Below are 60795 nucleotides of genomic sequence, written 5' to 3'. Positions count from 1 at the left end.
CACAATCGTTGGGGAATGCGAGTGTCGGAGGGCCATAGATCCTCTTCTCTTCGATTCTTCGTTCCTCCCGCACGCAACGCTCGGACAAGGAAAATGGCACGGGATCGTTGGATGAAAAAAAAAAAAAAAAAAAAAAAAGAAAAATGGGAATGAAAATAAGCGTGGAATTGCCTTCTTTCGACTCGACGCTGCTTCGAAACGAAAAAATCGATCGGAGAAGGGAGCCACCAACCGTCCCTTCGGTTACGGTTTCCGGATATTTACGAACGATACACTATCGAGAATTTTTTCACGATCATTGGATCGTATATTATCGTTGATTGAGTTGCGATCGCGGGTCTTTGTGTACCGCCTCGCCTTTGCTCATAGCTTCTTTGTATGAATAATGTAAGAAAGAAATGCTAATTGAAATACTTTCGTGCGCTTTGTTAACAAATCTCGAGGCGGCTCGTGCTGGCGATTCGATGAATCACGGCCGATCGTTGAAAGGGAAAGCTCTCGTTGGGTGACGTAAAGGAATTGTGTCGATCGCCGATATTTCCGCGCCGAGGGGAGGGCGCGATCGCGTGTATCAAGTCAAACGTCTCTAATAGTGAAGGGGAGAAGCGAGATCGACGAGGAAGGGACGACGAAGGAGCGAGACAGGAGGGGAGGTGCAAAGAGGAACGGCGCAAAAGTCATGCAGATTAAAAGGACGAGAGCGTAAAAAGCGATCGAAGAAAGATGCTGTAACGATGCTGCAGTTGGCACATCGCCATTCCCTTTCTCTCTCTCTTTCTCAGCCTCAACTTTCAAACTTACAACGTGTGCTGAAAAATATCAATCCCTCGACAATGAAATTCTTATCTCTCTGGTGATATCGAAGCCACCAATGTCCCTTTTTTCTTCCTTCTCTTCTTTCTTATACAAAAAAATGTATCACCCTTTACTTTCGACTCGCCGAGATTCGTGGACTTTCCCCGATCGGGAATCGATCTTCTCTGAATTTTTGCGAGAACGGATCGAATCAACATGCCACGAGCATAGAGAAATAAAGGTCGCCGTGGCCAGACACGAATTATTTATGCCTTAAATTGACCGTCTAAGCGGCGTCACTTCCGCGCGCGTGACATCATATCTCTGCCGCTCAATGTCGGCTCGATTCATTCTTCTCTTGTTCCTTATGAAATTGCGAATTGTGACAAAGTATTCCAGAATTTGGGACGCGTCCGCGACGTTTTTTTCCTTCCGGGTATACAAAGATAGGGAAAGCTCGACGAGGAGACCGATATAGGATTATCTTCTCGCATTCTCATCTCGAGTGCATCGAAACAACGAACGATCCGTTCCCTTTACTCTTATGTCTTGCCAATAGGAAAAATTTCTTGAGTATACATTAGTAGCGGTTTATTAAGAGAAAAGCTATTTAGCGAAATATCGGCAGATTGTAGCTGGTTTTACGCCAGGACGCGTAAAATTGTTTATCAGAAGTGGTTGGAAATAGGCAACGTAACGTAACGCAGCTTGACGCTCGTTTCCCGTATTTGTTCTGCAACTTCTCCAAACCCAACAACCTCGCGCTCTTCCTGTATTCTACACCGACGCTAACATACATTTAGCGTAATTTCAATTGGCGATACACATTATGCGGGATTGAGGTCATTATCGAATTTCGATATTTCGTTGCATTAGAGCTCGGTTTCTTTAAAGAGCAAGGCTGTCTCGGTGACGTAAGGTATTTGCACAAAAATTGGTTCCTCTCTCCAATATCGGAAAAACAATTTTCTTTTTCTTTTTATCCCACGAAATTATCAATTCCTAGGGTTAAAATATATTTATTAGACATATTTCCGATGATAATAATAATAATAATACATTTACATGTGATAAAAATTGAACGGATTTCCTGTTCTTTATTATATTGTGTGTTGAAAGCGATTCGAATCAAGAAATTTAAATTGGTTTTAAAGTCTGAAGAACATTGCAGATCCCTGCAACACCGACTAGGGATACGGTCGATGCTCGTCAGTATCGTCTCGCAATCACCGCACGATGTCGCCATTGAGTTAAGGCGGGACGATCGATCGATTTAAGCGCGCACGGGCTTGGAATATGAAATTGGATTGTCTTTCTCCTCCTCGTTACACGCGTCGTTCCATCCTCGATAGCTTCAAAAAGATTATTACCGACACGCAGCAGCGTATCTGGCCGCTAAATCAAGTTTTTTCGCAAACGAGTAACGGCACAGCAAGCAAAAACTGTGCCGGCTGAATTGCTGGATTCTAAACGGTGTTCGGTTTCTTCCCTACGACTCGGGAACATATTTATCAATCACCGTCTCGTAAATGAAGACTCTACCGGAGAAATAACACTTTTGAGAAGAGAGAGAGAGAGAGAGAGAGAGAGAAAAAGAGATAGTTGGAAAGCGCAATTAGTCAGCATTTTATATCCGTAGTTCCGTGTTGAAAATCGAGATCTTGGAAGTCCGCGTTTCGACGGAACGTCCGTGCAACGGTCCAACCGTTCGCCAATGGAACGAGAACAGTGGAGTACGGGTCTCCGAATGACTCACCACAAGTGCGTTACGATCCGGCGCTGAACAATTGTGACATGCACCGCTAAATGCTTAACGGTATCTCGGTTAAATCCAATTAGAGTATTTCTGCCCCCCTCCCCCTCTTGTTTAATCGTTACGAATCATTCTTATGGCCACGTCACCGATATACGATACGTCAAGTGTATACATTAGCCTCTCGTTATTCGAGATATTTGGAAAGTGACAGTGGACGAAAATATCAGGAAGCTTATGCAGCCGGTGACGTAAAAGAGGTTTCGGCCGAAGTTAAATTTATTTCAGGCTCATCGTTACTTTCTGAAAGTGTCAAATCCACGATATAACGGCGTTATATCGTTGGATAATATAAATCGCAGCCGGATCCCATTTCGTGTGTATGGTGGTAACGAGGTCTAGGCCAACCGATCCTCGGATCAACAGTTGGATGGGCGTAGGATGGAAAAACATTCGAATCGATCGCGCGTAAATAGGATCGATTGCAAATCGTATCCATCGTCGGATCGGCCTGGTATTTCGCGCATTCATTAGTTTATCGAGGGAACGTGCGAACGACGCCTTAAAACCATCGATGCTCGCAATACGCCCGCCCTTGAATACGTGAAAACTACGTGGGCATCGCGTGCGTTACGTTAGAAACGGACATACCCGCGTCTATTCCCGGATTAAGACCGTTTTTATGCGATCACCAGACGGAGAGCCACGCTCGAACGCGGTTTTACGCTTGGTACGCACGATCCTCTCTATTTTTATCGAATCGCAATCCGTAAAACTCGTACAATCCGCAAATCGTAAGGAAAATCGATCATCGCCAAACGAGATTCTTCGAACATGATCGATCATCTCGCGCGGTATCCTTGTTTTAGGAGATGATTGGGTTATCGGCGAGGCGAGGAGCGATCGAATCCCTCTCTCTCTCTCTCTCTCTCTTTCTCTCCGTGACACAGATAATCGAGGAGTAAAGCCGTCGATTCGACGGATACCCTCGGTCTCACCATTTCGGGCGAAAAGGTCGATACAAGCAAGGAGCGTAAGACTCCGTTCACCGAGCGGTTAGACTTCTCTGCGCGAAACGGCGGGGGCGTTGTGACAGGACCTTGTCGCGGCCCACACACAGGGCTGTACCACCGAGTTCCACGAAAACTCCTCGTCACGAGATTTCCATTCGTCTCAAGAAAAAAAAAAAAAAAAAAATATCTAACATCGATCACGGACGATCCATCCGTGTTTCTGTTTCTTTTTCGCGCGTCTTCTTCTTCTTCTTCTTCTTCTTGAAATCGATCTTGTCGTTGCTATTTTTTTTAATACAATCCTGTCTCGGAATGTATTTCTTTTTTTATTTTTTTTTCAAATCTTACCGCGCAGTCTCGTAAATGGCAAGGATATTTAATTATCGATCTTCGACCGACTTTTTCAAAGGATCACGTGTAGGAGGAAGCAGGAGAGGATGCGTGGGTATAGAATCGTTTCCGTCGAAGAAGATGCATAAAGCGGCGGCCTTGATTTCTCGTTCATGCGTACGGGAAGATCGTTGGTGAAATCGATCACAGCTTTTAGTCTAAATAACCAACTTCGATACGTTCCTTCCTTTTTTATATTCGATAATTTTCTCCTTTTTCTCTCAACGCTTTTACCTCGGCTCGCCGCAATGGAACGAAATAAATAACTCGTGGAAATCGATTGAATACGATTTCCGATTCGGTAAAAGCGAGTCTCTGCGTTTTACCACAGCGAGCGTTTCGATCCACAACTTTTTCGATCGGTTTTCACAAATTCAACCGATCGATTATAATCGAATTAACTTCGAGGATTTCTCGAATGCTTGTAATTTCTTCGACGGGATAAAAAAAAAATCAGGATGCTTTTTCCTTCCGTTCGACCACCTGCTCCCCTCGATCCGGGAAGACTGCAAGTAAAATTAAGTATTTTAATCAATCCGTTCGGAGCAATTGTTGTTCGTCGTTACGATTTCGAAAACTCGCGTTTCGTTGAAATTAAAAATCTAGTTACTTTATCCGCTATTTACTCGAGAAGCATTCCGTGTGCAACGAGCAAGATACCAAGCGTGCCGTTCTCGTAAGTCATATCCCAAACGAGAGGAAACGGTGGAATACGATTGTTCGCCGGGCGTTTCGCAACAGTGAGAGCCCGCTTAGGGGGAGCCGATTAACAAGATATGCGAAAGCTTTTGGAGTAACGTGCACGGATTAAAACCCGGTCGAAAATTATCCGTCCGTGTCAATTTACAACGGACGCCGCGCCACCCACGCGCAATAAATCCGTGCTCCGTTGTAAATTATAACGCGAGAACGGTAATCGTTGGAGCGGTACACCCATACCACGATACGTTTCACCCCTTCCTCCGATGGCTGCCATTGTCTCGGACGTAACAAGACGGTTGCCTCGTTTAAACGGAATTATCCTGTCTCATTAAGCAGGGATCGACATATTTTTCGCTCGAGGGAGCACGAAACGAGAGTCCCTCTCTCTCGATGCGAAACAACGTGTCCCGCGATAAACCCCGATTCCACACCCTCGGGATGCAGCGTCCAAGAACTTGTTAGACGCGCATGGACGATTTTATCGTGTGACCGAACGTTCGACGTGATGACGTTGGTTTTTCTCCCCCCCCTCCCGATTCGTTGCTTTCTTTTAACACAACGATCTCGACTGTGCCGGTCGAGAGGGAGAGAGAGAAAAAGGAAAAGAAAAGGAAAAAACGGAGACTACTTTCTTTATCCGTTTTTCAACGGTTCTGTGTCGTGAATCATGGACCAGGCTCGTTCCCTTCATCGACGAAGGAATGGATGACAAAAGCGAGTGGAAAGAATTTCCAAGGAAGGCTGTGACTGTGACCCTTTTTTTTATCCTTTTTTCCCCCTGGGATCCATATCCTTCCCCTCTTATTTCGATGATCCGTCACATTTTTCTCTTCTCTCTCTCGATGACTCAAGTCCAGATATATAAATAACTCGTTTCGCGAGTTGCCTGGTCGAGGACACGTTTCATTGGCAGGATTTCGTCGTGCTTAAAAAAAAAAAAAAGAAAGAAAGAATAGAAAAGGATTCCTCGTTTCCCTCCTTCTACGTATTCTTCCTACGTATTAAACGAGGGTGGCGCCTGTCTTTTCCCCAGCCGTTGCTCACCCTCTGAAATCTTGTTAAACGGCCTGTCATCAGGAACCGTCGAAGATCGGTGACCGATTTTTTGCCGGATTTCTTCGTCGAAAAGCGAAGAGAGGATGGAAAACGAGGCGATCGTTAGAAGCATCGATCGTCTCCACCGAAATCATTGTAATTAGACACAGACGAGACTCGATTTGCTCGCGATGATGACAGAGGACGATCGTAGCGCGCCTAAGTGCGCACATTGTTATACCTGTCGTCCTCGCTATAATTCCCCGCTTCTTATCGTGACGGGTGCAACTAGTGGAACGATAATGCGATCGAGTACCGCCTTCTGGTGATGAGGAGCCGATATATAAGTGGAGTAAAATTGAAAAAAAGGGGGGGGGGGAGAAAATAACGATCGAGAATCCCGAAATCCTGCCTCTTTGAACTCCAAAGGATCGAATTACACACACGAGTACGATTGAAAAACCTTCGATCGAAAGATGGATTTAAGGATGCGTCAAAACGTTCATTCGAAATTCGATCTAGACGCTCGATGAACATAGATAGATTCCTCCTCGCGAGGAAATTAACGTATGAGAATCATATGGAAGACGGTTCGAAACTCTGGGTGGCGATCATCGAGAGAGTCCCAGAATCCCGGTGAACTCGAGCGAGGTCGAGCTCACGTGGTCGTGTCGAGGAGGAGGCAGTGAAGGAGGAAGAGGAGGAGGTGGATTAACGGGAGAATCGAGTGGTCCGCCTCGCCTCGAGGAGGACCGCAGGACGCGGAGGACAGGCGAAGGAGGCGACCGGGTGTGCGAAAGGAGAGGAAGGTAAGCGGCGGGATGGAAGTGGACGGGTGGAGAGGAGCGAGTGTGTGCGAGGAGAGGGGGAGGAGAAGGTGGTGGACAGAAGAAGGTGACGGAGGGAGGAGGGGGGGAGGGGAGGAGAGAGGAGCAACACGCTCTCCTCTCGTGGTGCACACTCTCGTGGTGACTCCGACCGGCAAAGTGCTCGCGTTCGTGAAAGTCCACAGACGACTTTCAGGGTCGTCTGCTGCTCCGCTCGTTCGCCCGAACCCGGCTTCTTCGTCTCGCGAAAAGAAGCCACCGAAAGAGATCCAAAGATACTTCTGTTGCGGTTACGAGCCGGCCGAGAGAAGAGCTGTCCTGTCCCTCTCTTCTTCTCTCTCTCTCTCTCTCTCTCTCTCTCTCTCTCTCTCTCTCTCTCTCGACCGCGACACCGATTCGTCGATCCCGCGGATACGACTTTATCGTAGGATCGATGAGACACAGCGAGACCGCGACGCGCGATTTTCTCTCGTTTGTCGTCGTTTTCGTGGCGGTGGGACGATCCTCGAGAGCCTCGTCCCAACCGAGTTCCTTGACCGAGTACACCGATGTCGCTCCCCGCCGAATCGTTGGCAGTTGGGTAGTTGCCACTGGAAGTAGAACCACGGATCGGATACATCGGTACATGACATGTGACCGAGCTGTGCCTCCTCTTCAACTCTTCGCCGCACGGGTCAAACGTACCACGATTCGTGAGATACGCGATCGAAGATTAGTTCATCGGATCGGTCATCGAAAGCCGGGATCAGAGAGGAAGAGGAAGGGAAAGAACGCGTAGGGACGCGTGGAAAAGTTTCGTCGCGAGCGTGATGACGTCTCGCGTTCGTGGCTGTTCGTCGGACGCGAAGGAAGGATCGAAGATGAGCTCGTCATCAACGCGCGCCAAGGATCGTTTCCGCGACGAGGATCGTCGGGAGGATCGTCGGCCGTCCAACTGGCCGTCCAAGAGCAGCAGCAGCGTCGGGAATCGTTACCATTTCGGGATGACGACGAGGAACGAGGAGAAGGACGAGGTGGGCAAGAACGGCGAGCTGAGAGACTACGAGGAAGACTACGGGGACGCGGACGTGTTGTACAAAAAGAGCAAGGAACACTTTGGCGCGTGGGATATCAAGGACATAGTGCAGGAGGAGAGTTTCGGGTCGAGGAGGCAGACGGATCGAGGATTGACGAACGGCCGGTCGAGAACGCAAGATCGGTGTTGCGTGATCGACGACGACGACGGGTTCGATCGGGAACAAGTTGCTGGATCGCATAGGTTGAGGAAAAAGGTGGAGAGCTCGGATGGCTCGTCGAGATCGGGTCGTCGCACGTCGACGACGACGAGGGACGACGAGATGGAACTTTCGAAAGAGATGGAGAGTTTGGCCGTGGACGGAAGATCGGGCGAGGATCGAGGGATCAAGACGATGATCGAGCGGTTCAAGCGCAGGGAAGAGGATAGGTCCACGAAGTTACGAGGTAAGGAGTGCAACTCGATCGGTACCACCGAGAAGGAGGAGGAGGGGTACGGGTCGAGAAGTGGAGGTCGAGGTGAACTTCGTACAGATCGTGTCACGGATATTAACGATCGCGATAGAGGCAGGATCCAGAAAGACGATCCGGCGGAGGAGCGCGGACGATCCAGAGGATCCAAGTTGGGAGGGGCGGAGAAATACGGGCAAGCGGAGGTCGGCAGAAGTCGTTCCGTGGATCGAAGGATGGAAAAGTTGAACGACGCGAGAAAGACGCGTTCGAAGGATACGGTGGAGGACGACGTTTCTCGGAGGAGAGAGAACAATTTAAGGAGACGAAGTTACATCTACGACGGTAGCCCGGATGATTTCGAGGTGAGGATACAGAGGTACGAGAGAGGTGGTGGGGTCGATCCCTCGCCGAGGAGGGATTCGTTCAAGGATCCTCACGATCGACGGGTAACTGGGAAGAGTTCGTTCAACAACGAGTCTTGCGACCCGAGAAGGAACCGCTCTCGGGATCGCGAGAGCCCTACGGGAAAGAATTCGTTCAAAAGCCAGGACGGGGAGAAGAAATACTCGGCAAGGGATCCGGAACGACACGTTTCCAGAAAGAGTTGGTCGAAGGAGCAAGGTTACGAAGGAGCCGGGAGGAAGAATTCCTTCAAGGAATCGGATTCGGACTACGGAAGAATTTTGCCTTTGAAGAATCGAGACGTCGACGAGAAGGAGAAAGAGAAGAAGGAGGAGGAGGAGGAGGAGGAGGAGGAGGAGAGGAAGCGATCGCTCAAAGGGCGTAATTCCGATACCGGAGTCAGTCGAATCACTTTCGTCAAACAACGGGACGCCGATTCGAGCAGGGTACAAGGCTCGTACAAGGATCGGGAGGCGGACTCAGGGACGTTGAGGGTGAGCTTCGACGAGGATCGCCAAGTCGCGGGGGGGCGTAAGAACTCGTTGAAAGAAAAGAGCGTAGAATTTGGCGGGATCTCGTACAGAGATGAGAAGGAGGAGGGGGATCGAAGATCGGGCGGGCACAAGACGACGGCTCGGGGCGACAACGAGGCGAGTAGAGCCGGCCGATCTTTTCGAAACTTGGACGAGAAGGCGAGAAGGAGGCAATCGCCCAATGGCCGGTACGTGGAATTCGGCGGTGTCTGTTTTCAGAGCGAGGAGGACTCGTTGGAGCGGGCGAGCCCTTCCAACTACGATCGAGACCACGATTCGGAGAGGAAAAGCTGGTCGAGGGAACGGGGGGAGGATCCCTCGTCGTCGTCGTCGAGGAGGCGAACGTCCTCGAGGAACCGGGAAGAGGGCGACACCGCGAAAAGATCGGACAGGCATTCGAGAGCGTTGACACCGCCGAAAGGGAGGGAGGAGCGCGAGGAATTCGATTCGAAGGCATGGCACGAGAGCAACCGGATTTTCGCCGCCAACTACATCCGAGAGAACAGCAGATACCGGGCGAATCCGGATGGGCGTTCGGAGATCGATCGAGATCCCTCTCCCGAATTCGAGATCCAAGAATGGCGGGACAACAGGAGGCGTTCGAGCGAACAAGTTGGAGGGTCGAACGAGTTGGAGGAGGACTCGAAGCCTCGGGCGTACGCGTTGGGAAACGGGGAACATGGTTCGAGAGATACGCGCGAGAGCGGATACGCGTCCCACGAAGGGAGGAACGGGGCGACGATCATCAGGATTAGATCGAGCCCGGAAACGGGCGTCGAGAGGACGAGACGTCGTCGTCGTCCTGCGCAGGACGCGTACGCGGGAAGACGGAGGCGTCGCGAGGGCGAAGAGGACAGCGAGGAGGACGGGGAGGAGGAGGAGGAGGAGGAGGAGGAGGGCGATGATCGGCACAGAGGGTTCCAGCGAGGAGGAGACGGAGGGTTTATACCTGGAAGAGGCGTTTCCACACCTTCGAGAAGAGTCTGGAATTACCGCGAAGGGGTATGGCATTTTCATGAGTCAATCGCGTTCGATCGATCGTTTATGGTTCAGAAGCGGGAAGCGATATTCATAAATCGATGGAGACGATGAAAAGAGACGTGGTAATTCTCGTAAAATAAAAAAAAAAAAAGAAAAGAAAAGAAAAGAAAGAAAGAGTCGCGGAGTGGTGCATGGTTACTTGTAAATACACGTACAGGGGGTGGTGGCTCGGGGAATGTTTGATATCCTTTCGTCCGATCCTCGTTTGGCGACGCGATGCTGTAAGTGTCGAGTGTGTTGGTGGATCGTTGAAAGGTGCGAATCGTTTTTTTGCCGCGTCGATCGATCGTCAATTGCCATTTTGTATCGAGATTTCTTTCGACGCCGTTATTAAATACTTATAAACACACGTACGTACGTTCGTGCTATTTTCTTATCCATATTGTGCGCACGCTTTTATTATATCTTATTATATTACACGAGAGTTCGTCGAGCATCGAACGGACTTAACGAACTTGTATGAATTAAGTGAAAGCAATGATTATGAGAGCAATTATCGATTTTATGGTATTATCAGATATGTATATATACATATACATATACATATACATATATATATATATATATAGAAATATAAATATAGAAAGTTTTAATTGAATTTCTAATTGATCAGTGAAATTCTTTGATTCCAATCCAACCAATCCAATTGCGATTCGTTCCAAGTCCAATTGACGCTGTTTGCGAACATCTCTTCATTTCGTAGACGATAATTATAGAACGTAGCCGGTGCTATCGGTGCTAAATAACGCGGTCGAAAGCGCGGAGATCTCGATTGGGGTGAAAGCATACCATGCGAATCGGGTTTTTATCTTTACGTACGCTTTACTTACTAATCCTTTGATCAATCCACTACCTTGCTCGGCTCGTTTATTCGGCTCGTTTCTCGAATACGTGGACGAACGCACGCCACGGGCTAAAACTTCAACTTTCACGAGCGTTCGTCGTTTCCCTTTTGCGAGTTCAAAGTTGGCCATTTACGCCGAGCGAAAATTACACCGGTTCGATATTTTTTTCGCACGCTCGCGAGTTATCCGTCTCTCGACCGTCTCTCTCTCTCTCTCTCTCTCTCTCTCTCTCTCTCTCGAGGGTTAACGGTCTGTCATTCAGCCGGTTTAACGCAAGTTTTCAATGTTCCTTACGTAATTCAACCGTGTATTGGCCAACGCGTCATGGAAATGTCAGCAAACCGCCCACAAATGGAATGGTCGCGCGGCGTGTAGGACATGCACGTATGCACGCAGCCGTACGGATCACATCTTTACTCCGCGGAGTGAATAAAAAAAAAAAAAAAGAAAAAAACTGGCCAGGCCTTTGTCGAAGTATAATCGACGATCGTCAATCATCGTCGTTAACGATGGAAGTCGATATAATCGCGACGATCGAACCGGACTATAAGCGTACGATGTTGTTAACCGAGCTATAAACGGTCGAGGAGTCAACGACATAAGATATGCTCGAGACCAATTGGCGGCCACGTATATACGGCACACACGTACACGGAGGAATTTACGCGGTGATGGAAAAGATCGTGTTTTCCATATTCCTTCGTTTCGCCTTCGTTTCGTTCGATTTGAGAAACGGATCTCTAAACGGGTCGCCTTTTCGCGAGGCATTTACGAATTTTGCATGGTCGGAAGGAAGGAAGGATCAAAAAAAAAGAAGCTGGAATTAAAATCAAATTATCCGGCACTGTTGCGTAAATGGAACATGGGAAGATACTAGCGAGAGATTTCCAGATGGTGGATAGAATGATGGTGGGAGGGAAAGAGGGGAAAAAAAATGGATAGCGGGTCCTTTCACTCGTGAGTCAGGACGAAAAATATGTTAATTAGGCAATGGTTCGCTCGTTCGCTCGGCTATCATTATTCAAGATTGCTATATATAGACAGCTAGAGACACATCGGCTTACACACATTTTCCGTGGCTCGTCTACTCGATATTTGGCGAGTACCCGTTTCACGTGGGCGGGCCGACCATATATGCCGGCCGGAAGGTTCTTGAACGCATCCAACGCGCCTCGAGCTTTCCATCCTCGCTTCTTCCCTTTATCTCCCCTTCGTTCGAACGACGCGTTTCGAAGCAAGCCGGTCCAAATGTCACCGAACGTCGCTCTTTAAACGTGTGGGAGATTGAAGATCTCTTAAAAGGCAAGCTTCGACCGATTCGCGGGGAAATTCGACTCGGATGGGATCCTCCATGGCCGAACGTCGAGGAAAGGAAGGAGGAGGAGGCGAGCAATTAAAAAAAAAAAAAACTTCTCCCAATTGCGAGGCGAACGCTCGCTTCGTTTCGGCCTTGTCCCGCTTCGCACGTAATTACGAGCGAGTCACGATCGCGCGATGGAATGACGTATTTTTCTTTTACGCTAGATCCTTTGTCTTTTTCCTTCTCCTCTTTTCTTTCTTTCCCTTTGTTTTTTTTTTTTTTTTTTTATTTTATATTTCACGGTCGAGGGAGAAGAAGAGAGACGCGCGTCTTCGTTAGACAGGCGAGCGTTTCGTTTCGAGGATTGGATCGGACGACGATCGCCCCGGGCGATTGACATTTGCAAACATGATCCAAACCTTTCACCGTTTTGCAATTAACGCGGGATCCGATCGCGGGAATAAAAATCATCTTTTATCGACTTATCGTCATCGTTCGATTCGCGATGGTTCGTTCCTTTTTTATTTATTTATTTTTTTGTTCCTTTGGGAATATCTCGGCGAGCAATTGAATGGAATTGTTTTGATTTGTTTGATCGCAGGGTGTCCTGATCACGGACGTCGAGGAGGGCCAACCTTGTTTGCAATGCGGGGATTCGTGTTCAGGATTCTCACCGCACACGTGGAGGTAAGATCGAAATTTCTTTTTCATCCAAGTTTAAACGCGAGTTAATCGGATAAGCGTGTTAATTCATTCCGGGGAGATAAGAAGAAGAGAAGAAGAAGAAAAAAAAAGGAAACGAACTTCCGCAAAAACTGCTGAATGGCATTTAACAACGGGTCGGTCTTCCTTGGGGTCGCACCGTTGACACACTTCCACGCCGAAGTCTTCTTCGCTTTTCCCACGTCTTACGTTGACACTCGTCCGCGATCCGCTCCAATGATCGATCTCATCGCCTTTCAATCACACCGTCTAATGGATCCTATCGATCCTCGCGTTTCGGGGATATCGTCGCGTTGCGAATAATATATCGGATGCACGCCTGATATCCGAGATGGAAAGCGGGAAAAATTTGAATCTCGCGAGAACAGCGCGACTCGAATCGAGTCGAATCGAAAGTTTCGAAGAAAGGGGAGGGGAAAAGGCGATGAAAGGCGGGACAAAGAAACGGTGTGATCGATCGACGCGCAAGAATGATTCGCAACGTATCCATTATCCCGAGCGTAACTGAACAGCGGTGAAATTACCGGTGAGGTAATTATCCTTGGAGGTGATTTACGGAGCAGCAATGCGGTAATAAACGAATTAATTGGGCGGGGAAGGAGAGTCTCGGCTCTCCTTCCAACGTGGAGAGGAGAAAGGTGTGGGACAGAGCGTCGTGCTCGGTTGCATTTATAACCGGTGGAATGGGATTCGTTACAGTTAGCCGTGGCCATCCGAATCCGTGCATAACGGTTGGAAATTGCCTTATTTATCTTATATCCTTGTAACTATTTCCTCTCGTCGGTTCTAGTCTTGGGAATCGTGGCACTGGGTGAAATTTTGCGGAGCGGCCCGTTTCGTTATTTAGAAATCGAAACGATCGGCCGTTTGCTTTGCCGGACGAAACGCGTGGGCGTTGTTTCTCCTTTCCTCCTAACCGCCACGAATTAAGCTTGTTAGCTTGGAAAAACAAGGCGAACGTTATTCCTAGGAATATACCGTTACAATTATTTCGGGTCATGGCTGGTTTGAAAAATAAATCGTTGACATGTGCGTACGAAGACGTTCCGAATTGTCGCTCGCTCGGTAAATTTCGATTAATTAATCGTCGATAGATTTCTCCATCGCCTCGATCGACGAGTAGCAAATTAGTAGTAGTAGATCCTTCGATATTTCTTCCACCCACTCTCCCTCTTGTTCGTTTCTTATCAACAAGAAACGGAACAAAGGCGCGACATTATCGATCCAGGGACCTTCGTAAATTCCGTCTTCCATCGATCTTCCAACTTTTACTTTCGTCGCGTGCTATCTGATTTATTAATTGTCTGGTCGAAGGCGTGGCCATTGATGGTGTCACGGATCAACGCTTGTAAACTTACGAAACAACGAAGAGGAATTTGTCGTCGTACTTTCGCTTGAATTCAATAAAAAAAGAAAAACACGACGAAAGTTCGTTCGGATGGCGGCAAAGGTGAGGTGAGCTCGTCGTGTCTTTAATTCTTTATATCTCCCAAACGACGTATTCTTGTTATTATTTCACTTCGTTCATCGATCGATCCTTACCGCGAATTCGATTCCTGTCGTTTCTCGTCCATCGAATCGTTTACCTTCGTCGTTGAATCGCGTTCCCTTATCCGAGCCTACGCCTGTGCACCGTGTCGATAATTTACGGAACGAAAGCGAACGCGGTACACGCGTCGTATTTTCGACCGTCGTGTCGTTCTCCAAACGAGACCGCATAGGCGTCGCCTCTGCGGCGATGTTTTAACTTTTATCGATTCACGAGAGCAACGCGGAACACTCGATGCGAAAATATGGCTCGACTGAGTTTAACAACGGCGAGCACCGATCTAGCACACGCGGCTGTTTATCGAACCTCGACCTCTCTCTCTCTCTCTCTCTCTCTCCTCCTCTTGCTGCTCCATGGAACGCGGGGAGGAGAGCACGTGCTCGTATTTATAGGTTCATCACTCATCGCGTTCGCAAGGAGGAGCGGAGCGAGCGGAAATCTGAATTGGGGGAATTCCGGCGCTCGTCGTCGTCGTCGTTGACGCGCTAGATTTCCGCGGTCGCATTTCCCGAGACGATAAGCCGACGCTCGTTAAATTACGCTCGCTTTACGAGCGTATCGCGCTCGAAACGATCCATAACACACGGCGGAAACACGTGGCCGTACTTGCGGATCGACTATTTTACAAACAGACGAGTCGTTTCCAGCCGAGCTGGGTTAACGATACACGCTCAACCATACCGATTAGACCAGGCCTTGCATACCCTAGATCCGGCGCATTCATCAGGTTAGCCCTGGTTCTGGCGCGAGGACTGGGTGTCTCGAAGAAGCGTGGCTGCGTCGAGTCCGTGGATGATGGATCGAGTTAATTCGTAAGCCTTAAAGATCAAGGCTTACCTCCCCTCTATTTTCGTTTACGTCGAAAATTCTTCGAAATTCGCCGCCTCATCGTCCAAAATTTTGCAATTGTTCAGGCAAACGAAATTCGCGAAACTCGCCTTTGTATTTATCGTAACAAATCGGAAGAAATCGATCTCGGTATTTTGGAACCGTGACGTTGGCGTTTTTACGGTTCTATCGCTGGAAACTCGAGTCACGCCGATCCGTCCTCGCGCACCAGAAGCCGTGAGTCACTGGCTCGCCCGCTTGCATCGCGTCTCGCCTCTTTCTGCCAACTCGCGCGACACGCCGCGCGTACACGTGCTTGGACGATATGCGCGAGTGGTGTAGGGCCAGCGTAGAGCATGGTGCGAGTTGGTCTCGCCTTTTGACCGTCCACACGTCGTCGTTTCCGACGTCGGCCAGTCGGCGAATCGACGCCCGACCAACGAGTCGGAATCTTCCAGTTTCGGCACCGGATCCAGCGCGAAATCGACGTCGCCTATCGCCGCTTACGTAACTTATTCGGCCTAGTAGAGCGCGAGCGCGTGGGACGATTAGAAGCTGGAGCGAGATCCGGGAGATTCGTGTACCTGTTGCACGACGACACGTTGGGATCTGTGCTTTATTATTGGAGAGAAGTGCGCGCGTGTGTTGTGTGCTGGTGCGAAGGATTCCTTGTTGTTGTTGTTTGCCTCGAGGGACGATGCCTTGGGATCGTTGCGCTGGAAACGCGTGCGATTTCCACGACTGAAGGGTAAAAAAAAAAGAAAAAAATAGAATCGTAGTTAAATGGCGGATTTATAGATTCGTGGAGCAGATTTTCTGAGACGGGTTTCTATCGATCGATTCTAGTCGGAGCTAGCGGGCACCTGTTGCTCCGCCGCGCGATGCGAACGTCCAATCTTTCTCTTTCGAGAAACTGAATCTACGAATCCCCCCTCGTACGAAACGAAACTTCTCTCTCCCAATTATATCTGTGAAAATGTAGGCAGGATATATATATATATATATATATATATTGTACAGTCGGTGCTCGATGATTCATTAAAATTGCACGTATCGCGGGAGTGGCGAGATCAAACAAAATACAGGCGATGTCCGTTTGTCTTGCGGCAGGCTCGTGTATATCACCGTGATACGTGCGCCGTGAGTAACGCGTTATTATTCGCGTTAACTCGGTCGCGTACGATTAACGTTTCTTTTCGTATCACGGCCCGCTCGAAACGATTCGTTCGCGATCTTTTATTACACCAGTTGCTCTCCGTTCCTTCTCTCGACTCGAGTCCGCTTTTAATTCTTAATTTTAGACGTGTTTCAAAACGCTTCGCGGTTTGACTTCGTTTCTGGCAGCGGACCGGTCTGAGTAATATCGCCGTTTTGAAAAACGAACGTTCGTTCAAACAATTCCCGGTTGCCTAAGGTTCGACGACAGACCTTCCTTCTTATTCCTTCGATGTTGCAAGCTGCATAGTTTCGCAAAATCCCGTCTATTTTTATGCAATATTTTGAATTATTTCGACAGAGAGGGGGGAGAAACGTGAAGAAATCCTGCTACTCACCGGTTAGTTATGCAGGTCTAGTTTATTTCGAGTGGAAAACACTTGGTGAACGATTAAAATTCCCCCGTGTCAACCTCGCCTCCGGTGCATTCCTCTCACGAACTTGGACGACCATCTCCCGTGTAAAAAAGTTGGCGGTTTGTCGGCCAAGGGAGAAATATCGCGGAGACAAGCGGTTGATGGGCGGGGAATGTCGAAACATCGAACGGAGAGAGAGGGAGAGAGAGAGAAGGAAGGAAGGAAGGAAGGAAGGAAAGAAGAAAAAAAAACAGAGTCGTTTCGAGCGATGCGTGCCGCGAAATCGCGCGCAGTTGGCGAATTGGCGCGGCCATTCTCGACTCGCGCGATGGAATATCGGATGACGGCAAGTCGTATCGACGCTCCTTTTCTTTTTCGTTTCGCGAGATTTAAGACTCGCGCTGCCCGGCGCGGCCACTCTCGTGCTCGAGCGTCTATTTTAAATCGGCCCACCTATCGCGTTTTTAAACGCTCTAAACGGTGATTTACAACCGTGCACCCACCTCCCGCGGCTGTTGCCGCTTCCGAAAACACGATAAAAGCCTATTTTCGGCCCGGCCAATGCCGTCCCTGCCCTTTTCCAACAACCCACCGTGTCCAACCCTTCCCTCCCCGATGAAAACCGTGCTTCACACCCTCGAAAGAATCGACAGACAGAGGAGGAGAAAAGATTCGACTTATCATTTTTGGAGGGAGATTAAGCTCGGTGATCGATCGGTTATTTCGTCGATTCCTCCTCCTCCACGGCGAATAAATGTTTGCTTTATGTACGCGCGGCATACGTAGACACGCTTTGAAGTTGGAGCGTGTCAGCATTTTTGCTTTGATCATCGCTATCTTGGAGGGCCGCGGAGAGATCGGCGGAAGGCGCTGATCGAGCCATTCCCCCTTACAGGGGGGATCCTTGAGGGATCCTTCGATTTCACGCTCGCCACACACCGTGCGGTGTTGGACGCACGTCTCGTTGAACGATCGGCCAATAATTGCACGGATTGTTGCACGCGCGATGACACGCAGGTGCTCGGTCACGTGCGAGAGATGTCGGTCACCCACGCGTGGCGCGCAGTGAGATCACCTTTATACTTTGACTTTCTTAGTCACTGGGCTAGCGTGTCGCCCGTTTCCGCGGCACCGTTTTCCGGCCAAAAGCCATGTTTAACGATATATACCCCTCTGACATCATCGCTCTAAGCTCATGGAGTTGCAGCTGCGGCCAGGATGCGTCCAACTTTTCCGCGCCTATTTCATTGAATCGTCCTTGCCCCAATGTCGCGCGTGTAATCGTTTATTACATCCGTTAATTTACGCGAATTTCGCGTATTTCCACGAACCGATCAATCTTCGGTGAAGTGTTTCGTCTCTATTCTGTCCGTCGTTGGAAACGATTTACGCGGTCCCCTCTTTTCCATCCAATTTTCCGCACAATTCACGGGGGAGATTAAATTGAACACACGACGGACGACAATATTGTTGGGCGACGCAACTCGACAAATGGCTCTTCGGATTCGCATTAACGGTGATTTCGATTGATTTATATCTAATCTTATAGTTTCGAGTTTCACGTCACAGTCGAGGAAAGGAGAGAAGCCGTTTTCTTATCGGTCATTGCATCGGTCTCGAAAACGCTCTCTTTTCTCGTTATCCGCGTGTACTATGAATGTCTTCTATCGCTCGTTTCTCTGCTAATCGATCCTAAATCTCGAGTACCGTAACATAAATTTGGAAAAGTTGTTATCACGGATAAAAGGTTTTTAAGAAACCACACTTTTTGCCATGGAATTATATAAAAGATTTCTAGATTAATAGTGGAAAATAATAGTCGAGGCACGTACTAGAAAGACTCGTTCGTGTGATTCGAGCGTTCCAAGGAAAGGGTAGCCAATGACATTTCTCGTTCGCAAATATCACGGCTGCCCTAACGTAACCTTTTTTTATTTTAAAGCGTCCCGTGGCGAACGTCACTTAGCGGAACGGTTGTAAGCCATTGGGCAAACAAATCGCGACACGAACGCCACGCTCTTTTCTTTTTTTCAAGGATCCTTGGAAAGAAACCGACGACGGCTTGCTCCCCGCCCGAATTCTTTCTACGTGATTTTCGACACGGGTCGATCCGAGAGTCGAAACGAAGCGGTGAATCAGCGAGTCTGTTGGCAGAAGTTGGCTTCGATATTGCCAGAAGCGTTAAAAAAGTTACCGCGTTACACACGCGTCACGTTCACGCGAATATTTATTTTGTCGAAACGAAGGAGGAGAACGCGCGCGTGAATGTCGGGATACGAAACGATCACGCGACATTCTATGTGTGTCAAACCGCTCTATATTTAATATTCGAGCGAGCCACCATCGGTCACGGCACGCGGCCCCGGCTATTTATTTGGCTTAACCGGCTGTAAAGTAGCGGGAAATTTATCCACTATAAACCGGCAATAACTCCAGCGCTGGTAAACACTTCGATAATTCACTGGACTATCTTCGGTTGCTTAAAACAAACTACTAAATTCCAAAGATCGATCGGGCGGCCGTGTATCAAATGCAAACAAGTACGGCGATGATCGGCGTTAACCCGTCGCCAAAATGTTATATTCGCCGTATAATATTCTTTCCTACATAACTTTTTTCAAACATTCGACACCTCCGGATCTTCGTGATTTCAGAATTCTCCAAAACTAGTTAGATTAACTCGCGATTCGATGTTTATATAAGAATTTCGTTTAAACATATCTTCGAATAATATTTACGACTCGAGCCTTGTATTTTTACCAATTATCCGTGTATCGTCGCGTAGAAGGAAATTGCACATTTTGATGAACTGTGCACGTTTGTGACTTGAAAAGAATCGAATTATAAAAGATTAACACGCGTTTCAAATTTTTAAAATCCTTTACTCTCGAAACCGTATTCTCGATTTCGTCTCGAGCAATTACAATATCGCACCGTTGTACAACAACAACGTGAACAAACGCGATCTTCATCTCGAGTGATCGTCGAATGGACGACCGATATCCCATATCTCGAACGGATAAAATCTTGTATACGCATACGAGATACCGCAACACATCTTCTCTTTTCGACACGGCGTTATTCCCTTATAACGCGACACGATGTCTCGTAAGACGTTTAAACGCGTAAGTCACGTCTCGCGATGGTTATCGCGGGCGAGTAAAGAGCGTTACACTCGCGCGAGGCGATCATATCGGAGCTGTGGATCGCGGCCGTACTCGCTCGCGTTCCACGCGCGAAGCGGAATCACGGCGTGTCGTGGTCGTCGTACGGGAATGCGGCGCGTGGGTGAGGAAAGCACGCGAGGGGTTGGAATTCCTGGCGAAAGCGTGCCGTGTTCTCCTCGTTTACAAGCAGCTTTTCTTTGCGAAACCTTTCCGCGTCGGAGATTTGGCTTTTTCTTGTCGCTCGAGTACAACGAACTCGAGTACATGCTTCGTGTCTGTGACTTTGATAAGAGAGATTACGCGCGAATGTGGAGTGCGATGAAAATGTGAGAAAGGCGTGACGTGTTCTTTTTCTTTTGGAATTGGAATTTTCGTGTGGAAATCGTTGAGGGGCCGTCGAGGATTTTCATTAACGCCGCCGTTGCGACAGGAGAAGAAGGCGCGCGCGTTAAGTAACAGCATCGGTGTTAGACGCTGATAAATTATTCCGATTAAAATAAATTGAAAGATAGCCGGGGACGTGCCGCGCGCACGTAGGCGTTCATTCACTCGCCGATAATATTTTCTAACATACCGATTGCGATATACAATAGTCGATCGGCGGATTGTTTTCGTCAGCCAGAACATAGGTTTCTCGAATCTCTCCTCCTTGTCCGCGCTTCTCGAATTCGACGATACATAAAAAAAAAAAAAAAAAAACGAAACCGTCTTCATTTCGAATCGAATCTTCTCCAACAAACGAACAAAAAAAAAAAAAAAGTAAGACAAGATAAAAGAAAAGGGAAGCACGAGATAGTTTTTCGAAGGGGAGCTCGATGCAATATCACGCTCGGGCTGAAACGAAAACGGGGGGACCCGTTGACTTTCGAGAAACCTTTTCTGAAAGCGGAGGCGGCTCGATCAACGGGGCCATTATATCTCCGGGGCAGCGATAAATCAGCGAAGAAGCGCGTAAAACCGAGCGCTCTTCTCCGTACGATCAGCTGGCATTGACAGCGCGCGAGAGGAGGCGGCGGAGAGGAAGCTGGACGATTTCAATCCGCGCGTTAACGGGTTACAGCGGTTAGCGAACAGTGCGTATATCCCTGCCTTCCCTGCCGGACGTGCGTTCCTTGCTGCGTGAGCGCGCGCGTAATATCGTCTCTCTCTCTCTCGAGCCTCGACCGATCGCCGAGCCGCGCGCTAAATTTAGAGTATGATCGACCGGTTGTTCGCGCTATCGGGACAAATAACCCGGCGATAAAGTCACTCGCGCGGCTCGAGAACAGGCTTGAAAACCGACAAAGAGAGGACAAAGAGAGAGAGAGAGAGAGAGAGAGAGAGAGAGAGAATATATATCGGTGCGTGTGTCAAATTCGAAAAATCCTTCTTTCTCCAAGTTTTCTTCTTTCCTCTCGCGAGCAGTTCAATCAGAATTGGAGAATAAGTGTCGCGTTTCCACGTGGCGAGCACGTGCGACGCGTGTGTGTACACGCATACACGAGCGAGGCAGCGATGGGCGCCAAGTGGGAGAGCTCGAGTTGTACCGCTCGAATTCTTGGAAAAGAGGAGGCCACGGTTTGCCACGGAAATCGGTGAGTGGACGATCAATCGGATTCGAAGGAAATCAGCGCGAAAAGAGACTGTTGGCGCGGATTCGATAGAATCGTTGGAAGAGCGAGCGATTCGTTTCCATCGATCGATGGATTCTGGAAAATTGGAATGAAACATCATTGTAACGTGATGTGACGTCACGCGACTCGTGTTAAATCCGCGGCGGAATTAAGTTTACGAAAGGATGGTGAGCGAAGGCTGGTCGAAAGTGGTCGAAGGCTCCGCGATGGAGGGAACGTGTTTGCGTTGTGTCACGTTCCCACTTGTAAATCGCGCTGGCAGCCGGCCATCTCCGTAATGGAGTAAGTTTCTTCGCGGTTACGACAAATAAACATATCGCGGCCATTGTGACAGTCGACGTCTTTTCCACGTCTTTCGCCTCCGTCTCGGTTATCGTTTCACCTCCTCCATTTCCGTCGACCCCCTGGGAGAAAGAGGGACGGCTTTCTTGCACGGTGAAATTCTTGCACCACCTTGTCGCGAAGCTCGATAATTCAATTAGAAGTCTTAGGCTGTAAGGATTCCTCGCATCTGAGAAACCCGACGTGTATTGTTCTTTCTACTTAGGCCGCGTGGAAACGTGACTTACCGATTAAATACCAGCTAACGCTGATTAACCGACCTCGTCGATCTCCCTCTCTCTCTCTCTCTCTCTCTCTATCTCTATCGCTCGTCGATAATTAGATCCATCGACGAATCGAAATAACGATTTTTCGAGCGATCATTTATATTTAAAATCCTCCTTTTTTTTTTTTTTTTTTTTTTATCAAAAATTAAACAGATATTCGAGATATATTCAATCGTAATTTTGATTGAGAAAAAAAAAAGAAAAAGACTGGAAAAGAACGGAAAGGCAGAAAATGAGAAAAATCGTCCGGCGAATATTACTGTATGTAATAATAGCGTGCCAAGGATAAAGCGGTTTCGAGAATCCGATTGTATGCAAATGCGCGTTAAAACGTCCTTTTAAAGCGCGGTACGTTTCAAGGGACGGGAAGAACGCTTCACCGAAGCCGGAGATAACGAGGTTATACGTTGATAATCCTTATCGACGAGGACACAACGCTCGATGCTCGTAGCCTCAGTCGTAGCCTCGGTACCCTATCGAACGCGTCACGGTGTATATACACGTCTCGCGCGTAAGTGTTTCGCTCGTTTCGAAAGCGAGTCTCGTTTCGAAGATTTTCGATTTTCCTTTCCTTCCACTCGATTCGTCGTCGTTGGGTATATATTCGAGATAAGCACGGTTTGAAAGGGGAATAGAAAAAAAAAAAAAAAAAAAAAAAGGAAAAATACTCGGCATTTTTTCCAGCGGATCGCGGCAAATAACCAGGGGCGATAAGATCTTTGAACCTAGGAAGAAGGAAGGAGACGATTAGAGGCGAGGCTCGCGGGCGATTGCAGCTGCCAGACGGCAACAGCTCGGCCACCAGAGTCAAAGTCCGAACTCAATGTCGGATCAGGCTTCCGCTCGTTCGATTGGCCGAAACGGCAGCCGCAGCACTCTGACCGCGCCGCGAAGTTTCGAAGTTTCGAAACTTTACAGCCGCTTCGTAATCTCCGATCCCCGCGTGACGCAGCGTGCCGAGCCCGATATCGGCGACGAATCAGGGGGGGAAGGGGACTCGAGGCGAAAGAATTCGAGGGGAGAGATTGGATCGTCGGCCGATTTATGTGGAACGATGCGTAACTCGAGCGTGAATAGGATATCGCTATCGTCGGTCGATGGAGGGAAAGGCAGATGTCGTTTATCTCGGGGCGACAGGTAGCGATGACACGAAGCGGCGTACGATTCGGAACAACGGATGGTGTTGCGCGTAATGCAAAGCGACGAGCGAAGGCCGGCCGCGGCGGCTTCTGTTCACTGCGAGCGAAACGCCGCGGTGGCTGGAGGACGACCGGCCCAGCCAGTCGAAAGTCGCGCGCCGATCGCGACGCGCGACCTGCTTTTCCATCCATCATTTCCAATAACAATCGGCGAACAATCCGCGCAATCCGTGGAGAGTTTGGAAGGGAAAAGTTTCTGCTTCGTTCGAATTCGCGCGCGAATTAGCTCGCTTAGAGGGAAGAGAACGGTTAACGATTTCTCGGCCGTGTTTCGTGATCCGTATTTCACGGTGAACAGGCATCACGTGCGTCACGCGGCGAGATCGAGAGACTCGGCGAGGAAGGCTCGCCAAGTAGATAGATTCCGTAACCGCATTAAGTTAATTCGATTTGTCGGGCAGGGGGAATCGAACGAGTCGGCTCGTCCAGCCGACTATTGGCCTCATTCGCTCGTGTTCGGTTTCAGTGTTGTGTCGCCGGCGAAGGTCGAGCCGCTTCCACCCGCTTCTCTACTTTTGAAACCCATCGCTCGCGTTTCCCTCTCTCATCTCGATACGAAGAGGGAGTTACGAATCGCGTTTGTTTTCCAACGATAAACACCTTCCGTTAATTACCGAGTTAAGAACCGCTTTATTCAACGACGGCCGGGACCATTTCACCTTGGTGAGTAGAAGATCGATAGCCGCGAGTGGCCAGCATGGTTTGGGACGACGGGTTGTCCGTGAAGGAGCTGACCGAGATGAGGAAGAAGACCCCCCGATTCCCCTCGCGGGAACGAAATTTCGCGATGAGGAGGCGGGGGGTGAGGAGGACATTCTCTTTGAGCCTGGGCGGCCTGACGCCGTTGCCCCAGCTGGGCATTCACGAAGAGGAGCGTGCCAACGACAACTCCGCCCACGATCGATCCTGCAACGATGACGCTTGTCAACCGTAAGGGCACACGTGATAACGATCTCTTGTCTGATTACGTAAAGTAGTTTAAATATCGTCGATATATCGTCGGGAGGGGTAACGATCGAACGTGGAGCAGATCGAAACCTTACAAATTCGTCGGATCGTTGGTTTCCGGAACAACAACTTGAACAGCTTCGAACGTTGGACAATGGATTCGAGACCAACGATTGGAAACCGACGATGCGATAGAATTCGAACGAAGAGACGAAATATGATGCAAAGTCAAATAATTGGGATGACGCGCCACGTGTCAGCTTTTTTTTTTTCCCCCTCCTCCTCCTCTCTATTTAATAGGATCTTCGAGCCGAGCGTGCGACGATCGATAATTAACCTCCTCGAGATTCCTCGAATTTGGAGGAAATTTATTTCCCCTCTTATGAATCTAAATCAAGACGATGCCCGCGAGCTCGTGACTCGGTCCGTCAATGTCGCTTAATTTTGGCCGGGCAATTTACGCTTCGGCGAAAACAGATGGGACGTAATTTAGCAATTTCCGTTTAAATTTATATTCAACAGCAATAGTCGGGAAATTACAATATTCGACGTTGCCTTTTCGATCCACTTGGTTGACGCAAAATCTTGCAACTACGTGTATACGTAATTATTCATGCACGTTCCACGTATATTTCAAGCCACGTACGTTCAATATTTCTTCGAATTGCGATCAGCTTGCGTAATCCGAATTGTTGAAGGGAGAGAAATTTTACGAAATCCTACCTGTCGAACCAATGTCGAAGCAACGTGACGCGTGTCTTCGACGATGAATCGTACACCGCGTCGACGATGATCGATCACACAAAATCTCATTCAGATTCGAGACGAGAGGGGATCGATCGTGTTGCGTCACACGACGTTTCATCAGAAGCGTGACACTTTTTCGACCAAGTTTCACGATCGGGGAAACGAATCCTTTCCCGGCAAGCTCGATGAATAATCGAGGCTATAATCGAGGAGCCGGCCTGCGCAATATCACGATGTCGCGATCGAAACGGCAAATGATCGTTTATTGTTTCAGACTGGTTCAACGTTAGTTATTATTCATGGCGAGCGTCCTAGAAATTTGTGGCCGGCCAAAATATATGAGTACGTCGAATAAATCTCACTCAACGTCCGTACAAGAATAAATCAGCGGACTCATTGCCAAGGTGATTCGTTGCGAGTCTTATTCCGAACCACTGTTCGTGGTTTCCGGTTTACTCGATCGGATAATACGCCGATTAACCATCGATCGTCCATCGATCTTTTCCCCGAACGTAAATTCCGTTAAATCATCTTCGATCCAAGTTATATTTAATAAAAGCGAAATAATCAATGGAAAGAAAAGCAAGTTTGTCCGTGCACGAGGAGGGAGGAGGAAGGTTCGTCCAATTCCTAAAATCCCCGCTCTATTGGCGGTTTTTCCTCTTACGTAAGCTCGGAGGAAAAAAGGAAATGGAAGGCCACGACAGATCCTCCAGTTTACGCGGGAAATGTGGCATGAATTCTCGTATTTGACAGAATCAAGACGCAAAATCTGTTTCAAATTTATCCGTTCAAAAAGTGGATTACTTTCCACTTCTCTCGAGATCTCTTGGAATCCCGACGCGAACGATCCACTCTGTTGATCGAAGTTGCGCAATTTATATAATTGCGATCGACAAACTTTGGATCCGCGTGGACGAAAAGGAAAAAAAAGAAAAAATAGTTCAACTTTAAATATCCTTTCACCGACAGAAGATACGATTTCTTAGCTTCTTAAACGTTTTACGATTAGGATCTTCTCTCAAAAAGGCAAAAGTGATTTCTCTTCCGCATCGCGGAGAAATTATGCCGCGTGAGTAATAATGATAATAATTAAAGTCGAGCAGAGAGGAAAGATTCTCGCGAGAAACAGCGCAATATTCCTTTCTCCCGGGAATGCATTCGCGAGTGAAACGATTCCAAACCACCTTTCGACTTATTGCTGCGCACGTTTGAGCGAAACGCACAACGATGATGGTGGTTCGATATTTTTCGCTCCCAGCCAGCACCGTTCGAAACGCGCCAACATCGGTGTAATCGAAAACGCTGACTTCGCGTCCGACAAACGTCCGTTAACGATCCATAAAGCGACGACGAAATGCCACGGCGTCGTCTTACGTCCACCTTTTCATCGAGTTAGTCGAAACGAGACGTTTCGCCAATCGTTCGCCAATCTTGCGCGCCCGTGTCAATTCGAACAGCATCCGAATCGTCGATCCTCTAACAAATTGCCTATTTAATAACAGCCGTCAGTCGTATCGGCGTATATATAAATTAGAACCTCGATGTTACTTCGTCGCGTTATATTCTCTCCGCTAATTCGCACGATTTGAATCTCCAAAGAGATTTTTTTGCAAGGAAGAAAAAAAAGGGGAACTCGTCGAGAATTTCGTCGACTCTTATCCTCGAGAATCGAAGGAATTCAAGAAGGAGAGAGAGAGAGAGAGAGAGAGAGAGAGAGAGAGGGGGGAGCGACAACGCCGCGGTGAATCGCGTATTCTAATTCCACTCGTTGCAATCCACGACAAGGTGGGAGCTTGCTCCGAGCGAGCTTTCGACGACATCCGAGGGCGATCCGCGCCTGCGCCTGCCGAGGCCGCACCGTTTCACAGGCCACCCGGTATTAACTATAGGTACACACCTACCTACGTCCTCGTCGAATCTCATGGCGCCAGTTTGAAGTACGCTCCTTCTGCGAATGCACTCTGTTACGTGGCACGCGCCGCGCCGTCCCGTCCGATTTTCGAATCTCCCGCCACCGCGACCGCCTACCGCGCGCCGGTATTGTATCTCCTCTGTTTTATCGCAGTGACCCCTCTCTCTCTCTCTCTCTCTCTCTCACTTTTTCTTTCTCTTTCTCTATCCTCGAAGGAGGAAATCTTTCTCTCTGGAATTGGTGACTGTATCTTCGACACAGTTTTTCCTACTACTGCTGCTCCTCGCCCAGAGTTTTCCCCAGAGATATCGCAAGTGGTGCACAAGTTCGAGCGAACAACACGTTGGATCTTCTCGTTCTGTGTACGCGCAAGTTGTTACGACACGTGAGGCGATTTTTACACGCGGCCGCATATTGGCATAAACGAAAACTTTTTTTTATAACCGCGAACGATTTCTCGCGCGTGGATCTCTCTCTCTCTCTCCCCGATTTTTACGTCGGTCGAGACGAAAGCGATGGAAGAAGAGACGACGCACGGAGAGAAGAGATTCTCCGTGACGATAGCCGATAGACGAAACACGGGGAAGACGAAACAACGCGAAAATGCGCGTTATCCCGAGACGGGTAGGGCTATTTCAGCGACATCGGCGTCGCTTAATATAGCAAACATTTGTCTAATTAATAGCCATTAGGCCGGCCGGCTTGTCTCATCTCGATAAATTCGTTGGGGCTTACCGAACGAGAAACGCATCAACCGCCTCTAGATTCTCTCGTATGCACGCCGCGTACACGGCTTGTCACACACGTATGTGACACCTGTCCACCACGCTCGGCCAATGTTTTCATGCCTGTTGCTTTCGTATCGCTCGTTTCTAGATACTCTCGCTAGATACGCGAGAAGCGTGCATCTATGCTTACGGTTGAAGGAATTTCGCGCACCGAGGATCGTATGACGATCGTATCGCGGTAATCTATTGCGTTGGGAATGAGATAAACTTGTTATCGCCGTAGGAATTTTTTTTTTATCGGTGTCCTTCTCGAGTGTTGCGAAGCGAACGATAATTTTTTTCTTTTCTTTCTTTATTCTCCAACCGACGAATAAACTCGGCTCGACTCGATAATTTTCACGAGATCGAATGGAATTTTCTCGAGGAGAAAACTTTCGCGTCTTATTCGTTAAATACCTCTATTCTCGGCGAATCAAGCTTCGTCCGAGTTTCTGCGATTCGATTCGATTCGATGACCGAGACTAACTCAACCGACCTCTGTCCTTTCCCCTCCTCTTCGCGGCCATGATGATTCACCTGTGACGGAATAGCCGGATTCCAGGTAAATCCATTTCACGAAACGGAGGAGGAAAGGCAAAAGACGGTCGTCGTCTTCGTCGACGCTTTCGATCGTATCGAGCCATTAACCAGCCGTCCGTATTAGTTCCTTCCTTCTCGCTTACGTCAACGAGCTGTGCGTACGCAGCGTGGTCCATACGCGCGTACATCGGTTGCCCGGCTAGTGTCTGACGCGTTATTTATACGCGTTCGAGGCGGAAAATGGGCGGGCCGCGATCGAATTCGTATCGACGCGTTATTAGAAACACCGCGCGTCTTCCGTCCGGGAGGATATAATTGATTAATCGGCCGATCCCCTACCGCGCCAGCTTTTCGCTCCTCTGCCAGAGAGATCTGGAATGGAACGCGAGTCACGCGTTTCGAAGCTGGCCAGCTTCGAGGATTAACGTCGAATGGAGATTCCTATATTCGTTTTCATTTGAACGTGGAGTGGGTTGGATCGGGAGAGGATCGTTCTAAAGGAAAAGTTTTCTCTTCCTCTTTCTCTCGTTATCTCCGATGGACAGGCGGACGATTATCTTCTTCAAGTCACGCGTACATACACGATTTTATTAGCTTTGGAACGACCGTGAAATTCTATATCGGACGAGTCGTTGTTCTCGTTACGATTACCCTCTTCCTTTCTTCTTATCGCGACAACACCTGATCGATCGAACACAGAGGCATTTAACGTAGTCGTAGGACGATGTCCGATCGATGTTTGACGCGCGCAACCCTCCTTTTTCTCGCCGCACATTCATCCCGGAGGATGATCCACCCTATAAATAACCGCGTGACTTCGTGAACCGTGGCGATTTCCGCAATGAAAATAAATTCGAGCGGGCGCGCGAGCGGTACGCGCTTCTGCCTGCCTGTCCGTTCGCGTCTAGGCGTAATAATTTTTCTGGCGACAGCCGACCGTTCGAGCCGACGATAAAACAAACCATCGACCTCCGTCCAAATTATAAACTCGTCCTGCCATTTTCCCACACACGCACGCACACACGCTCTCTCTCTCTCTCTCGTCTCTCGTCTCTCCACGAGAGAGGAGAGATCGTTCCCCCGTCTATTTCCATTTCCTCCCATTCGATTCCAACCGATTCCTTTTTTCTTCTTGCGAGGGGCGGAGAGGAGGAGAAAGAATGGACCGAGCGTTTCTCGAAAGGGTAGGGAGGGAGAGAAACGTTCGACGCTTTCGGTCGTTCGTTCGATTAACTTTTTGCCCGGTGAAAGTAGCGCTTGGTGATTTTCCAGAAATTTCTCGACCGTTTTCCCCGTCTTTCCTCGTTGTCTCGATGACTCACGGCCTCGACGGGGCGAAAGTCCGGCCGAACGCGATCGCAACGAGCGAAAGATAGAGGCGATTCGATCCGATCGAGCCGAGGTGAAGATACGCGCGCCAGAGAAGGTTGCTCGAGAAGAAAGATCGGGCAGGATGAAGTTCCAAGGTGGAGAGGCATCGAACGACTGCTCATCCTGAACGACAAATTGCAGAGGCGTCACACGACGCCTACGTTGCTCTCGAGCCCCAAGGGGTCGAGGATGAGTCCGAAGGGGCCGGGCCAGGAGGGGCCCCCCAAGATGGAGGTGAGGGTGTCCTGCGTCCCCTCGCCGGGCGCCGAGCCCCAAGGGATCAGGGTGAGAATTCCAGAGCCCAAGAAACGCCCGGTCAGCCCACCCTTTCACCACGACTCGATGCGAGCCAGGTGCCCCTCGGTCCCCGAGAAGGATTTGTACAGGAAGACGGCGTCGTTGGATCGGCGCGACAGGTATCCGACCCTGTCCGGCGCCGAGATCAAGAGGGGACTGATCCCAGGCGGTGGGTTGGAGATGGCCGCGCCGAGAAACAGGAGGAACCCTATGCTGGATCGGAGGAATCGTTTCCCGACCATATCCGGGGCCGAGCTGAAGCGGGGCCTCGCGATCGGCAAGTGCCCGCTGGAGGACGGGCTCGATCTCAGCCTGGCACCCTGGCCGGGCATGAAGTGGGCCTGCGTCAGGGTGTTGCACCTGTACTGTAAGGTGTTCGACCAGTTCGAGCTGTTCGAGCTGATAGTTAGGTAATTGGAACCAGTTGAAGTTAGTTTTGTGGAAACGAGTTTGCCGCGACTGGATTTCATACACGTACGTACGATTCAAACCTGTTCCTCGATTTAGCCGCACACGTTTCAGAAACACGTATCGAGGTTTCCAACGCTAAATTCAATCTTACTGCCGAACTGCTATCTTTGCCTCTCTCTCGACAGAGTGACTTCCCTTCGATTCGTCCCTTTGGTCGCGTCTAACGATGTTAATATTTGCTCCTTCCAAAGACACGTGCCATCACGGTGATTGATAGATCGTTTACGAGCGTAACGCGTTCTTTCAACGGACACGTCTAACAATTCCAAGGCGACGTGTTTACTCGATAAAAGTTCGCGTCCAATTAAAATTCCACGGATCCATTAGCGGCGGGGGCGCAGCGTAAATATAATTAACCGGCATTAGCAGGCGGGCAAAGTTTCTGCCGATGCTCGCCCGTTTCGCCATCTCTTTTCGAAAGGCGAAAATTTTCAACTTTCAACGAATCAACACCTTCGATCGAGAGGCCTTTCGAGGCGATCGAATCGAATTAGCGAATCGTTTAACGCCCCCCTCCCCGACGATGGCAATAATAAATCCGACACGACCACGATCCGTGGGCAATTTTCTTTTCTCGCGACGAGCGCGCATTAATATAAGTCGACCTCGACTCTCTCTCTCTCTCTTTTTCTTCTTCAAATTCCGCTCGAACAAGCGTTACGCGTGTATACCACCCATCGTGGAATGTCGGGACAAATCGCTCGGTTTATATATCGTCCAGGGGATTAATCGCGCGTTATAACGTCTGGTCGGACGCAAATAGTCGGGCGTCGTGGGACCGCGCGAATATATTCGGTTTAATTTTTCTTCGGCCGATTTTTCGAAGTTAGCGAGACGAACTTGTTCGAACGTCTGGTCGTCGTCGTCGTCGATGTCTGGTCGCTTTGTCGACAACGAGATTTAATTGGGAGGGAGGCCCAGCAATTGGTTGATGTCGGAGAGAGAGAGAGAGAGAGAGAGAGACTGTTATTTTCCATCGTTGCACGCTCGAGAGGCGAAAGCGCTCGAAGATCCAACGAGACAAGTTTCAAGAGTTATCGATACACCAGCGGATGAAAGCCTTTTATCCCCGTGTCGCGATCGGTGTCGGCGGGGACGTTCACGTGGGCAAAGGAAAACGAGCGTGGAAACGGGTCTGGGACCGTGAAGTCGAATGAATTATGGCCCACATGCGAGTATTAGGTTTCACGTTGGCCAAGTTAACGAGGCGTCAACGTTAATTTGCAAATTCACCCTCCCGCGTCCACGTCTGATATCGAACCTCTTTATCGTACTCTCCTTCTCTTTCTTGAGAAACTCTCTTTCGCTAACGGCGAGTTATGACCTGTTGGCAACAAAAAAATTATATGAAAAGTACTTCTGCTCTGTCTTTCGGCTTCGAGAGAGGTAAAAAATCGGGGTAAAATTCGCTCGACCGTGGAGGAAAAGAGAGAGATTACTTTTACGAATCGGTCGATATCACTTTTTGCCTTTTTTCCATTCGCGAACCTTGGAAAAGGAATCGCGAGGAAACGGATTGAAGGAATATTTTTCGAGGTTCTGCTTCTGCTCGACGAAAATAAGGTGTCAAATTGCGTCCGCGTCCCGAATGTCTCGAAATCGCGCTTCTATGAAGCCCGATTTTATGGCGGCCCATTAATGCGTCCGCCGCCACTGTTAAATTTAACGAGCTGCTCTCCTCCTCCTCGTTGGTCCTCGCCTATGTTCCAGTTCGCCTCTGTTTCCCTCTTCGTTCGTCCGGTCCTCGTAAATCGGATTTAATAAATTTACGAGCCAATCGTGTCTCTCCTTTCGTCTCTCCTTCCTTCTCTTTTTTTTTTTTTTTTTTTACCTTCCTCTTCACGTTCAAACATCGTGCTAGATAAGAGTTTCGTTATCGTCGTCGAATCGAGGTCGAACAAAGAGAGGAAGAATAGGTAGGCCAGTATTAGCACCGCGACGACCTTGCGGTTGACATATCCGGAAGGGTGCGGTAGAAAGGCGATGAATACCGGGGCAAATGCACATCCCCTTGATTATATACGATCGACGTTCGATCCGACCATTAGCAGTGTGTTACGCGTGGGCGGAATTGCAATCGAGACTTTTCCCCCTTCCATTTTTGAAACTCGAATCGAATCGCGGATGGATAGATTCGAGGCGAACTTTTCCTCCCGAGTCTTCTATCTTTTTTTTTCCTCCCCTCCTTCCTCGTAATGGGATTAAAATTGTTTTGCTTTTTACGCGGTTTAAAAAATCGTGTCACGACGTTGAAAGGCGATTACGGAGTTAAACTAGCCGACGACTTACTCGGAGAAGAAATAAGGAACGGGGACACCGTTTGTAAAGGAGGGGGAAAGAAAAAAAGAAAAAAAAGGAAAAAGAAAAAGGAGAAAGAAGGGCACAGATGTTTGCATTAATTAGACGATCAGGCAGGAAACGCTTTACGTTCGAACGCAATAAAACTGGATTAAACGTTCTATCGGGACATCGAGGCGTATCCGGAGTTAATGAAAGAGCCGAGACAAATATTTAAGCGCGGCATCCTAGGCTTAATAGATACGTTCGAGTTATATCGATGCCCGTTTCGTATATATATATATATATATATATATATATATATATATATATATAATATATATATATATACAATCAAATACAGAGAAACTAAAGGCAATTTCTTTAAACGAGAGAGGAACATTAATTCTCGTACCACGAGAAATTCCACGAGTGTATCATGAATGATGCATGACTTTTCAAAACTAACCTCACTTCTCTCAGGAGATTCTTTCTTCCTTTCCAGAAAGAACTGCACCAGTTGCAAGTGTCCCCGTGAGGCGCACGATGTGTGCCACGAGGAATGGGTGTCGGTCAGGTCTCGTTTGGGCCTGAAAGGCGAGGAATCTTCGTGTCCGGTTACTTTCGACCCCAGGGGGAAGGGCCTCGCCTGGGCTCCTCCTGGTCTACCAGCTCACAAGGTGGGTAATAATCCTTTTCCTGTTCGATATCGTTTTAACCAACCGTTGTTGTATCAACAAACTATCGCGCCATTTGAAATTCGACGAAACTATTCGGTCGATTGCGTCAAAAATATACGATTCAACATCGAGTCGAAGTATCTCTAATAACGAAATATTATTGTGAACGTGTGTGGTGTTATGCATTCGCGTTTGTGTATTCCAATTTGTACACGCGTATTATACGCACGCTTGGCGAACTTCCAGTTTTCGATATTTTCCAAAGTACAAGGCATAAATTAACGAGAACTGGTCTTTATCGACGGATGCTTTATCGTGCACGCTTCCCGTGACCGTTACCCACTCGCATTTATCACATATATTTTTCTTTTGGTCGACGCGCTTATTTAAGAAACGATATATTCCCACTTTTTGGCTAGATGGCGCTTTATATAGACCCTGTTTTCTTTTTCTTGCTGCAGGTGGAGGAATACTTTTCCATGCTACCGGAGAAATCCGTGCCTAGGTTAGGTACGCCCGGAGAACGATACAGGGATCGACAATTGGCATTTCAGCTGCCTAAGCAGGACTTAGCCAGAGCTTATTGTCGCCACTTGAATCCGAAACATGCCAGCAGTGCTGACGATTTTATGGCGGCAAGGAACGAGATCGCGTTGGATATCGGAAGCGTACAGGAAGTGTTTGAGAGAGATGTTGTAAGTTTCATCATAATTATCTACGCTTGAAATTGTTTGCACTTTATATTTTAAACGAACAAATTGCACAGTGCGATTTGATGTGTTTGATGTAGGATTGCGGTGCGTGCCATACGCCATTAAAATACGGCACCCTTGCCGTATCTGCGAGCAAATTGGGTCTTTTATACCATCCTGCATGTTTTCGTTGCACAGAGTGCAAGGAACTTCTCGTCGATCTTGCTTATTGCGTACACGACGACACACTATTCTGTGAAAGACATTATGCCGAGCAGTTGAAACCGAGGTGCGCGGCTTGCGACGAGGTGAGTATGTTTGTTTTCCTCTGATCTTTGATTATATCTTCTGCGATAATTAATGGCAACGTTTAAATTGAGAAAGGAAAGAAAAAGATAAAGCATCGTATATTGTATGTGGCAAGTATGAACAAAGAAAGCAAATAGTGGGAGAAAGATGGAGATAGGATAAAAATATTGAAATCAGCGCCATCTCCAGAGTGCCGCAAATGAAACATATAATGAAAGGATAGTAAATAATTAGAAAAGGATAGAGATATTTTAAGAATTGATTGTTAACGCCATCTCTTAAGAATCTTTAGAAACATGTCTTTAATATACAAAAGATGGCGCACATCTTCAATTCTTACTCTATCTTATCCTACCTTTAAAGAAATATCTTTGATACTCAAGAGATGGCGTCAATAATCAATTCTTATCTCTATTCTCGTTATTTTGAATCGTTTCAATTTGTAATACAAATCTGGAGATAGCACAGATTTTTTAATTTTTATTCTTCGTCATTTATCTTTATTATTTTTATATTATTTGCTTTTTTACGCTTTGTCTATACTTGTACTTGTCATAATTTCACTACATTTCAGTTACACAAATACAGAATGGAATATTTTCTGTATCACTTATCATCGTTTTGTATAGAAAACGATAATAGTTTCAATAATAGTTAAAATTAAGATTTAATTTTATGTTAAAACTCATTGATACATATAAATTTTTATTTTTATATATATATATATATATATATATATATATATATATATATTTAAAATATTAAGCTTAAAAAGTAAATTTGTAAAAAATAAACATAAAACAGATAAGTATAGCAATAATTAATATTAAGTAAAATGATGAAAAAATATTTTTTTTTTTTGAATTTTTATTATTTTATTTATTAAATATGATTAGAAAAATAAGTGTATAAAAGATAAGTATATAAAATAAGTTAAATTTCAAAAAATTTCGGATGCCAAAATTTTTCTTGAATTATATTCTTCGGATGCAAACTCAAAGAATCAACAAATTTGAAAAATTTCGGCAATTCTTCGAAAACGACGTCAAATTCTTGGAAATGACGTTAAATTCTTGGAATTACGGGAATTCTTGGAAACGACATTGAATTCTTAGAATTTTCAGAGTTTCGATTTCAAAACTTTCCTTTGTTTACAAACAAAGATTTGTTTATTTACATTTTCGTTTGTTTATTTACATTTTCAATGTTTATTTACAAAATTTTCGAAATTTTGTAAAAATTTTGGGTCTTGCTCTTACAATTTTCATTTATTTGTAAACAAAGATTTGTTTATTTACATTTTTTTTGTTGTTTGTTTTGATTTTCGAGAGAATTCTTGGAAATGACGTCAAATTCCTGGAATTTTCAAACTTTAGAGAAATTTCACGCTCTGACTTTAAATTTAAATTTTTTTATATTTTCGAAAACAAGAATTTTTATGAAATATTATATACTTATCTATGAAATATTTATCATTTATACATATTTATCTAATTCAACTTTTTTTCTTAACAATTTTCATATTTTTAAAAATATTTACTTTTGATATATCTATTAAAATAAATGTTGCTACTTTTTTACAATACTGAAGAATTTCTGATAATTCTTTCAATTATAATAAATTCAGGAATGTATAATTTATTTCACTAAACTTTACACGTGGAATACGAATTATACTTGCTTTTCATAATAATAAATTCATTCAAAAATATTAATAAATGCACGAAGAAATTTAAAAATTTTTAAAGATCAACTTTTTAAATAGAATTATATATTTTTTTAATACATATATCGATATATCTCGATATTTCATGTAAAATAGTATTTGGCCATGGAAGGCGAAAAATTGTTAGTTGAAGAGATAATTCAATAGAACGTGTGTTGTAGACAAGGAGAGCGAATAGTTGAAGAAGGACAGAGATAGGATAAAAATATTGAAATCAGCGCCATCTTCAGAGTGCCGCAAATGAAACTCGATACAGAAGGACAGAAAATAATAAGAGAAGGATAGAAAGAGATTAAGAATTGACCACCAATGCCACCTCTGGGATGTTTTTAAAGATTATTTCGAATATTTCGTTTAGCGCTCAACAGATGGCAGTGATATCTATTTCCTATTCTACCTTACCTTATTCTACTTTACCTTATATCTTCCTTATAAAGTAATATCTCTGAAATTTAAGAGATGGCGCTAAAGGTCAATTCTCTATTTCTATCCTTCTCTTATTATTTTCTGTCCTTCTGTATTGAGTTTCATTTGCGGCACTCTGAAGATGGCGCTGATTTCAATATTTTTATCCTATCTCTATCCTTCTTCCACTATGTTCTCTCCTTGTCTGTCTTGCTCTTGGCGCGTAAATACAGGCCAGACATACGAGACATCAATTAAACGCACTTTCATCGTTTCTCTTTCAAAAATTTAACAGTACTATCAATCTTTGATATATAAAAATATATAGATAACATAAATTCTTCTAAAATATATCTTTAATATAACGATCCCAAAACGTATAATACGCACACGATACGAGTTTTGACGCGAAGTATTTTATTCCGGACTCGAATAACAATTATTCGTAGTTTTAATATTGACATTTAGTTTCGATCCCGCTCACGTTATTAACATTGCAAATTTATTCCAAAATGAATCAATAACGATGAGCACGATGTTAAAACGATAATTCCATAGCGTGTCCCCGAAGAATGGGACAAAGAAGAAAAAAAAAAAAAAAGGAGAAAAAAGAAAAATGTCAACTCTATCCTAGAAAATGAAAAAATAATTTACAATTCTTATTAGTTTTCGTACCACACCGACAGTGGTATAGTACAACCGTTAACCGTTTTAAATAAGTATGGCGTACAACCAAAGGCGGCAATTCGTTTTCCCATTTATGGTTATGATACGGCAATGAAAGAGCTGGTTACTGCTGTTTCGCAGCAAGTAGGCACTTCTCGTCATTCGGTCGGGCATTTTTATCGCATCGACGGCATTGCTTTCGTATTAAGAAAACCTGAAATCTCACCGGTGACCCAAATGCACAGTCAGCTGTCAAGGTGCGCATAAATCGCGCATGCTTCGTGCCAAGCTTGAGCCTCGGCTCTAAACGTACGACGCGACCACCGTGTTTTTTTTTTTTTTTTTCCTTTTTTTCTTTTTTTTCCGAGCTTTACCATCATGGACATGGACAGTGGCACAAATAAATACACATCCTCTTCGAAATAAAACGCGACTCACCACGATTTTACGCAATTTCGTCGATTCGTTCGAAATTCGCGATTTTTTCGCGTAAGCGCGAAATCTTATTAATCGTAAACAAGCCGAAAATATCTGGGGCATAATGGGATTAATCGTCGCCCAATCGCGTTGTCTCGCGTTGCATCGCGCGGGAACTGGGCCGCTTTCGGCTTTATTTAGACACGGACGGAAATAGGAATCGTGTAGGATAGAAGACGAACATCCTACGTCGAGCGCGTATGTCATCGTGGCCAACGCGCAATGGAAATCGTGCCTCGGAAACAGCGAATTGGCCAAGACCTTTTTTATCCCTCCATGACTAATAACTTTACAATTTCACAATATCCTCGACGAATCGATCCATCCTTTCTTATCCCCTTTAACCCTTCCTACTATGCAGCAACCATACTCCCTCTGCATACGATGCCTCGTACGATTGCAGTGTTTTTCTTTCGAAAACGATTCTTAGTATCGACATTTCGTTTTTTATCGTCAATTTTTTTCCCCAATAAACGAAGCAACTCGAATTGTGAGGCGTAAACGCCGCCGTTTCCCGAGCTTCGATCTTCCATCGATAAATTCTTCTATCTCCTCCATCGAGAAGAGAATCGGTTTCGGGGCGTTAAATTAACGAGCCGGCACAATTTGTTATCGAGGCGCGCTCCATCCTCGTAACACTGTCTGAATTGGTTTTCTTCCAACCGGAAACCCGGCGTTTAATCGTACCCGCGGCCCGGTCGGTAATCTATTTTGATTTCTTGTCGAAGCTCCCACCACGAACCTCCCCGCCTGTCCAGACACCCGAGAACCCGTCCCCGTCTTTTATTAGAGTCAGTCAATTGGAGGCTAACGAAAGGGCTAACCGAGCCGCGAGCAAACAAAACCCGTTTCGAAATATACCATCAAGTGTCGCGCGAGTTCTCCATTTTTTTTCACCATCGTTTCTTTTCCAATCTTTTTCTCGGCGAAAATAAAGGTGGTCTCGAAGTTTGGGTAAGTGAAGCGAGAGACCCTCCCCCAAAAACACTCTCTCTCTCTCTCTCTCTCTCTTTTTCCAGCCATCTTGCAACGAAAGAAGGAGAGAGAGGAAGAGGATAGAGATCCTAGCCCGTAACAAATACTAATTCGGTTCGGAATTTGGAGAAGGGATCGATGATAATTGATGACACGGGAAAGAAGCGTTGGGTGGCGTAGGCAGAGGCACGCTCCATCACGTTCTGACCCTCGTGCGGGGGAAACAAACGGTCTTTATAAGACGAAGCGGTGGTGGCGTAACGGTGACGCAACGGCGGCGGGCCGATCGTAAAACGCCACAACAAAACGCGTTTGTCTATTTCGAGAGCGTGTTGCGGTTCACCGCGTGTCTTCTGCTGCGCAAAAGTCGCTTGACCTCCGCGACCTCCTCTCCGCTGCTTCTTCCTCTTCGAGAACCCGATTGGACAATTTTGTATTTTACACGCTCCCTCGAGATATCGTGTTACTCGAACGATGATGATAAATGAAAAGAATCGAAACAAGTTGGTTGTCGTTTTTTCCACGTCAGCCGGGAGCGATAAACGTGTGTAAAAATGTACATTCCTCGATCAGAATTTTTATCGCGAAAAGAAAATAAAGAGAAAGGGAGGAGTTTTCGAGGAGAATACGTTTTCCTCGAAGCGTTTACGAATTCCTTTATTGGCACAATCTCGAATAAAATTATTAGAATGCAAGCGCCAGGTAACCGTTCGAATTAGCCGCCGGTGACACGAGACTAATTTCGAAAATAGCGCGCAACGCTGTTGCAACGCGACAGGATGAATGGCGCGGATTCGGGTCACCGCGTTCACTCGTCGAAAATACTCGAAGAAGAAGAAGAAGAAGAAGGGCGTGGAGGGAAAAACCTGAGAAGAGAATTCCGAATTGTCCACTTCCTTGTCCATCTCTCATCCTTCCACCCGACGAACCGCAACGATCGATTCGATTCGACGGTTGGTTGGTTCGGATCGACGCCAGGATGTGACGTTGTTCCCATGGAAAGCAAACACCGTGTAACCGCCGTCTGGTTATTCTTGGTTGTTAATGAGTCATTATCGAAAAAGCATGCCCCGTTTCCGCCGGCGCCTGCGCATTTCACCCGGAATAACAATCCGGAAGGGGAGGATGCAATTCTTCTGCAATTCTTCCCCTCCCCTCTTTTCCAGCCAATTTTCGTTGCTTTCATATTTTAATGAAAATATTGGGCGATCGGCCACCCTTGCATCCTTGCACGATTATTATTATCAAGTTAATACATTAAAAATAACTCGAGGATAGTTCGTCGAAAGGTTATGCGACTTGAAAAATTTGAAAAGAGCACGAAATCTGGGGTTGCGCAGCACGCTACGTCGATGCACACACCTGGCACCAGGTGGAACGGAGGGAAAGGTGATTCTAGGAAGAGGGTGCAAAACGGTGTAATTCGGTGTTGGCTGGCGAAAACGGGATCGAGGAGCGGGATCCGTGTGGCACGCTTTTCCCCGACCGTGGCACGCACGTTCGTTCGATCATCGACCGAAATAACATTGGCATTGTTCCGTTTCCCTCCAGAGAGGAGGCGGCAATCGGGTCGACTAATTTCGAGACCCTTCGCCGAGGCCGCGAAGGAATATCGCTTTCCTCTCGCGTCGATCGAGGGAACGGATCGAATTTAATTTTCTCGTCCCGCGAAGGAGAGAGTGAAAAAATGGATCGATACTACTATTCTCCAAATATCAAGGATAGATATGATATGAATTGAATTAGCCTCGTGGAATTTAATCTTGCAGAAAATGCCGAATATTAAACCTTTGCACTCGTATGTTGTCGCCATATAATCGCCATCCTACGTTTCATTGTTGTATTTACATCAAGTAATTGCAAAGGAAGGATAAACGGAAGAAGATATCTGAGACGGAATATTTCTGGAAGTTTAGTAAATTTCAGTTTCAGGAGGGGAAACGTTATTTTAATTCGCATTCCAACAAGTTGTCGATATCGTTTATTTTAGGAGCCGCGAGATCCAGCCATCTCGGAATAAATTCCTTCCTTTTCACAGAGAAAGCAACGAGCAATTCGCCCACTTTATTCTATTCGCCCCACCGATACGCTGCTCCCATTCATAACCCGGTCATAACTCGCGCAATTAGTTATCCAAATTGTACGAACGAGATGGTTCTCGCTCGATCGAATAACTTGGAAATAAGTCCAATCGCGGGATAAATAACGCCTAGGGCAAAGATCTCTTGGTTCGCGGCATTCTAATTTAACAGGAAGCCAAACAAACTCTCCTCCTAATCTTGTCGAAAGAAATGACGGTCGCATCGCAACTGCTATCCATCGATTAATTAAATTATCTTGCTATAAATCTTGCTAAAAAGGAGATAACGAGACTTGATCGATCGCGATTGAAAAAAAATTAACCCCTTTCTTTCCGTTATCGTCCCGAAATATTCCCATAGTTTTCTCATTTTTGTATTTGATATGCCATTCGAGAGAACCTGTCGAAACCTGTCTACCATACGAATATTGCATTCGGTCCCCGACGAGGAGTCTGTCTTATCTCTCTGTTACTCTGTTATCACGTCGCGATATGGATAAAGGTGAGACACGATTATAGAAAGAAGGAAGAATGGCGTGTAGCAAATATAGATCGATAAGCGTTTCGATATCTGGAAGCCGGCCAAAGAGGCGTGGTACCGCGCGCAAAAAGTATATCGAAGATCGGGCTGGTCGATTCGTAACCGATGAGGTAACCGAAATAAAATCGTTCGAGCAACGCCAGAAATTCGGCCGCGCATCTCGGCCACGCAAACATCATGGAATTTCCACCGACGTCGAGCATCGAACGTCGAGGGGAAGGAGGGTTAATTGATCGACCGTTCCAAGGTCGGGGGCCGGGATCGAACTTGAACCCCGCAAACTTTTCTCCCCCTTCCTTTCCAACGGAGAACGAAACGGTGCTCCAATTTTTATCCTCTGCTCCGAAAAAAAAAAAATAAATAAAACTTGGAAGACACTTCGTTGTTCTCTCGTCTCGTAAATTTAATAATAATTTTCCCGCTCGAGCGCCAAACGAGCGGAATCGTTGGTGAAGCGATCGCGACTAGAAGAGCTGGCAAACATTTTCCTTTTTTCTCGCACGGCGTGAAGAACGATCGGGGACGCGATTGGGGAGGGGTGGACAACGAGAGATTGGGTCATTGGCGCTCGGCATCGATCGCGATTAATCGACCCCTCCCCCCCCTCTCTCTCTCTCTCTCCTCTCCCTTCGACGATGACGAGGAGGAGGAGGAGGAGGAGGATTGCCAAATCCGTTAATTATCTCGAGTGATCGATCGCGACGCGTTACGGAGCCATTAAGGACAGAGATTCGGTGGTCCAGGGACATTCGAGCTAACTTTAGCCTTAGCCACGGTCCGAGTCGAAACTCGTTACGTCGACACGTAACGGCCACCACCGGTCTCAACGGTTTGCCCGCGGAAAATAAAACAGTTCTCTGGCCGCCATCCGGCCGCATGGATAAACCGATAACCGCGTGATCACGGTGCCTCGACGTGGGTTTCTTCGCGTGGGTGCTGCACCCCTCCCTTGGTGCACCAACGCTCTCCTCCTCCGCTCTTTCTCACCCGACGTGTGTGACGTCACTCGAACAGGCAACGCTCGAAGAGGATCCACGAACGCCGCTCCTCCTTCATGGATCTGAACCGCGCGCCACCGAGATTCCCTACCCCCCTCGAGGATCTCCCGCCAGCGATTCCCCTGTGAACCTGCGTGAACTTGCTGCTCACATGCTCTCTCCTGTGGTGGTGGTGGTGGTTCGTCTCGTGGTTTCATCGAGGGAGGAATGACAGGCTCGGCCGATCCCATCTATGACGTGTGTCGCCCGTCGTCTGTCTCCGTGTCGAATCGAGCGACGTAATACGTAAAAGGTAGCAGGGGGAGGCGGTCGATGACAATTCGAGATGGGGCTGATGATGTCGATACTGATCGGTTGCGTCGGCGTGCTCGAGCTGCTCGCCTGCCTTCGCCACGTCGCGGACGGCGTGGTGATCACGATTAATCAACCGGCCACTCCCTGCCTCTCGTATCACGAGCAGGCCACCGACAACAGGAGCACCACTCACGACTCCATATGCAGCTTCAGCCACTCGATCGACGCAAACTTGCCCCGCGACGCCAAGCGCAAGTTGGAGAACCTGCACGAGTACAGCCTTCGAGTCAGGACCGAGCTACGATCCTTGGACGACACTTTCGACTACAACGCCCTCCCCGTGTGCAGCGGCCGAGACTTTGCCGCGCTCTCCCCCGCGCGTACACCCGACTCCAGGTTCAGCCCCGACTTCGATTACCTTTGCCAGCGAGCGATCGACGCTCGGCAAGAGGAGGAAGCGGGGGGGGAGAGGAATCGATCGGGGAACGAGGGGACGTGTCACGAGGATGATAATTGGCGGGCAGAGAGCAGCTCGAGAGATCGGCCGTTGTCCGTGCTCGTTCCGGAAAAATACGTCCGTGCCCCGACTCCTATCCCTCGCAACGACGAGGACGACGACGAGCTCGAGGACGGGGACGAGGCGTCCAGTTCCGGGGCCTCGAGCGACGTTGGCACGTCGTTCGACAACGATTCGGGAAACGAGGCGCCCACCATGAGATCCTTCGACTCGATCCTCGAATCCTCCTCCCGATACGAGGCGGCCTCCTCGGTGGACGAGTCCGATTATAACGTGGAGGAGAGGAGGAGGAGGAGGAGGAGAGGAGGAGAAGAAGAAGAAGAGGAAGAAGGTTCGATCGAGGCCGCGAGCTCCATCGAGCGTTCGAGGAAACGCGCGATCGAGATCGAATCATCGACGGGGGGCAGAGTAGGGAGTCAGAGGAAGAGGACGATAAAGTCGTCGAGCACGATAACGAGGAAACCGACGAGGTTGAGGTCGAAGAACGCGGAGGTGAGCAAGTCGGCGGACAATCTGACGGCGAGGGCGAAGTCGTCGTCGAAGAGGCATCGAGAGCCCGAGAGACGCAAGTCGGACATCCCCGTACGAGCCACGAGGGACGAGTGGACCAACACCTCACCCCCTCGACACGGTCCCGGAAGAAACGTGTCCGTTCAGGTGCAGACCAGCTTCGAGAACGAGCAGGAGGAGGAGGAGGAGGAGGAAGTAGCGGCTGGAGGAGGTGCGGGCTCGTTGGAAGCCTCGAAGGAACTGGAGGAGAGCGGCACGATCGTTGGACGTTGGGGGAGCTCGAGATATCTCGCGTCTCGTGGCAGAAGAAGCCTCTTCAAGAATAGAAGATTCGGTTCCAGGGACAAGGCCGACGCGGCCGGCCACTTCTCGATGACTAACGCGACCCCCTCCGTCCAAGAGAGACCCAAGGATGAGGCGCGTTTACTGAAAATATCCAGTTTCGAGGAGGCGGACGAGGAGGATTACGAGAGGATCAAGAATATCCTGTCCGACTCGGAGAGCGAGAAGCGGAGGAGGGGGAAGGGGTACAAGTCCTTGTCCTCGTTCGAGGACGAAGAGTATTGGGACGCGGAGGATGTGAGTGCGGGGCCGATACAATACTCGATACCGGATCGAAACAAAGCTTTCTGGGTAAATGATGCATATCGAAAAGGGGAAAAGCTCCTCCCGTCTCTCTCCGGATACGCTCGTTAGTTGCACCCAATTATTTACTCGCTTACTTCGAAGCACACTATTCCACACACATACTCGTTACACGTCGTTCCATCGTCGTACGTGTTTCGAATCCGTGCTCGTTATCGATCGAACGAATCCTCCCTCTCCCAGGTGTAACCAAAAGATCGTAATTTTGCTCCGTAATTTTAAAACTTTCTCGAACAAGCGCGCTCGTTCGTTAATAACGAGAAGGTTGTGTGAAAAAAATTACGCGTCGTGGAGTAGCGTTTCAGATGGCGAGTGTAAATAGTCGGAGAGAAACGCGCAGAGGTGTTCCATGAAAAACGATCGATGATGGCACGATTGCAAATTGTCCGGGTTTCCTCGAATTCCTCGAATATCATCGTTCGTCAGTGTATCCGAGTTTTGGACGGGGCCGAGACGAATCGGTTTTTGGTCGCGGGACAACGACGATCGGGTCGCGAGATCGGGGTTAACTTTCTGGATATTTGGAATTTATTCCGTGAAAGGGGAAGAGAGAGAAAAAAGTGGTGCGAACCGCGTAGAAAACGCGTTGCGCAACGTTTCGCAGCCTCGACTCTCACCGAGGCCAATGCCGAGAAGCTGGGGACCCGCTATTGTTGTTTCCAAAGAAGTTGGGAAACGCTTGGAATATAATAACTCACCGTGGTCGAAGTAAGGGAGGGAAGGGGGCGGAAAGAAATGCGACGGGGGCGTGGAAACGGAGGCGATATCCCGATATTCGCGACGGTGCGAAACACTCGCGGTGGCGTTGGTTCGCCGTTCATTGGTGCCGTGTGCCTCGCGTGGGGTCTCCCAAAATATCAATCTCCGCTTACAAATAATATCGTGTATGTATGTCTCGGTGTTTACGAGACGCGACAATTTTTCGCTGGTTTCGAAGTATCGAGCGATCGAGTTCCGAATCAATCGTCTTTCCTTCTCTCTCGTTTCGGTCCCCAAATCTCTTCAGGAGGACGCAACGGTCCTTTTCCGGCTCGATATTTTCCTTTCCAAGTTGTTTCTTGGAGTCGAGAATTTCTCGTAGCCCACACTAATTTTGGTCGACCCGATTTTTCACGACCCGGTGTTATATTTTTAATCGGCCCTCTTCCGGACCCCTCGACCGATATTATGTTACCGCGATTCCCAAACCGCGTGGGCGATCACGTCGCGGCCGATTTTCATTTTCCAGGCTATTTATAAAGCGGCCGGCGTTCCTCGAATATCTCTCCCCGATGGAGAGGGGGCAGAGAAGATGTACGCGATTGAAATCGAAATCGATTAGGGATACTCCGCGATTCTCCACTACTATCGAACGTGGCTACGACTTAGCCGCGGGAAAACCGAAAATACGCGAATGACTGGCCTCGACGGCTGGTTTGACGATCGCCTTTGCGAATGCAAAGGGCGGCCACGGTTAGAATGCGGCGTATACGCGTGGGCGGAGCGACGTATTGGTGATGTGCGGAAACATTCCGACCCAATTACACGAGATGTGGATTTCTTCTCTATTTTTCCCCTCTCCCCCCCTCCGGTTCTATTTCTCTCCGCGCTGTCTCACCCCCTCCCACCCCAACGAGGAACCACCTGTTTGGCACGGGATCAATCATGTCGTCACTCGATGTCGTTTTCTTGGAAGCATCGATGGAAGGTCGATGGATCGCGTGCCGGTGACGCGCCGTTTCTTCCGCCCTTCGTGGAATGAAAATTTTCAGGGAGAATTGCATTTTAGAAATGATTTTACAGAATTGTCGTATCCTTGTCGAGTCAAACGCGTGCCAAATTCCATAAAGGAGATCGTAAAAATTTGGTTCCATCGATCAACCGAAGCAACCACCCGGCTAACCGATTCATCTTATTCGCTTTCGAAATCGTTGTCGAAACGTTAGAGGAAAATCTTATCGTGAATTATTATTATTATTATTATTTCTTCGTGAGAAAATTCGGAATTCCTCGAGTCGAGAAGACCTCTTCTCGAAAAAAAGTCTCTCGAGAAAGAAGAGTTGTCTCGTTAAAGGAGTCCAGAAATATATGTTGATCGAGGGATAGATAAAAAAAAAAAAAAAAAAAAAAAAAGTGAAAGAAGCGTGAAAAGAAGGGAGGAGGATTTAACCTGTAACCCGGTAACGAGACGAATGGAACGAATGGAAGGAGAAAGGAGAGGCGGGGAGGTTGCGAGAGAAAGAAGGGATGTCGTAGAAAAGTTGCACCCGGCACATCGAGAAGAGGAGTAGGAGGAGGAGGAGGAGGATGAGACGCAGAGAAGAGAAGAGAAGAAGAGAAGAAGATGTGGAGGAGGAGGGTGGTGGAGAGAGGGTGGCGGACGCGCGCGGCGAGTTTCTGGAGTCGTCGGGACGCCGAAAATAGCGTCCCGATATGATGACGCCCGGAGCGCGCCGATCCTAGATTTCAGTCAGTTTGCAAGCTCGAAAGCTGCTGGGTACACGCGGAAACACTCCGAAGCCACGCTCCTGTCTCGCATTTCCCGTACAGGCTACCGATCAGCCAGCCCCTCTCTCTCTCTCTCTCTCTCTCTCTCTCTCCTCTATCATCGAGCCATCATCTTTTCTTCTTCTTCTTCCTCCTTCTCTTCCTCTTCTCGTTCTTTTCCCTCTCGAATTCCCGGCTTTTTCTCTCACCTCGCTCCTCGTTTCCCCGTGGAACAGTAGCCGAGAACATTACATCGCGGTAAACGCGCGCGGAAAGCAAGCTCGAATAAAGCAGAGGATGGCGGACGTAGACAGTGTAGTGTACACGACCACCGAGCGTAAGGTTCGCAAAGTGAAGAAGACGACGAAGCGCAGGGAGAGCCACGATCAGAACGCCGAGGTCACGATCACCGAGGTCGACAGCACGCAGAACAATCACCACGCCATCGAAGAGTATGTGCTGGCTGCAGATCTGACTCGGATCGGCCCGATCACGTTTTTTCACCACACCCCCTCTTCTTCTTCTTCTTCTTCTTCTTCTTCTTCTTCTTCTTCTTCTCATCCACGATCGCAACCCTCGTCGAGCGAGGTGTTGGTCGTGTCACCCTTGGCCGTTGATCTCTTTTTTAACGAGTGACAAAAAAAGATCGTTCTTTTTGCGTTCTCTCGGTGAAATATAAAGGAAGGAATCGATGGAATTCGAAAACGCGAAAAACAAGCTGTTTTGGCCGCGAGCTCTATTTGTCTCTTAGCGTTCGACCTACTTTCTTCCATCCCGATAGATGAAAATTCGACTGTCAGACTTCGTTCGCCAGAATTTCTTCACTTCGATTTATAATCCCTCTCATCCTCGTCCGATTATTATTATTTTCGATCTCGCCCATTTTTCTCGAGCGAGCTTGAAGAGTTGAAGTTTTTTCGGGAAATTTTTAAATTGGAGAAAAATCGGGGAACGATCGGGGGTGACCGAATGCCAACTTCTCGCCCCCCGAGGGGAGGCTTCTCTCACAGGAGCAAAGATCCGCGACGCGAGATCCTCTCGATCGAACGATCGAGAGAGGCTGCTTGAAAACGATATACACGATATACGAAGCGTTCTTTCTTTATTATACGCCATACTACGTATATATATTATATGCTCTCCCAGTACAAAAAATACTCAGCCAGCACATACAACAGCACTCAACCAAGGTACATATTACCAGCAAATCTACCGAAACACAAGATACGCAAGATACGCGAGACACTGCGGCGACGAGAAAAAAAACAGAAAGAAAAAGAGAGAGAAACAGAACGAGAGAGATTGCGAGGAACTTTGCGGAGCTCGGTGGTAATTTCGTGAGACGAAAACACACGCTGTGAGAGGAGCGTAAATCTGGAAATCATATATCAAATCGCACGCGAGACTTGTTTTGAAAAAAAAAAAAAAAAAAAAAAAAGATCCGCGTATCGTCGCGCTTCGTGTTGTTCTACGCGAATTCGAAACGAGATTGTCGTTCTACGTTGCCAAAAGAAAAGAAAGAAAGAAAAAAAAAAGAAAAATTGTCGCGAAATAGTCGTCGTTTTCGAATCGATTTTCTTTTTTTTTTTCCTAAATCAGGGGATCGGGTCTAACGAGAAGCATTCCGAGAGGAGAAATCCGGTTTCGATCGTATTTCTAAATTGTCCGCGTTCTCTTTTTTCTTTCCAGTTGATTTTCAGTGGCGAGTACACGAAGGCGATGAGCAAGGATTGGCACAGCGGCCACTTCTGTTGCTGGCAGTGCGACGAGTCTTTGACCGGGCAACGCTACGTGCTGAGGGACGAGCACCCTTATTGCATCAAGTGCTACGAGAGCGTATTCGCGAATGGATGCGAGGAGTGCAACAAAATCATCGGTATCGATTCGAAGGTACGATATTATCCTCCGCAAACTCGATAATCCTTTTCGATTTCGATCATTCGAAATGTCGAATTTCTCCTTTCTTCTTCTTCTTTTTTTTCCCTCTCCCTGTCTTAATTTTCTTTTTTCTTAGTTACGTCGTATCGATGGAAATAGATCTTCCGCGAGACGACGGCGACCACGACGACGACGACGACGACGACGACGACGATTCGTGGATTTGGACACGATCCAAACGAATCTAGTTTTCCCCTAAATTTAGATTCGCGGCACACGGCACTGGTTGATCGATCGGTTCGGCTCGAGAAAGGGAGAGATATTTTTCGAGGAATTTCCGAGGCGGTGGAGAGTGTCGCGCAAAAAATCGGTAATTATCAGTTCGTGTGTAACGACGAGGTGGCGATACAACGAGAATGGGCGTTGACTTACTCATTCCTAGAAATAGAAACGATGATGCAGGTGCCCGTATCGGCTTCGAGAGATTATTTCCGTTTCTCCCCTCGCCTCTCTTGTCTAGAGGGAAGCTCCAGAAATCGTTGGAAATCCGCGAATAGATTTTTTTTCTTTTCCCTCGAACAAATTTTAAAGAAAATTCACTTTCACACGCGACGGACGTGCGACGCGTGTCGTCTCCTCGCCTCGAATAAACGCCAAACACGGTTATCGATGGATGGGAGGGCGACGAGTTCGCGTTTGTTTTTATAATATCGACTAATCCTTGAATGGAAACACGTTTCCAATACGCACAAACGCGTGTCGAATCGAATGTTTACAATTTCGAATTCGAACTTTATCCGCGTCGAAATTACAGGATCGTAAAAACGATGGACGATAATTTCGTTTCCCCAAGCTCCTTAATCGAGTAATTGATAGATTTTTTTTCCTTCCCCCTCCTCTCCCTCCATCGCACTCGTTTCGAAAGGAACGAACGGATTAAGGATCGAGAGGCAATTAATCCCCGTGGAAAAAAACCGAATGTCTCGTTTGCAGGATTTGTCGTACAAGGATAAGCATTGGCACGAGGCCTGTTTCCTGTGCAACAGGTGCAGAGTGTCCTTGGTGGACAAACAATTCGGTAGCAAGGTGGACAAGATCTACTGCGGGAATTGCTACGACGCCCAATTCGCCAGCCGTTGCGATGGATGCGGCGAGATCTTCCGTGCCGGTACGTAACACGAAACCCCTCCTTCCCGCTCGCAAAAATAGCGTCCTGTCGCGAGCCCCCCCCCCCCTCCCCCTCCAATTCCAAAAAATTCTCGAGCAACGAGAGAGTTAAGAATACGATCGCCTTTCGTCCCGAAATAACTCCTTCTCTCCCCCGCCCCCCCCTCCCCTCCTTTCCACGGTCGCGGCACCGCTCTCGAAGATCGAAGAGCGAAACCACCACCTGTGCTTCCGATCACCCGTCCAATGAATCACCGATCCCGACGAATACGAAACACGAGGGGAACGGAACCACGGAACGGTCTCGTTAAGGCAACCGAGCCAAGGCTCGGCCTTCTTCTCGCGGCCCAATTATCGCGCTCTCCTCTCCTCTAATCGAAATATTATATCCACTACGCGATATAAGGATAATATATCCTTTTCGAATGTGCACGAGGATCGAGGGAGGAGAGATACGATTTATCCGGCAACCTTCTTCGGGAGAGGCAGACGGATCGACCCATATAACCGCGCGTGATTCACCTCCGTGGCCATGCTCCAGGCCACTTTCCTTAACTTAATTGGAACGACGAAGGAAACAAGAGGCTGCCCCGTTAACGAGCCGATTCACTTTTCGATTCGCGGCTCGGTTCGTGCGAGCAGCTACCAACTACTGCGATTCCCTTTCTCTTTTTTTTTGGGGGGGGGGGGGGGAGGGGGCCCGAAAAAAGAAAGAAAGAAAAGGGCAGCTCGAGGGCGGCTAGCTTCCGGCGAGAAATTATCCCGGGGTAATTCGGTCAAGTACGAGATAAACGAGATTCGAGGAATTGTGTGCTCTTCGACCGTATTATCGGGAGGAGGAGAGAGAAAGAAAGAAGAGTCTGAGGTGCACGAGGCACGTTCGTGCCTCCTCCTCCTCGGTTTCGACTCGCGTGACGCGCGTGGAAGCCTCGTTAAATCTTGAGAGCGGCAGATAAAACTACGTAGAAATGGAATCTATATGTATATTTATACGTACGCTCCTCGATTATTCACTTTCCACGATTATGCAAGAATTAAAAGGGAATCTTCGATCCAAGATGGATGATCAAACGATTATAATAAGCGGAACGATGAATCGAGCGAATGCGAATCAAGCGCATTTCGTCGTCGCTCGAGGAGTACGTTTATCGAGGAAACGTGTCGTTCGCCGCGATTCTTTCGATGAATCACGAACGATTAGCTCGTGATTCGCTCGGACGAGAATATTCTTTTCCATTATTATTATGTACCGTTTCGGCTACAGAAAGAGATAATCCCGTACGAATTCTAATTCTTCTCCGCAATTACTCGCCTCCCAATCGTACGATCTACGGCATAATCCCTCTTCTCTGTAATATCGAACGATCGTTATAATTGAAACGGATATCAATTATCCCCCTCCCGATGCATACCGTTTAATCGAACGACTGGATACGCGAAATATCATCGATCGAAACTTCGAACCGATAAATAAAATAATTCTTCTAATCTCGATTCTCCAGCAATTCAATCGAGAATATTACGATTCTCGCGTCATTCTCGAATTAAAAAATTCGTACCAAATTCTCGCGTGGCCGAATTCGAATCGAAATCTCGAGGAGGAGCTGGTTTTCGTGCATCCGGCGCGTAAATATATAAATATTCGCGTTCCAGGATGGCGAAGAGAGAGAGAGAGAGAGAGAGAGAGAGAGCGGGTCTGGTGGAGCGGAAAGGCGAACTTATCAGCGGAGTAGAATACACGTTGCGCGTGCTCGCGGTGTGCACGGTGAGTCCAGCGGGCTTCGGCTGCTTCAGTGGCTCGCAAGACTCCGGGCCAATCGCACGATCGGCCGATTTCATCTTTTTCTTCTCTCGCCTCGTCGAGTGTGCCGCGAAATAGTAGCAGCAGGTCTCTCTCGCTTCTTCTCGCTCTCCCGATCGACAAGGGAAAGTGGGGAAGATTTTTCCCTCTCGTCGCTTCCGATTCGGAGGGATGGCGTGAACAAACGATTCGATCGAGCTCTTCTTGATACATTATCACGCCATTCACGTACATTTTGAGGAGTAACAACAAGTAACAATTCTTTTTGGAGAAAATTCGAACGATCGTTTCGATCCTGGTTGAAATTTGGAAGGGGTTGGGCGAAGTCAGAAATGGCCACAGACGCGTTGAGCGAACGGTTGTCGAGCAAGCTCCACCTGCAGACCAAGACGGTGGGCGAGGACAGGATAAGGAGAGCGAAGGAGAAGGACGAGGATGTGGCGATATTCAGCATGTTCCCGATGGAGGGTGACCCCAAGTTCAGGTGCTGCCTCGGCAAGGATTGCCAGCTGGGCGACCCGAAAAAGGCGGATCCAGGTGACGAGAAATATTCGAGAGAAGGAATATTTATTTTTATTACTGATTATTGAAAAAAATCGATACGCTCTGTATCTCGCGCACTCCGGATCGGTGTGGATTGGAGGACGTTGCAAAATCCTCTTGTGGATATCGCGGGGGCGGCGGATAAGGCCCCGTTCTCAAAGTTTCGCTAAGGTCGGGATCGGCACGCCGATCCGTGGGTCGACGCCGCGCAATCGCCGATAAACTCGATCGAGCGATCGAGAGTGAAACGGAGAAAGGGGAGAAAAAAAAAAAAAATAAAAGGAAATTCGAAGGGGAGGACAAAACGTATATAACTCGTTTCGATCGTTTCGAAATTCGAGAGGATGAGGGAAATAGATAATTCGAAATCTTACTTGGTATAAATCATTGGTTGGTGGGAAGGAATTTTCTGAAATTATCCGTGAAGTTAAATGAATGATGATAATAAACGTCGCGTTGAATCGCGGAGATTTTTCAACGCGTCGATCGTGAAACGAGAGTCGGGATACCGGAGATATCGGTAATGTAAAGAAAGACGGGAATAAAGAGACACGTTGGAGCGAGCGGCGCGTTTAGAAGAGAAGAGAGAGATAATAATCACGCGATGGAGAGAGGCAAACGGACAGGTTTCTTATGTTAATCGCGCCGCTCAACATTTATGATTTATGTGTTGCTTCAAGCGCGATCGTATGCGTCGTAGGATTATAATAAAATCGTGGCCGACACTTCCGGCTACACAACGGCGACACGCGTTAACGAGTCTTCTCGGTAACCCGTTTAATTTCGTTCTCTGCTCCTCCTCTTCGAGTCGCGTCACCGGTGTGTTTACACTGGTGTCGCGGAAAATTCGCAATGCAAATCCGCCTAATGAAACGGGGCATCCCTCCTGTTGCGTGTAGCGCAATATTTTTGTTTGCTCGGTTGCAAAACAGCCTGGAATCCGCTGCGATGCGATTAAATAATGATGTCACTCGCCTCCTCGTGTTTATCCTCGTGTTTTTGTATTTCCGACCGAAAACTCGAGTAACGAGATGATCCCGCCTCCTCGATTTCCAGTTATATGCGAGAGGAAAGGAAACGGGGAAATTTAAAAATTGAACGGATAAGAATTTTTATTAATACGGATGATGTCACTCGAACCAATGTCAGATCTTCCTGGATACGTTGATACTCGCGTGTCGTGGTAAATCCACGAATTAACGCGACTTCTTTCCAACTTCTCTCAACCTCGATCTCTTCAATGGTGGAAAAGTGGAAATTCGAGTTCGCTTCTTTTCGAGCGAGAAAAAGAAAGGAGCGAACAACTTTTTTTTTTTTTTTTTACGTAACGTCTCAAGATCGCGATTTAAAAATCCGAAGGATGCGTTCCTGCTAATCGTTGCTAATCGTTGTTCAAGAGGAGGATTCGTTTCGTTTCGTTTCTCGTGTCGAATTTCACGAAATTCCAGGATTGGAATCGCCTTAGATCGTGCTTATATTTAGACTCGACGTGGCCAAGAATCGCGGCTCTCCACGGATTCCTCGAAGCCTTGCCGCGCAAAACTCGAGACGATCCGTCGAAATGCGATTTGTAATTTTAAGAAAATTCGAGAAGAAGTTCGGTTTGCGATAAATCGGGATCGAGCTCGGTTATGGCCACCGATGGAGAGAGCGTGGAGAGCTCGAGGTTGAAGGCAAGGCGACGCGCGTAACGCGAGATTACCACATCGCCGGCCTTGGACCATCAGACTTTATACATATACGGAGGTATTGCTTGGACGAAGTGACGTCACGAGCCTCGTCCTGACTCACGGTGGACCATCCAAGCTCGGAATGATCGAAAATTAAGCGTTTTCCCACGAGAACAGGGAGGATTCAAGCGAACTTCGAAGAAGAAGAGAAACTTTACGAGTCGTTTGAATGAGCAAAGGCTGTCTCGGATGATTAGCCGTCTCCCTGAACGCTGTTGCATACGAGAAAGGAAAGAGAATCACCGAAACATGTTCCTCCACTGTTGCAACCCGACTCAACCGTTCCCTTCTACTTCCTCCCGTGCGCAAATTAGATATGCGACCGTGGTATCCAGATCGGAGATCCAGATAAACGAGAAGGATCTCGGCAGGAGAGCGTGTTACAAGGGACAGGCTAATTCGCGGTGACTGATCGACCCGCGATCGTTCATTTATCAATGCCTCGCGGTGCATGATAAAGCGTTGATCGATGTATCGAGATTGCCAGCAACAGATGGTCAAACAGACAACGCTTTTTTCATCGCCTGATTCCGTAATCCTGCATCGAATTGAATATCATTCGCAATCATCGAATAGAAATTCTGTTCGAAATCGTAAGAAGGAAAAGAGAAGAATTTGAGAAAATTTTGTAAGGAAAAAAAAAAAAAAAAAGAAGAAGAAAAATAAGCGTTATTAGAATCGATGACTCACGATGAAACACGTCGAATAACGTTATTTAACCGGTCGGTCACTTCTATTAGATCACCTTTCGGAATAGCGAGTCATCGTTAACTTTGCCCTTGACGCGGAAGAAAAGAGGAAGGAGTTTTAACGAGCGCGTGGAGAAATGCGTGGAATCATCCGCGCATCAGATCTGTCCAAACGGTTTCGATTCGCCCGGCCGATCTTCTTTTCGAACGGTGATCGGAAGATCGTGAGGATACGTTAAGAGGAGCGTCATCCAACACGGAATTACACGCGTTACGACAACCTTTCCTTCTCTCGCGCGAGAAATAACCTCGACCAGAGGCGCAGGGGCAAAATGGGAAGAATCGTTACTCGGATAAATCCGACTCGAGCATTCGACGAAAGTGCGATTCGGAATTTTGGAGGGGAAAAAAGGCGCGAGTTCCAAAGAAGCGAAATTGGAATCGAACTGGTACTAGGAGCGCAACGAGCCGTTCTATGTAGGTTATTAGCGGCCGTGACTAGAAAGTCTGGCACAGGAAACTTTGAAAACCGCATTGCAGGAGATGACACCTATCCACGCCGGGGATCTTGCGGGTTTTAAGCGACTTTTTCCACCTGCCTGCTGAACTTTCTATCCTTTTATCTCCATCGCGTAGGGACGCACGAACGGCATAGAGTCACGAAACTCGGTCGAAATAGCTTCCCAAGGAGGACTCTACGAGGACTCTACGTTGGAACGAGAGACGAAATTCGAAACCGGTTTAAGTTTCGAATTTCGAGGAGATTGGCGTTCCAGGATTGCTCGAGGGATTTTCTTTCCTTTATCGCCGGAAAATTCATCCGGCGGATGGAGAATTAGCTCGAACACGCGAGGCGCCGCACGCGATGCAAACGAATCGGTCGTGTAAAACTTTCAAAAAATATTCCACCCCTACTTCTTCCTTGAAATCGCGTGCGATCGATATTGGAGGGAAAGGTTTGGAAGTTTAAAAAAAAAGGGTTTCTTTTTCTTCTTATCTTCTCCAGGTACCAAGAAGATGGAGTACAAGACCAGGCAGTGGCACGAGAAGTGCTTCTGCTGCGTGGTGTGCAAGAACCCGATCGGGACCAAGAGCTTCATCCCGCGCGAGCAAGAGATCTATTGCGCCGCGTGCTACGAGGACAAGTTTGCCACTCGATGCGTTAAGTGCAACAAGGTGATAATCCAGCGCAATGGATTTTCTCTATCTATTATTTTAAATTATTTAAAATCGCCTTCCCGATTCTTTTCGAAGAATGCATCGCGCCGTTTATAACCGAAGAAGAAAACTTTTCCATTTGCTCGCCTCACCTCGAAGGCGATGGAGAGAAGATGGAAAAGATGAAGAGAGATTTTTTTTTTTATCGTTTTCAGATCATCACCAGCGGTGGGGTAACGTACAAGAACGAGCCGTGGCACAGAGACTGCTTCACCTGTAGCAACTGTAACAATTCCCTGGCTGGCCAGCGATTCACGTCTCGCGACGACAAGCCCTATTGCGCCGATTGTTTCGGAGAACTGTTCGCCAAGAGATGCACCGCCTGCTCCAAACCGATCACGGGTATCCACCACGTTTCTTCGAAAATTTATTTCTATATATTTTATTTTCCCTTCTCCTCTGAAATCCCGCCTCCGTTTCGAATTCGTTTCCAGGCATCGGCGGAACTCGCTTCATCTCTTTCGAGGACAGGCACTGGCACAACGACTGTTTCATCTGCGCGGGTTGCAAGACCTCGCTGGTCGGCCGCGGTTTCATCACCGACGGCGAAGACATCATCTGCCCCGATTGCGCCAAGATGAAGCTCATGTAAACGTTCGCCATTCCGACCGTGGAACAACATCGGGCGAACAGGAAACGGACGAGAAGGAAGGGAGAGGGAAGAGGGGGGAAGGAGAATTTGAATCGAGGAGATTCATCAACGGTGTCCAGCTTGTAATAACGCGAATATGTATAATATATATCCTCGCTAAGATTTTTGCCTTTGAAAGGAAAAAAAAAAAGAAAAAAAGAGATGAGACTCCCCGCTTCGGGAAAAGGGAAAGTCTAGATCAATTTTGACGATGATCGAGTCGAGTTTGTTCGCCACCTCTGGAACAGAGAGGATATCGCGATAAAAATTACCGTATTTCTCTCATCTCCTCGATATTATATTTTCAGGAAATATATATTATATATTATACGTGTCCATAGCAGTGAGAAATGCTGTACTTTTTATCGGAGGGGGAAAAAAAAATATATCCTTCCGCAACAATTTTTTCGAAACGGGTAAAACGGATAATTCTCTGTTCTTCTCTCTGGCACTTTAGTGCCGAGTTTTCGCGCGGCGAAAATTTTCTCGAAGCGAAGGGAACGCGAGCTGACACGGGGGTACTTGCTAGCTTCGTAGTTTTTTAGAGGCCTTTTTTTTAGATTCACATTTGCGATTCCGATTGTTTCTTCCTCGCGCGATTGATCGTGATCGAGGAGAGGCCAAAAGAACCGGGATGTTAAACGGAATGTCGAACGAGCGAATATAAAATATTCGCAGAAACTTCGTTGAAGAAAAATTCGAGAATCAAATCGTCTTAATTAACGTGGATCGAGTTGTTGTAATTGTATCGATTGGAGAATGGAACGAAGCTACGTACTGTCGTGACGTTATTTAACGCTATTGTTTTTCTTCTTCTTCTTCTTTTCGCTTTGTACACAATGATAGAAAAGAGCGCGACGAGAATAAACGCGAGGAATAAAAATGAAAAAAATGAGAGGAAAAAAAAAAAATAGATGGATCCTATATATTCTTACGGAACTAAATTTGATATATGGATAATATTACTTTTATTTAACTTAAACTCACACGTATACACACACACACATACACATACACACACGTATACACGAACACGAACACGAACAATTATACACATACACATCAACGCGATGCCTTTACATGCGCGAGAAAACTACACCCTTTTCTCTCTCTCTCTCTCTCTCCCCCCCTATCTCTATCTCTATCGCTCTGCGATATTGTACAGTAACACTCGTGCAAAATTCGAGTATATAACGAACGACTAATTAAAACGATGGGGCTCGGGTGCATAGTTGTTGAGAATGAGTGAAAAATGTTAAAGATTCAAAAAGTTTGACACACGAGATTTAAATTTACGTTATAGTCCAAAGATTATGAACTAAATTTTTACCTTTCCTATATACCTTTCTATTCTTAGAATAATTTTAACTCTTCACGCGAGCCCAATTATATATATTCGCGAATGCGCGATATAAATTCGCGAGCATTTTTGCATCAACCACGTCAAATTGAATAAAAATAATAAAAAGTTCAAAAAAAAAAAAACAATGATAATAAAATAAAATATACAACAGAAAGAGAAAGAAAAAGAATCACACGCATCTACACACGCATGCCGGACGAGTGTGCTACACGCACACGCGGAAAAAAACACTAATTGTGGCCTTATCCGCACGAGTACATAAAGATAAAAAAAAGAAAAAAAAAAACTAACGTTTTACGAGAAATTAATTAGTTGTTGATATATATAAATATATATATATATACGGTACTGTACAGTAGAGATGTGTTACCGTCGAGAAAAGATAAAATAAATATGTAAGAGAATGGGCAGATAAACGGTAGCGTATCTCTATATATATATATATAAATTTAAAAAAAAAAAAAAAAAAAAAAATTACAAGAAGAAAGAGCGACAAAAGAATATTATGACGACCAATAAAAAGTACACGTGCTATATATAATATATGTTCTTACCGATCACACTCACATACTAATCGCCTTAATTAGTAAACGATAAAAAGCAGAGATTATTCTATATTCAGCGTATCGTATACACTGTTATACTGTGAAATTGATAAATAAATAAATGTAATTATTTACAAATTACTTTATGATTTTTTTTTGTCCATTTAATAACTATAATAAGAAGTTCGAAACGAAATAAAAAAAATGTTAACTCTAAGCGCTTGAGAAAAATTAAGACTCTGGATAAAAATTTACGATGATAAAGAAGATGTCTATATTCAACATCAGCTGGCAAAGTGCACGCTCGATAGCTGATCGGGTTGCACGTTACCAGGGGCATTTTAGTTCAACTATTCGACCGCTAGATGGTTATAGCGTTTCTTGTCCATGAGAAACTCTATTGAATGCAACAACAAATTGAAGAAAAATTTGAATAAATCAAACTTACCCCCTAAAATTTTTTTAAAACTTCTTACTCAATCTCTATTCAATTAAACACGAGTATCGAATTTTTTCCTTTTCTCTCTACTCGATCGAGGATTTTCCACAAGAGAAAACGCATTACTTTATTAGATCTTTTTTCGCTCGAACGTTCTTCCGCCGTTCAAAGGCAAGGTCGCGTTATTGTCAATATATTGTAAAGTTCAACGACTCGTCAATATCATCTCACGAGGAACCATAACCCGGATTATAAACTTTTAACGCTCCCTATCCATTCGAGGGGATGTGAACAGTCACGGGAAACGATTTTTCCATCGGACAGAGGTAGCGTACTAATCGAGAGGGCGTAATATTCGTCGAAAATATATCGAATGAATGAACAACGTGGGGGCCATTACGAGAACGATCGCTCTAACCCCGGTGTGATATTAAAAAAAGGCGAATTTACGATCTCGAAGATTTGTATCCGTCCAACCTCTTCCCTCGTTCGAGCATAATAAACGTAACAATTACTTCGAAAATTCCATACAGGCCGGTAATTTCGTACGCGTTGAGACGAGCAAGAGTAGTCGCTTAATTAAGACTCATGTAAATCGAGTAACCGCGCTACGCCAATTAACTTTACATCGCGAGCGAAGAGGAAGGAAGAAGGAGGAATAAAAGAAGGATCGGAGAACGAATGTTTCGTAAAAACTGCGGACGTAACAAATTGATCGAACCAAGCAAGACGCGTCTTTACATAATGCACCGATAAAATAAGATGTTTCGTTCGATTCGTTCGAGTATATTTTTCTTATTGGCGCGATCCATTACCTCGTTTCCTGTTTACAACTATATGGCCGGAAAGATTTAATTTTGAATCAGGATCACGATCGCGATTCTGTTCTGTTTGCGAAAGATTCTTTGAAAAAAAAAAAAAAAAAGAAGAAATACAAATTAATAAAAACAACGGATTATCGAAATTATATAGATAATTTTAAGACTTAATTAAAATCATTTGATTCTAGGAAAATGGAAAATTTAATAAACCTTTTTTTTCTCGCGGCAAGTTTCCCGGACAATATGCTGCGGGGGCTGAAGAAGAACGGGCTGGCATAATTCTCTGCCTCCTCTTCTCCAGGTGTTCCGGAGGAAAAAAACTGACACAATTCCTTTTGTCTCCCGGTGACAGTCGCCTCGGACTATATCTAATCTTCTCATTTTCAAATTTTCCAGTTCAAAGGGAACAATGACTAATTTCCTTCTCCAAGGATCGCAAAGTTTCAAGCGTGTCTCGATGATTTTTATCAATTTTTCATTAAAAAAAAAAAAGAAAAAAAAAATTTCGATCCCATTCCCTCTTTATCCAGATCTTTATCCAGAAAGGAGGAGAAACAAACGTTCTTTTCTCTCTCGATGGCTGGAATTCGACCTTTTTTTTTTTTCAAGGAAGCTCTGGATTTCGATCCATAAAGGAAATCATGAGCTTCCGTTGTACACACACACACACACACACACACATACACACACACACGTGGTGTCGATGCACGGCGAGCCGAGGTGAAGCGAGGTCGATGGAAAGTGGCATAATCGCGGATGTGGATCGACTCAAGGAGAGCAGAAGAGGAGATCCTTTACCTTACTTATGTAACGAGCGGTCGCCGTGTGTCTCGTGTCTTCGACCGAGCACACAGCGACTCTCTCTCTCTCTCTCTCTCTCTCTCTCTCTTCTCCTTCCTTCATCCCTACCCTCTTCAACACGGTAGCTCCCCTTTCCTCCTGTGACGTCTATCCATCCTCTCTCTCTCTGCTCTCTGTACCAGTGTCCCTGAATATCCCCCTCGGTCTTATTAGGTCGCCAATCGTCACCCCCTTTCTCCTTCGAATCCGTTTCTAACGCCGTTTCTTCCTATTCATCGTGAACTTCTTCCTGGAATCAGACAGGAAACGTAGATTAATTATTTTCTTCGAAAAATAAATAAATAAATTTGTTTCTTCTCTCTCTCTCTCTCTCTCTCTCTCTCTCTCTCTCTCTCTCTCTCTCTCTCTCTCTCTCTATCGTCAACTTTTAATTCCATCTCGAACGGAAAACAAGACATTGTTCGAAGAGATTTTGTGTGTTTCTTTTTTTTTTT

At 46.9% G+C, this 60795-nt stretch overlaps 1 protein-coding gene across 9 annotated transcripts; it reads left to right on the top strand.

The window, feature by feature from the left end:
• The first annotated feature begins 6659 nt into the window (after positions 1-6659).
• Lmpt (four and a half LIM domains protein limpet) lies at positions 6660-58381 on the top strand. 9 transcript variants are annotated; one of them, XM_086916270.1, is made up of 10 exons: positions 6660-9919; positions 12705-12790; positions 33200-33374; positions 33836-34069; positions 34165-34374; positions 48365-48565; positions 49547-49721; positions 55490-55659; positions 55857-56043; positions 56136-58381. In XM_086916270.1, exons 1-10 carry the CDS (start codon positions 7325-7327, stop codon positions 56291-56293), a joined length of 4191 nt encoding a protein of 1396 aa, XP_086772396.1. In that variant the 5' UTR covers positions 6660-7324; the 3' UTR covers positions 56294-58381. The 9 variants fall into 9 exon arrangements, with proteins under 9 accessions (XP_086772396.1, XP_086772400.1, XP_086772398.1 ...); XM_086916274.1 differs by lacking the exons at positions 6660-9919; positions 12705-12790; positions 33200-33374; positions 33836-34069; positions 34165-34374 and adding an exon at positions 38427-38603; XM_086916272.1 differs by lacking the exons at positions 6660-9919; positions 12705-12790; positions 33200-33374; positions 33836-34069; positions 34165-34374 and adding an exon at positions 42007-44143.
• Positions 58382-60795: the final 2414 nt, after the last annotated feature.

This window comes from Apis florea, unplaced genomic scaffold, assembly GCF_048593485.1.
Source record: "Apis florea isolate Af1SG1 unplaced genomic scaffold, ASM4859348v1 contig_3802_pilon, whole genome shotgun sequence".
NCBI lineage: Eukaryota > Metazoa > Arthropoda > Insecta > Hymenoptera > Apidae > Apis > Apis florea.
Note: the sequence above shows the minus strand (reverse complement) of the source record. Positions and strands in the feature narration are given on the sequence as shown.

Bases quoted from the DNA above. Each gene is read 5' to 3' on its own strand.
- Lmpt (XM_086916270.1), top strand. From the start codon at position 7,325: ATGACGTCTCGCGTTCGTGGCTGTTCGTCGGACGCGAAGGAAGGATCG. The intron at 34,070-34,164 runs GTAAGTTTCATC...TGTTTGATGTAG, and splicing joins AAGTGTTTGAGAGAGATGTT to GATTGCGGTGCGTGCCATAC. The intron at 56,044-56,135 runs GTATCCACCACG...ATTCGTTTCCAG, and splicing joins CTGCTCCAAACCGATCACGG to GCATCGGCGGAACTCGCTTC.